Source organism: Triturus cristatus, chromosome 7 (genome assembly GCF_964204655.1).
Source record: "Triturus cristatus chromosome 7, aTriCri1.1, whole genome shotgun sequence".
Lineage (NCBI taxonomy): Eukaryota > Metazoa > Chordata > Amphibia > Caudata > Salamandridae > Triturus > Triturus cristatus.
The window spans coordinates 175,491,830-175,563,918 of NC_140590.1; positions in this window are offsets into that span (position 1 = coordinate 175,491,830).

Genomic DNA, 72,089 nt, shown 5'->3' on the forward strand with positions numbered 1-72,089 from the left:
CAAATTAACCACTAGCTGCTGCTTGGTCCTGCCACTGCCTGTGCTTTCGTCGCGCTGCGGAGATTGCGGGGTGATGTTGGAGGACTCCAGTGGACCCTTGCCTGGTTCAGGGATTTATTGTTTTGACCTCTTCGCCGCCCTCTCGAGCGGCCACGGCCCTGGCCTAAAAAAGGCTGGTTGTGAAAAAACTGTGGTGGTGGATTGAAGGGCATCATGTTGAGAAGGAAGGGGGGGTTGGGATATTGCCATGGTGGAGGTTGCCACCATTGGGGTTGTTGACTGCCACGCCAATTGCGTCTGGAGTTGTAACCTCTACCTCTTGGATGGGATGGTTCATGAGTGTTTGAATCGGAATCACTAGACCAATCCTCAGACCCAGAAGAAGAGTAATTGGAGCCATAACGTCTCCCTTTCCTATTGAAAGCTGGTGGTACATAGTTCTCTTGAGTGTAGGGATAATCTTTCTCCATAGAGAACTTAGCTAAGTCTTTCTTAAATTTCTCGATTTTAGAAGAGAGAATACCATCCCTGAAGTCTTTATTGGATTTGTTACTCTCATCTAGATTTTTATTGTAGAGGGAGTTGGACAATGTGGTCTTGATCTGGCCCTCCAGTACTTGGATCTCAATCAAGATAGCATCGGCGATGCGCTTCGCAGTACTGATGATTAAAATCAACCAGTCGCGTGTGCACCGCCAGGCTATCAATGACCAGTCTCTTAAGAAAATCTTGTCTTGTAGGAAGAGGCGAGGTGTGTTAGTGACAATAAGACCCGTTGGTGCACAATTACTAAGTAAATATTCGGTCATAATGGCACCATGAATACCAGTACGAGTGTGTGATTTCTTCAGGATAAGGAGTTGGGCCCAATCATCACCTGTTCCCCCTCCCGGGTTAGCCACATTTTCAAGAATGCTAGGGGTAGTAGTCAAAATAAGCCTGGCAATATCATCATCGAAAGCTAACCCTGTAAGTTCAGCCATATTGACACCATAAGAGTGCCAAAGCGGAAAAGTACAGCAAAAGGCTGAAGTACACAAATAAACACACAACAGAACTACTGCGTGGCGAATAACACACGACCCGCAGCCGTAGCTGCACAAGATACCGACAAACAAAAGTGAGTGGAGGGTCTAAGGGAGTTTAGAGACCAGCGCGGACAAATCCCCAAATACTACGACTAGAACAGCAACAGAGTCCGTGGGTCTATATTGGTCTACCTGATCAAAATAATTTTTTGCAAAGAAAACCATCTACAAATCTAAATAAGGGAATCCTTTCGAAAAGGACCGAGTCCCATCACCCACCAAGGTGGCATGCTTCATCATCTGGGACCTCCCATTAACCGCACCTGGTGCGGTTAAAGAGCTGCAACTCCTTAAGTTACTGTAAGAAGGAGGAGCTCAGGGATGTTTTAACTAATACAGCTTGGGGGGAATCACTCCCAAAATAAGAAGAAGCTGCCTGTAGTGTAGTGAAGTTAGGTGCAGTGTGTGAAAAAGTGATGTTAAAATTGATTAACACTGGAAAAATGCTTTATTCAATATCCAGTGATATCAATGATAAAAAAGCAGAAATGATAGAGTAAAACGTGTACACCAAAAGATAAGGAACACGTACTCTAAGTGTGGGTCTACATGTTTCAGCCAACTAGCGTCTCAAGGAGATGACCATGGCTTTCTTCAGGACCATAACAAAACACTACTGCAATGTGATAAAGTGTATTCAGGGACATAAAAGGAACGATACGACCAACAATGGTACCTGCTTATCAGTAGATGTGCGGCACCGTCGGGAAGTATTAAAATCACCTGTTAAGAGAAACAAAATAATTTCTACTTGAATCGGCTTTTAACAGGGAAAAATATGCAAAAATAGAAAGAGCTGGACAAAATAGCAAATATAAGTAGACCAATTACACACGTTGCAAAAGTAAACGTCTGTCTGGAAGGGATTCAAAGTACCTCCTTACCCGTCAAGAGATCGGGGAACGTCCCACACTCCTGGTCACGACTCAGGGCGTGAGGCAGCGCTCTAAAAGACAAAAGGAACAGATACGCCAAGGTATTGTCTGCTCACTGACGTCGATGTAAAAAAGGGGTCAGCTGTACGAACTCTGACATTGCAACACTACTTATTTACTGACTGTGAATCAAAGAATGTACAGGTCCCTAGTAAGAGGTAATTTCTATTGGGCCATGCCTTAACTCAAGGCATGCCCGGTTCTAAACTCAGATACATTTGAGAGAAACCCGGGTGTCGAGGACTAGTCCAGGTTGGCATTTAGACTAGTAGGTAAGTCACTTATAAGGCAGTAAATCAGGAAAATTGGGGCGGGTCCAGATGTTTACCCGCCCACACGGTGAATAAAATCCAGCCCAGTTCGGACAGCAGATCATATAGACTGGAGCTCAAGTGTCGAGACGGAGACACGAGTACCATGTTGCCTGAGTGGATAACCTCATGCTAAGGATGTGCTCGTGTAGCTAGGCCAGTAAGGCAAGTAGCATGCTTGGCACTAGGTCGCTCAGTATGGCGGAATATCACTTAACAGACATCCAGCACCAACTAGTACACAAGATAGACTACGCACTGACTGCGCGCAAGTGGACAGCATGCATGTCCATACAACAAAAGCAAATAAAAACAACATCAACAGGGAGCTCTATAACTACGGAGTGCTTCAGGGTACGCTTACCTGTCCGTCGCTACCCCGGACCTCCTTCCTGAATGTACCGAGTGGTAGCCGGAACCGTGTCAGCGTAAGCCCTTGAAGCCTCGACAATCACGCCCTCAAGAATGAACCAATCACGTATCTGGCCCCAAGCACGTGATCTGAGAGTATTTGGCATCGAGCGTGAAGTCAGTAGCGGAAAGCGGAGCGTGTCGGATAATGTAGTCAGCAAACGCCCGGAGCCGCTCAAAGTTGATCATACTGCATTTTACCGCAAAGCCACGAGTAGAAATACCGGTCATGTTTTGCAATGCGGTCACAGCCTCAACACCAGTCATAGACTGGAATTTAACAGTGATGAAAGTAGTAGGCAGTGTAACATAGTATGTAGCGCCCCCGATACGTGCTCAATGGTTCTCAAGGTGTAGGGGGCCGAGTGTCTTAAAAAACCCCTAATTATAGCCCAGAGAAAGACAAACCATCCCAGTTAGTGTCAGACAAGGCCACAAACCATAGAAAACATTATACTCTGGTCATGCGAGTAGGTAACCTCGCTGGGAGATAATAATAATGCCAATGAGTAATAGTCTAGTGTCAAACCTGGCAACAGGGCATACACAAACGGAGCGTCCCAGTGTGTCAAAGTGGCCAAAACATACCCAAGTCAAAGTGAGGTCCACGGGATAGCCTCGTTGAGCCCTGACTGGTCACTGCTCAATTTGAAAACCCAACGTTGTTCAATTCTAACCAGGAATTTGGAAACATCTGTAACATGAGAGGGAATCAAAGGTTGTTCCAGTACCGTCCACCTAATGTCATCAGGGCTGTGTTTGAGGTCTAAAAAATGTTTGGTTAGACGTGTCGCCTGTCTCTGGCATCTTATGGTGCTTTTATGCTCCATTATCCGTATTTTGACCTTCCTGATGGTCATGCCCACGTACTTCTTATGACATGGACAGGTGATCAGGTAAATTACTCTCTCACTGTTACAATTAGTATGTTTCAGTTGTCTCCAGGGTTTGTTACTGCCGATATCAATTTCGGTAGTATGTTGTGTGTGAGCACAGGCCCCACAGTTACCACACGCATAATGGCCTTGAACGGGTGGCAAATCCCAAAGTGTATTGGCTGTGGGGACCAGTATGCCCCTTGGGCGTGTATGAACCAAGGTGTCGCGCAAATTAGCGCCACTCTTGAATGAAAAACGTGGGGGAGCTAGATGTACCTGCCCTACGTTCAGAATACGCCAATGTTTGCGTATTATCTTCTGCAGTTGGTTAGACCGGGTACTAAACGTCTGTACACACGTGAGTCTGTCCATAGGGGGCTTGGGTGTAGAGGGCTCAAGCAAAGCCTGTCGGTTGTTGTTAATAGCCCGTTAGAATGAACGGCGAATCAGATTCTGAGGATACTGGCGGGCCTTCAGATTCCGAGATAGCCGCATGCTGCTTAAAACTGTCTGTACTGGAACAGTTGCGCCTCAGTCTCAAGAATTGCCCGAAAGGTAGACCTGCACGGAGTGATTTGGGATGAAAGCTGTCAAAGGACAGAAGAGAGTTCCTCGCCATCGGCTTCGTGTACAACTCGCTAGCCAGGCCTTCGTCCGAAGGAAAAACCCAGAGGTCTAGGAAAGGTAAGCTTAATTTGCTAGCCTCCATGGTAAATTTAAGAAAAGTGTTTTGATCATTAAGCCAAGAGTGGAAGGTGTTCAAAGTGGCTAGATCCCCTCGCCAAATGACAAAAATGTTGTCAATATAGCGCTTCCATACGACTATCCTGTCGCGAAAGGGATTGGTGGCATTGAGAACAGAACCTTGTTCGAATAGATGGACATAGAGATTGGCCAGGCTGGGGGCGAAAACACTGCCCATAGAAGTACCAGATGTTTGAAGGTAAAACTGATACTCGAACTTAAAGAAGTTCTCAGTCATGGCCAGCCTGGCACAGTTCATAATAAAGGCCACTGGCGAACTCAACCCAGTGGTGTTAGCTTCGAGGAGCCCTCTGATGGCTTCAAGGGTCTCTGTCTGGGGAATGCATGTATACAATGATTCTACGTCAAAACTGACAAGGAAATCAGTGTCAGTATTAAAATCCAAACCAGGAAGCAGCTGTAATACATCTTTGGTGTCCTGCAAAAAAGTAAGCATGGTTCTCACCAGGGGCCTGAGAAAGATGTCAACAAAGGTGGACAGAGGTTCAAGGAGTGAGCCCAACCCAGAGATAATGGGTCTACCCGGCGGGGGACGCTGTTCCTTATGAATTTTGGGTAGGACGTAGAAATAGGGGGTGATCGGATGTTCAGTCACCAAAAATTCTGCTTCACGTACTGAAATCCAACCCTCCAATTTGGCCTCATTAACCATCTCAAAGATTTATTTTTTAATACGTGGTGTTGGGTCTGTCTCCAGACGCTTGTAGAATCTCACATTGCTAAGCTGTCTCAAGCATTCTGTTCTGTAATCCTGGATGTTAAGGATCACAGTAGCACCGCCCTTGTCGGCATAAAAGCACCATAAGATGCCAGAGACAGGCGACACGTCTAACCAAACATTTTTTGGACCACAAACACAGCCCTGATGACATTAGGTGGACGGTACTGGAACAACCTTTGATTCCCTCTCATGTTACAGATGTTTCCAAATTCCTGTTTAGAATTGAACAACGTTGGGTTTTCAAATTGAGCAGTGACCAGTCAGGGCTCAACGAGGCTATCCCGTGGACCTCACTTTGACTTGGGTATGTTTTGGCCACTTTGACACACTGGGACGCTCCGTTTGTGTATGCCCTGTTGCCAGGTTTGACACTAGACTATTGCTCATTGGCATTATTATTATCTCTCAGCGAGGTTACCTACTCGCATGACCAGAGTATAATGTTTTCTATGGTTTGTGGCCTCGTCTGACACTAACTGGGATGGTTTGTCTTTCTCTGGGCTATAATTAGGGGTTTTTTAAGACACTCGGCCCCATACACCTTGAGAACCATTGAGCACGTATCGGGGGCGCTACATACTATGTTACACTGCCTACTACTTTGATCACTGTTAAATTCCAGTCTATGACTGGTGTTGAGGCTGTGACCGCATTGCAAAACATGACCGATATTTCTACTCGTGGCTTTGCGGTAAAATGCAGTATGATCAACTTTGAGCGGCTCCGGGCGTTTGCTGCCTACATTATCCGACACGCTCCGCTTTCCGCTACTGACTTCACGCTCGATGCCAAATACTCTCAGATCACGTGCTTGGGGCCAGATACGTGATTGGTTCATTCTTGAGGGCGTGATTGTTGAGGCTTCAAGGGCTTACGCTGACACGGTTCCGGCTACCACTCGGTACATTCAGGAAGGAGGTCCGGGGTAGCGACGGACAGGTAAGCGTACCCTGAAGCACTCCGTAGTTATAGAGCTCCCTGTTGGATGTTGTTTTTATTTGCCTTTGTTGTATGGACATGCATGCTGTCCACTTGCGCGCAGTCAGTGCGTAGTCTATCTTGTGTACTAGTTGGTGCTGGATGTCTGTTAAGTGATATTCCGCCATACTGAGTGACCTAGTGCCAAGCCTGCTACTTGCCTTACTGGCCTAGCTACACGAGCACATCCTTAGCATGAGGTTGTCCACTCAGGCAACATGGTACTCGTGTCGCCGTCTCGACACTTGAGCTCCAGTCTATATGATCTGCTGTCCGAACTGGGCTGGATTTTATTCACCGTGTGGGCGGGTAAACATCTGGACCCGCCCCAATTTTCCTGATTTACTGCCTTATAAGTGACTTACCTACTAGTCTAAATGCCAACCTGGACTAGTCCTCGACACCCGGGTTTCTCTCAAATGTATCGGAGTTAGGAACCGGGCATGCCTTGAGTTAAGGCATGGCCCAATAGAAATTACCTCTTACTAGGGACCTGTACATTCTTTGATTCACAGTCAGTTAATAAGTAGTGTTGCAATGTCAGAGTTCGTACAGCTGACCCCTTTTTTACATCGACGTCAGTGAGCAGACAATACCTTGGTGTATCTGTTCCTTTTGTCTTTTAGAGCGCTGCCTCACGCCCTGAGTCGTGACCAGGAGTGTGGGACGTTCCCCGATCTCTTGACGGGTAAGGAGGTACTTTGAATCCCTTCCAGACAGACGTTTACTTTTGCAACGTGTGTAATTGGTCTACTTATATTTGCTATTTTGTCCAGCTCTTTCTATTTTTGCATATTTTTCCCTGTTAAAAGCCGATTCAAGTAGAAATTATTTTGTTTCTCTTAACAGGTGATTTTAATACTTCCCGACGGTGCCGCACATCTACTGATAAGCAGGTACCATTGTTGGTCGTATCGTTCCTTTTATGTCCCTGAATACACTTTATCACATTGCAGTAGTGTTTTGTTATGGTCCTGAAGAAAGCCATGGTCATCTCCTTGAGACGCTAGTTGGCTGAAACATGTAGACCCACACTTAGAGTACGTGTTCCTTATCTTTTGGCGTACACGTTTTACTCTATCATTTCTGCTTTTTTATCATTGATATCACTGGATATTGAATAAAGCATTTTTCCAGTGTTAATCAATTTTAACATCACTTTTTCACACACTGCACCTCACTTCACTACACTACAGGCAGCTTCCTCTTATTTTGGGAGTGATTCCCCCCAAGCTGTATTAGTGAAAACATCCCTGAGCTCCTCCTTCTTACAGTAACTTAAGGAGTTGCAGCTCTTTAACCGCACCAGGTGCGGTTAATGGGAGGTCCCAGATGATGAAGCATGCCACCTTGGGACTCGGTCCTTTTCGAAAGGATTCCCTTATTTAGATTTGTAGCTGGTTTTCTTTGCAAAAAATTATTTTGATCAGGTAGACCAATATAGACCCACGGACTCTGTTGCTGTTCTAGTCGTAGTATTTGGGGATTTGTCCGCGCTGGTCTCTAAACTCCCTTAGACCCTCCACTCACTTTTGTTTGTCGGTATCTTGTGCAGCTACGGCTGCGGGTTGTGTGTTATTCACCACGCAGTAGTTCTGTTGTGTGTTTATTTGTGTACTTTAGCCTTTTGCTGTACTGTTCCGCTTTGGCACTCTTACGGTGTCAATATGGCTGAACTTACAGGGTTAGCTTTCGATGATGATATTGCCAGGCTTATTTTGACTACTACCCCTAGCATTCTTGAAAATGTGGCTAACCCGGGAGGGGGAACAGGTGATGATTGGGCCCAACTCCTTATCCTGAAGAAATCACACACTCGTACTGGTATTCATGGTGCCATTATGACCGAATATTTACGTAGTAATTGTGCACCAACGGGTCTTATTGTCACTAACACACCTCGCCTCTTCATACAAGACAAGATTTTCTTAAGAGACTGGTCATTGATAGCCTGGCGGTGCACACGCGACTGGTTGATTTTAATCATCAGTACTGCGAAGCGCATCGCCGATGCTATCTTGATTGAGATCCAAGTACTGGAGGGCCAGATCAAGACCACATTGTCCAACTCCATCTACAAGAAAAATCTAGATGAGAGTAACAAATCCAATAAAGACTTCAGGGATGGTATTCTCTCTTCTAAAATCGTGAAATTTAAGAAAGACTTAGCTAAGTTCTCTATGGATAAAGTTTATCACTACACTCAAGAGAACTATGTACCACCAGCTTTCAATAGGAAAGGGAGACGTTATGGCTCCAATTACTCTTCCTCTGGGTCTGAGGATTGGTCTAGTGATTCCGATTCAAACACTCATGAACCATCCCATCCAAGAGGTAGAGGTTACAACTCCAGACGCAATTGGCGTGGCAGTCAACAACCCCAATGGTGGCAACCTCCACCATGGCAATATCCCAACCCCCCCTTCCTACCCAACATGATGCCCTTCAATCCACCACCACAGTTTTTTCACAACCAGCCTTTTTTAGGCCAGGGCCGTGGCCGCTCGAGAGGGCGGCGAAGAGGTCAAAATAATCAATCACTGAACCAGGCACGGGTCCACTGGAGCCCTCCAACATCACCTCGCAATCTCTGCAGCGCGACGAAAGCACAGGCAGTGGCAGGACCAAGCAGCAGCTAGTGGTTAATTTGAGTTCACATACCCTGACGGACATGGAAGATAAAGTCCTGAATAGAGGCTTAGGTTTTGTGCCGACCAGTGCAGGAGATCCTTTCACCCTACAATCTGAGTTGGCCAACTTTTTTCGTAAAATCAGGCTACACTTCTTTTTTAAAGAAAAAGATGACGTCACCACAGATACAGAATATGGTGAGAGTGACAGTGGTTTGAGGAAGAAATCCACTTTTAATCCACCGGTTCATCTGGTACCTGCGCACGTTTTGGCATTTGAGATAGCAGTGAATAAAGACACTGCAGCTCTTATGAGCGAACCCACGAGACACTATTTCAATTTACCCAACTCTGAGAAACAGGCTCTCACTGCCCTCTCCACTAATCCTCATATCATCATTAAGCCCGCCGACAAGGGCGGTGCTACTGTGATCCTTAACATCCAGGATTACAGAACAGAATGCTTGAGACAGCTTAGCAATGAGAGATTCTACAAGCGTCTGGAGACAGACCCAACACCACGTATTAAAAAAGAAATCTTTGAGATGGTTAATGAGGCCAAATTGGAGGGTTGGATTTCAGTACGTGAAGCAGAATTTTTGGTGACTGAACATCCGATCACCCCCTATTTCTACGTCCTACCCAAAATTCATAAGGAACAGCGTCCCCCGCCGGGTAGACCCATTATCTCTGGGTTGGGCTCACTCCTTGAACCTCTGTCCACCTTTGTTGACATCTTTCTCAGGCCCCTGGTGAGAACCATGCCTACTTTTTTGCAGGACAGCAAAGATGTATTACAGCTGTTTCCTGGTTTGGATTTTAATATTGACACTGATTTCCTTGTCAGTTTTGACATAGAATCATTGTATACATGCATTCCCCAGACAGAGACCCTTGAAGCCATCAGAGGGCTCCTCGAAGCTAACACCACTGGGTTGATTTCGCCAGTGGCCTTTATTATGAACTGTGCCAGGCTGGCCATGACTGAGAACTTCTTTAAGTTCGAGAATCAGTTTTACCTTCAAACATCTGGTACTTCTATGGGCAGTGTTTTCGCCCCCAGCCTGGCCAATCTCTATGTCCATCTATTCGAACAAGGTTCTGTTCTCAATGCCACCAATCCCTTTTGCGACAGGATAGTCGTATGGAAGCGCTATATTGATGACATTTTTGTCATTTGGCGAGGGGATCTAGCCACTTTGAACACCTTCCACTCTTGGCTTAATGATCAAAACACTTTTCTTAAATTTACCATGGAGGCTAGCAAATTCAGCTTACCTTTCCTAGACCTCCGGGTTTTTCCTTCGGACGAAGGCCTGGCTAGCGAGTTGTACACGAAGCCGATGGCGAGGAACTCTCTTCTGTCCTTTGACAGCTTTCATCCCAAATCACTCCGTGCAGGTCTACCTTTCGGGCAATTCTTGAGACTGAGGCGCAACTGTTCCACTACTGACAGTTTTAAGCAGCATGCGGCTGTCTTATCTCGGAATCTGAAGGCCCGCCAGTATCCTCAGAATCTGATTCGCCGTTCATTCAAACGGGCTATTAACAACAACCGCGAGGCTTTGCTTGAGCCCTCTACACCCAAGCCCCCTATGGACAGACTCACGTGTGTACAGACGTTTAGTACCCGGTCTAACCAACTGCAGAAGATAATACGCAAACATTGGCGTATTCTGAAAGTAGGGCAGGTACATCTAGCTCCCCCACTTTTTTCATTCAAGAGAGGCGCTAATTTGCGCCACACCTTGGTTCATACACGCCCAAGGGGCATACTGGTCCCCACAGCCAATACACTTGGGGATTTGCCACCCGTTCAAGGCCATTATGCGTGTGGTAACTGTGGGGCCTGTGCTCACGCACAACATACTACCGAAATTGATATCGGCAGTAACAAACCCTGGAGACAACTGAAACATACTAATTGTAACAGTGAGAGAGTAATTTACCTGATCACCTGTCCATGTCATAAGAAGTACGTGGGCATGACCATCAGGAAGGTCAAAATACGGATAATGGAGCATAAAAGCACCATAAGATGCCAGAGACAGGCGACACGTCTAACCAAACATTTTTTGGACCTCAAACACAGCCCTGATGACATTAGGTGGACGGTACTGGAACAACCTTTGATTCCCTCTCATGTTACAGATGTTTCCAAATTCCTGTTTAGAATTGAACAACGTTGGGTTTTCAAATTGAGCAGTGACCAGTCAGGGCTCAACGAGGCTATCCCGTGGACCTCACTTTGACTTGGGTATGTTTTGGCCACTTTGACACACTGGGACGCTCCGTTTGTGTATGCCCTGTTGCCAGGTTTGACACTAGACTATTGCTCATTGGCATTATTATTATCTCCCAGCGAGGTTACCTACTCGCATGACCAGAGTATAATGTTTTCTATGGTTTGTGGCATCGTCTGACACTAACTGGGATGGTTTGTCTTTCTCTGGGCTATAATTAGGGGTTTTTTAAGACACTCGGCCCCATACACCTTGAGAACCATTGAGCACGTATCGGGGGCGCTACATACTATGTTACACTGCCTACTACTTTGATCACTGTTAAATTCCAGTCTATGACTGGTGTTGAGGCTGTGACCGCATTGCAAAACATGACCGATATTTCTACCCGTGGCTTTGCGGTAAAATGCAGTATGATCAACTTTGAGCGGCTCCGGGCGTTTGCTGACTACATTATCCGACACGCTCCGCTTTCCGCTACTGACTTCACGCTCGATGCCAAATACTCTCAGATCACGTGCTTGGGGCCAGATACGTGATTGGTTCATTCTTGAGGGCGTGATTGTAGAGGCTTCAAGGGCTTACGCTGACACGGTTCCGGCTACCACTCGGTACATTTAGGAAGGAGGTCCGGGGTAGCGACGGACAGGTAAGCGTACCCTGAAGCACTCCGTAGTTATAGAGCTCCCTGTTGATGTTGTTTTTATTTGCCTTTGTTGTATGGACATGCATGCTGTCCACTTGCGCGCAGTCAGTGCGTAGTCTATCTTGTGTACTAGTTGGTGCTGGATGTCTGTTAAGTGATATTCCGCCATACTGAGCGACCTAGTGCCAAGCCTGCTATTTGCCTTACTGGCCTAGCTACACGAGCACATCCTTAGCATGAGGTTATCCACTCAGGCAACATGGTACTCGTGTCGCCGTCTCGACACTTGAGCTCCAGTCTATATGATCTGCTGTCCGAACTGGGCTGGATTTTATTCACCGTGTGGGCGGGTAAACATCTGGACCCGCCCCAATTTTCCTGATTTACTGCCTTATAAGTGACTTACCTACTAGTCTAAATGCCAACCTGGACTAGTCCTCGACACCCGGGTTTCTCTCAAATGTATCTGAGTTAAGAACCGGGCATGCCTTGAGTTAAGGCATGGCCCAATAGAAATGACCTCTTACTAGGGACCTGTACATTCTTTGATTCACAGTCAGTTAATAAGTAGTGTTGCAATGTCAGAGTTCGTACAGCTGACCCCTTTTTTACATCGACGTCAGTGAGCAGACAATACCTTGGTGTATCTGTTCCTTTTGTCTTTTAGAGCGCTGCCTCACGCCTTGAGTCGTGACCAGGAGTGTGGGACGTTCCCCGATCTCTTGACGGGTAAGGAGGTACTTTGAATCCCTTCCAGACAGACGTTTACTTTTGCAACGTGTGTAATTGGTCTACTTATATTTGCTATTTTGTCCAGCTCTTTCTATTTTTGAATATTTTTCCCTGTTAAAAGCCGATTCAAGTAGAAATTATTTTGTTTCTCTTAACAGGTGATTTTAATACTTCCCGACGGTGCCGCACATCTACTGATAAGCAGGTACCATTGTTGGTCGTATCGTTCCTTTTATGTCCCTGAATACACTTTATCACATTGCAGTAGTGTTTTGTTATGGTCCTGAAGAAAGCCATGGTCATCTCCTTGAGACGCTAGTTGGCTGAAACATGTAGACCCACACTTAGAGTACGTGTTCCTTATCTTTTGGCGTACACGTTTTACTCTATCATTTCTGCTTTTTTATCATTGATATCACTGGATATTGAATAAAGCATTTTTCCAGTGTTAATCAATTTTAACATCACTTTTTCACACACTGCACCTCACTTCACTACACTACAGGCAGCTTCCTCTTATTTTGGGAGTGATTCCCCCCAAGCTGTATTAGTTAAAACATCCCTGAGCTCCTCCTTCTTACAGTAACTTAAGGAGTTGCAGCTCTTTAACCGCACCAGGTGCGGTTAATGGGAGGTCCCAGATGATGAAGCATGCCACCTTGGTGGGTGATGGGACTCGGTCCTTTTCGAAAGGATTCCCTTATTTAGATTTGTAGCTGGTTTTTTTTGCAAAAAATTATTTTGCTCAGGTAGACCAATATAGACCCACGGACTCTGTTGCTGTTCTAGTCGTAGTATTTGGGGATTTGTCCGCGCTGGTCTCTAAACTCCCTTAGACCCTCCACTCACTTTTGTTTGTCGGTGTATAAGTGGCGGCATGGTTTTCTGAATAGCTATATAAGTGTCTATATGAGTTATTGATTGCTTGTCTCAGTATCTGTATGAGTTCCTGAGTGTTTGTGTGGGTAAGTTGTGTGTCACTCTGTGCATAGATGAGTGAGTGGGTGATTCTATGAGTGGATGTTTTTAAAAGTGCATCTGTGATGGACTGTATGGTTGAGTGAGTGTATGTATGGCTGTGTTATGAATTGAATGTATATCTCAGTGGTACATTTGTGACTAACTACATATGTGAAAGGCAGTATATATGTGTGTAAGAGTATAAAAGTGGCTAGATGTGAGCGTGTGTGATTGTGACAGTGACTGTAAGGATGAATGTGTGCTTGTGTCAATGATTCTAATAGAGCATAAGAATGTGATACTATTTTTGTGAGCAAGGGAACTTGAGTGTGTATAACTGCATAGGTGAGTAAATGGCAGTGTGATTATTTGTATGAATGACTAGGTGTGAGAGTACCTCTATGGATGATTGGTAGTGTGTGAGTGTCTATATAGGTGTGTGTATAAATTCATATGATACTTTTTTATGGAGTGACTGTAAGTATGACTGACTGTACAGGTGAGTGTGTGGAGGTGTATGAAGACCTAAAAGTTAATAAGTGGGTATGCAGTTATTGGTATTGCATATGTATGGTTTTGAGAATGTAACTCTGAAATTTTTTGTCGGTGTATTAAAGGTTATAATAGGGTGTGAGAAGATGTGCTAATTTATCACATGGATGACGTCATCATCAGTGATGTCATCAGTGATGTCATTTGAGATGTCATCAGTGATGTCATGAGTGATGTCACTAACCATGTCATGAGTGATGTAATATGTGACGTCATCAGCAGTGGATTGCGGGTGCGCGAGTTACAGTTAGCTGAACTAACTATAACGGGGGAATTTCACTGGTTTTTTACGAGAGAAATGTCCAGCTAACTATAACATGTGTGAAACCTATGGTTTTTTAAGTGAATTTGCAAGGTTTTTTAAATGCTAATTCCTAACTATAATGTCTGTGAAACCTATGGTTTTTTCAGTGAATTTGCAAGGTTTTTTAAATGCAAATTCCTAAATATAACGTGTGTGAAACCTATGGTTTTTTCAGTGAATTTGCAAGGTTTTTTAAATGCAAATTCCTAAATATAACGTGTGTGAAACTTATGGTTTTTTCTGTGAATTTGCATGGTTTTTTAAATGCAAATTTCTACCTATAATGTGTGTGAAATCTATGGTTTTTTAATTGAATTTGCTTGGTTTTTTACATCTTTTTTTTTCTTTTTCTTTTTCCCTTTAAACACTATGCTACCTATGTATATGTTCATGGTTTTATAGCATTCTGCAATATAGAAAGATTCACCTTATTTAAATAAATGGTTAGATATAGTTGTATAACATAGTTAATATCTTCAACAAACCTTTATCTTTTTTTTTAATTTTTTATTTTTTATTTTGTTACCGTGCGCGTATGGTAAGCTTACCGTAAGCGCTCACTTCACTTTATGTACGGTGAGCGTACGTAATATTTATACTCCGTGTGCGCATGCTTACGCAATTTACGGACGCGTCCGTACTTCCTACGCGACGCGCAAGCGCATGCTTAATACGCGCACTCGTACGCGCGCGCACGTTACGCGGACGCGTAAGAGCGTGCCTGTAATGCGCATGCGCGGCTGCGTGTGTCTTTCTTTTGCGCATGCGTACTTTTACCGTAAGCGCTCCGTAAGCTTAACGTGTGCATACGGTTGGTCAGGTGATCAGGAAACAACACTTTTGATTGGTTTAAACTACTTTCAGTTCCAGAATCTTCCTACACCACACCCATTCCCCTCATTACTGCTTGTGATTTCCGAGGAGAAGGAGCCGAATTGTCTTTGGGATACAATGGCAGAGCAGCAGTCCTCTTCTGAGAGTGAGCAGGGCAGCAGCATCATCAGACAGAGAAGGAGGAAACAAAAGAGTTCCTTTGTTTGGGAATATTTCACTTTTCCACAGGGGCAGAAAAAGGTGAATGCTCCATTAGTCACCTGCACACTTTGTGACCGTGTGTTATCTAGAGGGAATCCAAGGAAGAAGTATTCCTTTGGTAATCACTCTATGGTTAGACACATTAGGGATGTACATCCCAGGACTTTTGCTCGACATACTGAAGAAACATCTCCAGTAAGTCACCCGAGCACATCCGCAGAAGCTCAGCCGAGTACATCTTCGGCAGCTCAGCTGAGCCCTTCCTCTGCGGTGGGAGCATCACCCTCTTCTGCTCCTGTGGAAAGGAACCCTCGATTTCAGAGGGTACAAATGAGGTGCACCAGATGTTATGGTCTAATTGTTCATGGGGAGACAAGTATTTCCCTAATAAACAATAAGATAGACCAGCACATCTGTGGTCCTTGTTAATATTCCCATTCTTTCTTTCCTCTGTCCCTGTATTAACACAACGGCTCTTTTAAGAGCCAACCTTACCTCATAACTTTTTTTTAATGAATTTTTTTTACTTTTTTTTTTTACCGTGCGCGTACGGTAAGCGCATTTTTTTTTTTTAAATAAAAAAAAAAAAAAAATTCACCCTACAAGGTCCTTGAGGGACTACAATGGAAATGAGAAAAGCAGAGAGAGGAGAAGTCAAAAAAAGGGAGCATGAAAGTAAATGTGTGATAAATACAGACATTTCACACTTACCTGACCAACAAAATAACTTATTTATCAATAAATGGTTTATTTAAATTGCTAGAAAAAAGGTTTATTTTTTCCTAAATTTTCTTTCTCAATCTGAAAAAAAAGAAAAAAGTATTAATATTTAATAAGCTTCCCCTTTCCTACAAATGCAATTCTAAAAGAACCAGAGTGACACGAATTAAATCTCTGACAACAATTCCTTTGTGCACACATACTCATGGTTTGATTCTAGGCACAAAACCATATTCCTCAATGATACCAGTACACCTTAACTTATGGTGAAAACATACTCCATAATATTTTACAAGTTCAAGACAGTTAAATATCTCCCAAACCACAAAATGTAAAACACAACTTTTAAAGAAGAATCACAATTCTATTTTTTATATCAAAATTCACCACATACATCCCCTCTCAAACTCATATCTCACCTGAAATAATGAATGAAATAAAATTTATCATCGCGCTACTAAGCCCGAAGGCATCAAGGCGCCTAACCAAAAAAATGTTCAAAAGTAGACTGATCAGAACTAGGGGTAGGCCCTGGCAAATAGCCACGTTTTGAGAGCCTTCCTAAAGGCTTGCATGGAGGGAAGAGATTTGATTTCCACTGGCAGCATATTCCACAGCCTGGGGGCTAAAGATGAAAAAGCTCTGCCCCCCATTTGGCTTTACGGACTCGGGGAACAGATAGCAGAAGTTTGTTGGCAGAGCGGAGATTTCTAGAGGGTGTATAGGGGGTCAGCAAGTCCCTCAAGCCTCCAGCCCTATTTGAGGCCAGAGCCCCATATGTCAAGCTCAGGGATTTAAAAGAAATCCTGGCCTCAATTGGGAGCCAATGCAAGGACCTTCTGGCAGCCTGGGCCGAAGCCCGTTTGGGCAAATCCAAAACAAACCTGGCCGCAGCATTCTGCACCATTTGTAGTCGTGTTAGCAGGCCCTTGTTAATGCCTAAGTAAAGGGCATTACAATAGTCCAATCTGGAGCCTATCATTGCCAAGACGATCTGTTTTCTGGCTTGAGGAGACAGATAATGTCTAATCCTCCGTAGGATATTTATTAGGCCCCAGCAAGTGGAGATAGTTCTCCTAACTTGTTGGTCCATCCCCAAGGTCGGGTCAATCATGACTCCTAAGTTTCTAGCCAGGGTCGTAGGGGTCGGGCACAGCCCCAGCGAGGTCGGCCACCACTCAGCCGACCAGAAATCCTCCTTTCCTCCAAACACCAGAATCTCTGTCTTTTCGCCGTTGAGCTTCAAGGAATTACAAGTCATCCATTGAGCAATGGCTTCCATGCAATTTCTAAGATTGGAAGCCACAAGAGTGTCAGGTTGGGCGAAAGACAGAAGAATCTGTGTGTCGTCGGCATAGGAGATTGTCTCCATCCCCTACGATCTAATAAGCCTGGCAAGTGGGGTCATATAGATGTTAAAAAGGGTCGGACTTAAAGCCGACCCCTGAGGAACCCCACAAATCACAGGATGGGATGGAGACAGAAACTCCCCCAGCTTTACTCTCTGCTCCCTCTGGTTGAGGAAAGAGGCCAGCAAACTAAGTGGGGGCCCCTCAAGCCCTATCTCTCTCAGCCTAGATGTTAAGACTGAGGGAGACAAGGTGTCAAACGCAGCCGAGAGATCCAGCAGGATAAGTAGAGTAGCCTGACCCCTGTCTACTCTAGTGCGGATGTTATCAAGCACAATAGTCAGGGCAGACTCAGTACTATGTTCTCTCCTAAAACCGTGCTGCGAGTGATCTAACCGACCAGAGGTTTCCAGAAAAGCAGCAAGGTGATGGTTGAGATGGATTTCCAACATCTTTGCAGGAGCTGGGAGCAGCGAGATGGGGCGGAAGTTTTTAAGAACCCCAGGGTCAAGCGTGGCCTTCTTTAACAGAGGTTTTACTACCGCTTTTTTCCATTGAGGGGGGAAAACCCCTTCCCTCATTGCCCTATTCATAATATCTAGTAAGGGGGGAAGAAAACACTCCTTACATTGTTTCAGAAGTTTCAAAGGGCAAGGGTCTAATGGAGACCCCGACCTGATCTTAGTCAAAAGGACTTCAAGTTCCTGTAAGGAAAGGGGAGGAAAGCTAGACAGGCCCCCTAAAGATACTTCCTCCGGTAATGTTGCCGAAATAACAGAGGTACCCAGGGGGGTAGATAGCGTTAGCCTTTGACGCTCTAATGAAGAATGTATGTCCACAATCTTAGAATTAAAGAATTGTGCAACATCATTGCAGAGCTGCTGTGAACTAACCACAGGGTCAGGCGTCTTCAGTGAGATGAGTGTATCCACAATCTTAAAAAGATCTTTCGGAGAGGAGAGAGAGATGGTAAGAGAGGTGAAGTACTCTTGTTTAGTTTTTATAACCTCCTTCTTGTAGTTCTTTAGGAGGGCTTTATGCTCTTCCCTCTCACGCAAGTCCCAACTGGTCCTCCAGAGACGTTCCTGTCTCCGTAGTCCCTGCCTAAGAAGTCTCAGTGGTTCAGAAAACCATGGGGCGGAGGGACTTTTTCTAGCAGAATAACGCAGGGTAGATGGTGCCAGTTCATCAAGAGCAGTCTTAATGACATTATCCATCCTGTCAACTGCAGATCTTACATCTTCCTCCGGAGAAGTCGTTAGACTCAACAGCTTAGGGGCAAGCAGATTATTGGTAACCTTTTTAAGATTACGTCTCCATACCATCTTACTGGGCACATTGCCCTTTCTACTGTTCAAGGTAGTTGTAAAAACCAAAGGGATCGCATAATGGTCAGACCAAGAGAGAGGGATAGGAGCCTCGGTTTCCAACCGAATATCATTGGAGAATACCCCATCAAGCGTATGCCCAGCTTGATGGGTGGGACCTTTGACTAACTGTCTCAGCCCACAACCAGAGAACATATCCAATAAGGATGAAATTTCAATTGACTCTGAGTTCTCCAAATGAAAATTTACATCCCCAAGAACAGTAATGTGCTCACAGCCAAACTGTGACTCTAGAATATTAAGCACTTGAGGGCCGAAATCCGTTTTGGTCCCAGGGGGTCTGTAGATAAGAAAACCCATAAACGGTACGGCATAGGGTCCATAAATAAAGAACTGAATGGCCTCAAAAGAGTCCTGAACGTCCTCCAGGGGAGTGATATTACAGGTCAGATGGTCCCTATAAAGGATACCAAGCCCCCCTCCCTTTCGACCCACTCTATCCTTCCTCACAAGAGAATAGCCCTCTGGTACCGCCTCAACCAAGTCAGGGCCAGAGGAATCTTTTGCCCAGGTTTCTGTTATAAAAACCCAGGCGGGTTCTCTGGCCAATACAAAGTCCTTGAAAGCGAGATTATTTTTGATCAATGACCTCGCATTGACGAGGAAACCCTTATCGGTCCTCAGCTTAGGACCTGGCCTAGAGTTCGACGATAGAGATGAACTTACGGTAACAGGAATCTGCTCGGAGGTAGAAGACAGGAAACAGTCACAACTAAAGGGGGTCAGGAACCCTTCCGGCGCGTACCTATGATGACAAGGGAGCGTGGGCGGTTTCAGAGTCATAAAGTCCTGCCTTGTGTAGCCGGTCCCGATGGTCCCCCGGTCAATCCGCCATGTCTCCCCGCTGTCCCACCCGTCCTTAGCGCGGACGGGCGCAGACGGGCTGGACTCTGGCGTGACTCCGGCGTTACTGCGGCACACACGCCGCGCGCACACGCTGCGCGCCTGCATGAGGGCTCTATATAGGGCACAAGCAGCCCACCTGATCCCTAACAGCTGTAGCGCTATGTCGCCTGGCGCCCAAACAGCTTTCCCTGTCCAAGATGTCGCCCAAGAATTACGGGAATGGCGCTAAACGCGCTATGGAGGACCCGCCAAACAGCGGTGAGGACCCAATTTATAGTGCGTGTAAGGGGACGTTTAAAAGCAGGGAAAAATATCAAAACAAATGTTTAAAGCAAATACAGCAAAAAAGGTAACTTTTAAAATCAGTAGCGCACCTAGCTGACACAGCGCCGCCCTAAGAATGAGCAGCCTTACCTGCAAGCAAAACTAGCAGGGTTGCTTAAATAGATTCCTGGTGATTGCCACAAGCAGCCCACCTGATCCCTAACAGCTGTAGCGCTACGTCGCCTGGCGCCCAAACAGCTTTCCCTATCCAAGATGTCGCCCAAGAATTACGGGAAGGGCGCTAAACACGCTATGGAGGACCCGCCAAACAGCGGTGAGGACCCAATTTATAGTGCGTGTAAGGGGACGTTTAAAAGCAGGGAAAAATATCAAAACAAATGTTTAAAGCAAATACAGCAAAAAAGGTAACTTTTAAAATCAGTAGCGCACCTAGCTGACACAGCGCCGCCCTAAGAATGAGCAGCCTTAAAATTAGTTGATAAAGAAATGTGGCACTCAAACAGCAGATTATCAGAGTCAGAATCTCAGAGCTGTACACCTCTCTCCTCTCACCAGAACCAGTAAATGGCAATGTTTCCCTCTGTTTTTTCACACATATACATGTTAAGTACAAATCTCAGTGCTTCCCACATGTAAAACTTCAACCCTTTTCCAAATGAACCCTTCCCCCAACTTGACTTCTGCCTGCTACCATAGCAACAGCTCATGGAACACTGGTGTGAGCAGAGAGGTCAGAAGCTCAGCACACAATGTTTCTATTCCAAAGAGCAAGAGTGCTTGACCTGTCAAACCTAACAGCAAATCCAAATTAATCTTCTGTGGGAACACAATTTTCTGAACCAATACAAAACATGCTTGTAAAAATCTAAACATACAGCCTAGTTTTTAGTGTTGAATGGTCTGAAACAGCCAATGAGTTCTTTTTAATAAAAAAATATGTATGCCTCCATTTTACAACTGTCTTTCATTTCATATTGCCATTCTACTGAAAGACACCTCCTGAGTGCATCCAGATCTCCTTGGAAGATGTTCACAGTGTGGATTGTAGGTCACAGCTATGTCTTCTGGAGTGAAAAATATGCAGAAAAAAGAGGTATGGTGAGAGACCTTGCTTTGCCAAATGTAGACATTAAATGGATTGGTCAGAGAGGGTTAAAGTGACACCAATTAATGCCTTTGGTGAAATATTTTCTACACCTCCAACAGCCTAACCTTATTATTGTGCACTGTGGTGGAAATGACCTAGGCACTTTAACTGGGGTAGGTCTGGAAATGCTTGTTAAGGACACCTTTGTGCAATTGATGTCGCTTTTTCCACAATCTGCCTTTGTATATTCTAATATATGCCAAAGGCAAAAGTGGAACTGGTCCAACCAATTTTGTCCACAGATTGACAAAGCAAGAAAGCACGTCAACAAATCTATTTCTGCTTTCCTCAGAGACTATGGTATGGGTTCTATACACCACAACAACTTGCGTTACAACATGCAAGGCATTTATAGAGGAGACGGTGTACATTTCACTGATGAAGGCAACAGAGTCTTCCTCTTGAACTTTAGACTCTGCATCGGTACTTACTTGTAGGTACCACAAAAAAAAACACTTCATCAACACAACGGCTCTTTTTAGAGCTAATATCTAAACACTTAAATTTGATTTTTAATTCTATTTTTTTTAATGATTTTTTTTTGCCGTGCGCGTGCGGTAAGCTTACCGTACGCATACCCCGCGATTTAAAAAAAAAAAATTAAATTGTATTTTTCATACTTTTGGGTCCTTCTTGGACCCCCTGACAAACGCTAGGGGGTCTGCAACTCTCTTCGTTGCCCCCTTTTCACATTCTCCACCTTTGTTTATCAGTGTGAGACACACAAAATGGCGGCCGACACTTCCTGATTTCGACCGATTCGAATGTTTACAGTCATGTAACCACCAATCAGAATTAAGCTCGCGCACGGCATCGTGCGCTTACGGTAAGCTTACCGTACGCGCTTGGAGCGTGCCTATAGATATATATATTGATTTAAATGCTATTTTCTCAGGAACTACTGAACAGATTTACAGCAGACCTGCAAAAGGCACATCCCTGACCTGAGGACTACCTCTCTGCCAAATTACAAGTAATTCTGTTCAGCCGTTCGGGCTGTAGCTTGGACTAAAGGTCCTATGGAAAAATGCATGGAGAAAACGCGTTTTGGGACCCCCCTTTTTCTCAGCCCCCGCTTGACGAATCCCCCCGAGACTTTCAGGGAAGGAGCGGAGCGGAGCGCCCCACCTATTTTGAAAATTCCGCGAGGATTCGTCAATCGGCGCCAAAGTTATTCCAAATAGAATGTTGCGGATTTCCTATGGAAACACGGTGCTAACTATAACTTTCTACTGGCGACCGCCAGTAGATAATATATATATATATATATATATAAAACGTTCCTGAAATCTATGTTTTTTTCAGTGAATATATATATATATGAAAATATATAAAATATATATCTTGAATACATAATATATATTTATATATTTTCACTGAAAAAAGCATAGGTTTCAGGAACGTTATAGTTAGTTGGACATTTCACTTGCATAAAACCATTTCAGTGAATATATATATATATATATTCACTGAAAAAACATAGGTTTTCAATGGTTTTATGGAAGTGAAATGTCCAACTAACTATAACGTTCCTGAAACCTATGTTTTTTTCAGTGAATATATATCTATAGCTATATATATATAAAATATATATATATATATTAGGCCTGGGCAAAAATTCCATTCCGCTTGCGGAAATAGCGATAATTTGACATTTTTGCGTTCCGCGGAGAGCGCGAAAATGTAAAAATCTCCTCAATCCGCATCTTACCGGAAATGTTTTGCTTGCTCGCGCTGTAAAAAAATACATTCTCGCGTGCGCGCAATCGCCTTACCTGAATCCCTGCGTTCGCCGGCAAGTTTTCCCGATCCAGTTGTGTTCTCCACGAGATGTTGGATTGTTGGTAGCCATTTGCGCTGTCTCGCGACAGTTCGCGCCTGCAGTAACATCATTGGTCACGCGATCACGTCTTTCTTCTCGCGATCATGCACGAGACAAGTGAAAACAAGATGGCTGCGCCCGTGAGCAACTGCATGGGTAAGTTGGAGATCCGTGACCAGGCAGAAAATACCGCGAATGGGCGGGAAAAAAACTTCCGAGTCTTCGCGATATTTCCGCGTGTTTGCGGAGATTTTAAACATTTTCGCGATAGTTTGCAAAAGTGAATTTCACAAATTCCGCCCACCCCTAATATATATATATATTCACTGACAAAACATAGGTTTTCAATGGTTTTATGCAAGTGAAATGTCCAGCTAACTATAACGTCCCTGAAACCTATGTTTTTTCAGTGAATATATATATAGATACATATATATAATATATATATATCTATATATATATTCACTGAAAAATATAGGTTTTCAATGGTTTTATGCAAGTGAAATGTCCAACTAACTATAACGTTCCTGAAACCTATGTTTTTTCAGTGAAAAAAAAAATATATATATTATATATGTGTGTATATATATATATATATATATATATATATATATATATATTCACTGAAAAAACAGGTGTCAGGAACGTTATATATATACATTCACTGAAAAATATGTATATATATATAGATATATACATATATATAGATATTCATTGAAAAAAACATAGGTTTCAGGGACGTTATAGTTAGAAATTAGCATTTAAAAATCCTGAACAATTCACTGAAAAAAACAGGTTTCAGGGACGTTATAGTTAGTTGGACATTTCACTGGTACAAAACCATAGAAAATCCGGTGTTATAGTTAGGTCAGCTAACTATAACTCACGCCCCCTCAATGCACTGCTGATGACATCACATATTACACCATTCATGACAAGGTCAGTGTCATCACTGATGACATGTCAAATGACATCAGTGATGACATCATCCAGTGACTGTGTGCTTCTGTAAAATTTAAATTTGTTTTATATATATGGCAAGCTGTATTGAAGAATGAGTGGGTGTATAAGTGTCTGTATGGAGGGGTGAGCCAAACCATATACTAAAATAGTGGTATAATAACCACGACTTAACTAGACACAAGGCCTAGAGCCTGTAGAATAGCTGGGACCCCAGGGAACCACCCAAGATAATGACACAGGGGACCCACGGGGGCCGTGTTCAGTATGTGAACACTGCCGCAAGCTCCCGTTAGCTTCTATGTGGAAAGTCGTGGTTAGATTTTTAAAGATTAGGGACACTTAGAAATGAGTCAGGACCAAACCCTTTTGGACTTGGAAGTTCTAGGGCTAGCAACCACGGGAGCACTGGAGTACTCGTGTTACCTCACCCAGGGAAGCCGGGTGCATAGGTGTCTTTTGGTGTCGGGTCGCGTCATCGATTTCAATGGGAGCTGGCAAAGAAGTGCTGCTGCCGTGAAGGTGCAAAGTGTGCAAAGAGATCTAAGCCTGGATCAAAGAACAGAAGAAGGGGACAGAGTCTGGGTCACTTGCCAATGACCAGGAAGGAAATGAGCAGATGCCCACCGATGTCGGGTGAATTCAGGTGAAGGAGGTGAAGCTTGACTCTTCAGCCACGAGGACCAGGAGGCATCGAGGACAACCAGGAGCTGGATTCGAGCTGTCCCACAAAGGATGTCAAGTGCTGCAGCATCAGTGCCCGGATTGGACACAACAAGCCTTGGCAACAGCAACCCACACAGAAATGAGAAAATACTTCGGTGCAGACCAGCAAGGACTGTGGGACTCATCACTTGGAAGAGAGTCAGGGCACATCTGGAGCAACCAGAAAAGCCCAAAGAAATGCAAAGTTATCCCCTCAGGGACCCACCAGTAAACAGACCAGGGATCGCAAAGGGACCTCGAGACGAAACACAAAATGGTGGCCCGCGGGTCACTTGGAATGACCAGGCCAACAATCTTCAGTGGAGTCAGTGCCTCAGATTGGGGCTACAAATCAGCCCTAGCACAACTTCAAGAGACGTCAAGAAGTCGATGCACTTGCAGAAATGCACGTTGACCAGGAGTTCTGGTTCCACGCTACTCACGAGGGCTGTGGGTCTCAGCTTTGCTGGGGACTCGAGTCGGCTTCTGAGATGAATGGAAATCCTCTTCTTGGGCTACAAATACTTTGGAGTCCGGCAGGAGCTTCGATGATGCAGACTGGCAAATTGCTTTGTTGGTGCCTGCCAAGCTAGGGAGTCACTCCTTGACCCCAAGGGAGATTTCTTCTGTCCTCTGGTCTTGAGCAGAGCGTCAAAGGTCCAGGATTCAGCATCAGAGATTCATCCAGGGTAATCTAATATCCTAAGGACAGGAGTCCCATACTAATACTCAGGTAGGGGGTTGGACATACTCTGGGGACACACCCATGGGAGAGTTTGGAACGATTGGTGACTACACCCATTTCCTTTGTCCAGTTTCATGCCAGAGCAGGGGCTGGAAGCCCCTGAACCGGTTTGAGCGGGACTATGCACAGGGACACCAAATGCAGGACTTCAAGGCACTCAGAGAGTGCTCCCACCCAGCCCCAATACACATACGCCTGTCTAGGAAGTGGTTACACCTCCCTCTGACAGGAAACCTATTGTCCAGGCCTCCCCTGCCAGAGTTTCGGTCAGCAGCAGGAGGCCAGACCCATGTCTGTGGCTGCAGCATCCATTTTGTGCTGCTAGGGCTCTATTAAGTTTCTACCGGGTATACCAGTGCTGTCATGTCTCTCCCTCTAGAAGGATGGGATCATACTCCCATACCAGTTATCGATGTGGGGGTATGATTCCAAGGTGTTTGACACCGAACATGACATGTTTCCATGCAGACAGTCCAAAGTTAGCATTTACCGTTTGTTTATAATGCACTTAAGAGTATATGGTGAGGCTGCACTACAAATAGCATCAGAGAAGGGTGTCTGAATGCTGCAGAGGGGCTCTGCTCAGGCAGGGGCACCCTCTCACATAAGAACCAAGCACTCTGCCTTCAGGATTGATAAGGCCTGCTATAGGAGTGACGTATAGGTTTATATGTGTGTATATATATATTTATAGTGATATAGGTAACCTACATCACAGTCAGGGGTGCATGCACCACCTTACCCAGGCTGCAGTAGCAGACCTATGGTGTCATTTTGGGTGGCTTTCCAGGGGTGGCATAATACATGCTTCAGCCCCTGGTAGGCCTCTGGGGTACCTATGCCCTGGGTACATAGTATACTATATACAAGGGGCTTACAAGGGCACCTCGGAGCCAATCTGTAATGTACCTAAAGTACATGGAATCATTTTAGAGAGGAAGCAGCTAGGCTGGGGCCCTGAATAGCATGGTCCCAGCCAGACTAAAGTCGAAAAACAGTGAAACACCGGCGAAAAGTGGAGGTAAACATGTGAAGCAGATCCTACTCTCCTACATTTAGTAGGTACATGACTGACTGTATAAGTGAGTGATTAAATGTGTCTTACTGAATGCATGGGTTAATGAAAATACTGAGTGAAAGTCTGTATTAGTTTGTCTGTTGTTTTGTAAGCTGCTGCATGGGTTGGTGAGTAGTTGCATGAGTGTCCATGTGGATTATTGATTGCTTGCCTGAGTATTTGTATGGCTACCTGAGTTTGTGTGTGGGTGGGTAGGTAGTGTCTGACTCTGAACATAGATGTGTGAGTGGTTGATTCACGGGGTGTATGGGTTCAAGATTGCATGTGGAAACAGCTCTATGGGTGGGTGAGTGTGTGAATGTGTGTGTTGGTGAGTGAATGAATGTCTCAGTGGTACATGTGCAAGTAACTATATATGTAAAAGGCAGTATATGTGAGTGATAGTGTATATAAATAACTATATGTGAGTCAGTAATTGTGAGAGTGTCTGCATGGATGAGTGTGTATTTGTATCAGTGAGTCTATAAGAGAGTAATTATGTGTTAGTATCTGTATGACTATGTGAGGTGGTGTCTGCATAACTGTATAGGTGAGTAAATGGAAGTATGATTGATTATTTGCATGACTGACTAGGTGTGTGAGTAACTCTGGATATGTGGCAGTGTGTGAGTGGCTGTATAGGTGTATGAGTGCATATGATAGTGTTATATTGATGAGGGACTTCATGTATGAGTAACTGCATGGGTGAATGAGTGGATGTGTGTGTGTAGACCTAGGAATCAGTCAGTGCATATTTAGTAACTGGTATTGATGTGTCTATTTTTTCAAAAATGGTAGTCTGTGTTTTAGAGTGGGTGTATCAAATGTTATATTCAGGTGTAGGAGGTGCATCAGATTTTCACAAGGATAATGTCATCAGTGATGTCATCAGTGATGTCCTTTGACATGTCATCAGTGATGTCATCAGTGATGTCACTGACCATGCCATGAATGATGTAATATGTGATGTCATCAGCAGTGCATTGCGGGGGCGCGAGTTATAGATTGCTGAACTAACTATAACGCCGGAATTTCAATTTTTTTATACAAGTGAAATGTTCAACTAAAACTAACTGTAACGTTCCTGAAACCTATGGTTTTTTCAGTGATTTTCTATAGTTTGTTAAATGCTAATTTCTAACTATAACGTGCCTGAAACCTTTGTTTTTTTCCATGAATTTCAAAGGTTTTTTAAATGAAAATTTGTATGTCTAATGTACCTCAATCCTATGTTTTTTTTATTTTACATATATATATATATATATATATATATATATATATATATATATATATATATATATATATATATATATATATATATATATATATATTTATATTATCTACTGGCGGTCGCCAGTAGATAGTTATAGTTAGGACCGTGTTTCCATAGGAAATCCGCAACATTCTATTTTGAATAACTTTGGCGCCGATTGATGAATCCTCGCTAAAGTTTCAAAATAGGTGGGGCGCTCCGCTCCTTCCCTGAAAGTCTCGGGGGGATTCGTCAAGCGGGGGCTGAGAAAAAGGGGTCCCAAAACGCGTTTTCCCCATGCATTTTTCCATAGGACCTTTAGTCCAAGCTACAGCCTGAACGGCTGAACAGAATTACTTGAAATTTGGCAGAGGTAGTCCTCAGGTCAGGGATGTGCCTTTTGCAGGTCTGGTGTAAATCTGTTCAGTATTTCCTGAGAAAATAGCATTTAAATCAATATATATATCTATAAGCGCGCACCGTGCGCGTACGAAAAACTTACCGTGCGCGCACGCTGACGTGCGCGAGCGCGATTCTGATTGGTTGTTAGATCTTAGTAAACATTCGAATCGGTCGAAACCAGGAAGTGTCGGCCGCCATTTTGTCTCTCGCAGTCTGAGGGGGTGAAAAACAAAGGTGGAGAAGTGAAAAGGGGGCATGGTGGACAGTCCCTGACCCCCTAGCCTTTGTCAGGGGGTCCCAGAAGGACCCCCAAGGGCCCAAATTTCCTTTAATCGTTTTGCGAAAAATCGCGGAGTACAAGTAGCGTGCGCGTACTGTGGTAAATAAAATTCCTTTACCTGGACTTAATTTGATACAGAAACATAATAAAATAGCTCAGTAAAATGAGAGGCAGAATCCGTGGTATTAGAGGTTCGGAATGGGCTTTATTCCAGTGATCGATTATAATCGGTTGCTCCAAGTTCCATCACCACGGGGGTTCAGGAAGTGAAGTACATACTTTATTGACAAGAAGTAACTTTTATAGATCATACATTACAATGAAGCGAATGCAGTAGGCGTAACAATTGATAAGGAAAATGATGATTTATCTGCGTAACCGAAAATAGGTGGAACAAGGAGTAAAAAGGAGCGTAATTGGTTATGATGTCACATATAGGTGGATCTATAAGATAATACTTGGCATGGATGCGCGCGCAGCAGTATGACGTGTAATTGACGTGTAACTAGGGGGTGAAGGGGACTTGACATTTAGCTCTACATGTGGAGACAAGAAGTCTGGGGGGTCAAGTCAACCTAATCCCAAATCATATCTAACATCCTATGTTTAAAGAACTATGTTATCCACGAAAGAAGGACTCTCGGACAGAATCTATTCTATACTGACTGTGCGTGCGTGTACAAGCGTCTAAGTGTCTACACTAAATGCGAGGGGGTAGAAATATTCCATGGTAACAGGGCTATGAGTTACTTGCATGAGGACAGAGAAGCCGGGCCTTTTGCTTGGTAACTGGAAGAATGTTTACTTAAACTACTAGGCAGGAATGCATCGGCTGAGGGGGAAGCAGATAATTCGAAGGTGAAATACAGTTCTTGGCAGAGAATAGGCTGATGTCAGGCTTCGTGAGCCGCGCAGAGAATGAGACAAAGTTCATGGTCACAGATGCAGGCTCAGACTGGAGCTTTCAGAGGCAGAAGGCAAGAAGAGTTTGATGACAGAATCAGGGCCTACTTGCCTAGACTGTAAAATGGAGTAACTGAGCCATATAAAGCCGGTGGCCTTTCATATTTAGGAATGGAATATCCGGCCTATTCATGGCGGATCTGACAGAGGACATGTTGACGGTGGACGCTTATGTATTTGCGTCTTCATAACTGGAACTGGAGGAAACATACATGTACTTGTAACATGCACATAGAACCGTTGGGGTCCAAGATAGGGGACATAACTGACCAGAAAAATCCATATTTCCACATTCCCTCCTTGTCCCCTACTTGCCCGTTAAGAGATATCAATCTTCATTAATCCATTGATCTGTTCATATAGCATCATTTGTTCTTCTTTCTTCTTCCGTGACGAATGAAATCTGGGTGGTGGAATACACGATGTGGCACACAGACCACAGATCGCTGGTCCACATTGTAGACATAGACAGCAACTGAATAGTATGAGAAGGCCAATACCTAGGAAGGATAGAACTCTCCATCCCCAGGCTGATATCACACTCCAAAACCAACTGGACCAAGTCCAAGTGCCTGGGTTCTGGTGTATCTGGTTTACAATCTTATGAAGGCGAGTTATGGCTTTATATACTGATGGCGAATTTTCTGGTATGAATATGCAGCAGCTTGATCCGATGACCCTACAAGCTCCGCCCCTATCAGCCAGGATGACGTCAAGGACAAGACGATTTTGAAGCACAACAATCCGCATAGCAGACTGCTCTTCTGTTAAATTGCCTAGGGCGGAAATAGTCTCATTCACTACTGCTTCAAGGGTTCTAGTTAATCTACGTATCAGCTTACTATTAGTAACAGTACCTATATAGGGAAAGATGCCTTTATTAAAATCTACATACTTGTCCCATGCCGTCTCAGTGTAATCGACAATGGGGAGATCTCTCCGCTCTCTGTTGTGTACTAAATGAATATTTCTGTAATAATCAGGAGGAGCTAGGAAAACAGGTGGCAAAAGGAATGCAATGTAGCAGGTACCATCCCAATCTAGAGGTAGACGCATATATGCAGTCTGACCACATATAAAGTAGGAGTGGCGATAAGCTCTAAATGAAGATTTGCCTTGATCACTGAATTCTACTATAGTAGTGCATTTACTATGGCCCATATGTATGGAACCAACCTTTCTTACACACAATTCACCCTTCGCTGGGAATACTGACATGGTGGGTAAGACTAGTTCAACTTCGGATACGACATTTAGAATCATGAGATTAGGTGTAAAATTACCTAATCCATATACTTCATTTTCTAGATCAGTTCCTGTTCTTTTGGGGCGACCCTCCTTGTCAGGGTAGCAGACCTTGAGTAAAACTAGGTTCAGGTTTCCCCATACCCACTGATCTTGGTAAACTGCTGTGTCTGAGTCTATGGAATTGATTAAACTAAACCATGCTCCACAGGAGCCATTATGTGTAAATGGGTGTGGAAAGAATGGCAGGACTCCTTCATAATTCTGATAGGGAGGGAGCCGACCACACACCCAACAATTGGTGGCATTACTAGTCTGATGGGAATGATGTAACATACTAATGAAAGTGTTATTGCGCAGCGCAAGTCTATAAGACAATTCATGCGGAGGTAAGTCACTAAAAGAATGTTCTGCGGTAACATTGTAAACGTTTCTGGCAATAGGGTAATATATGTGCAACAATATACTTGCAGTAATTATTAAAAGACTTAAGGAAAACAAGATTATTAATGTCACTATGCAATGGCTACGCAGTCTTTTACAATACGCCTGTCGTTTCAACATTTTTCGGGACTGTCCATGATTCAGGTCTAGAGGATACATGTCAGAGACAAATTCAACCGCTTCACCTTGGAGAGGACTTAAACAATCAAATTGTCTGACGTTCTAGGCCTCAATTTTACTTTATAGAGTTCGGTTTCAGTCTTTCCAACCAAAGGAAGTTTTGAATCAGTCTGTGAGGGAGTGCAGGGCACAATGTCTATATCCGAGGATAGTCCATGAAATTTCTTGATATGACTTGAATGAATCCAGCCCTTGCGGCCCTCGATCTTCACGGCTGTCCTTGTGGTCAGCAGGACCAACTTGGGTGATTTCCACCTGGGCTCCAGCTGAGTCTTTCGGTCGAAATTCCTCACAAAGACGAGATCACCCGGAACTACGTCATGGGGTTTCACCTCAGTGTTGTCGGGAAAGGCTGCAGCTACCTGTGAACGACAAGATTGTAGTGCAGACATCAAGGAAGCCAAGTAATCTGTCAGCATATTACAGTCAACATCAGTTATTTTGCGTGGTATAGGCGTCCCCCACATATTTGGTGGTCTGCCGAAGATCACCTCATACGGGGATAGCCCTGTTCGAGAGTGTGCTACCATTCTCATGTAAAAGAGTGCAACCGGTAACGCTACTACCCAGTCGACACCTTTCTCTCTGCATATTTTGGACAATCTGATTTTCAGTATCTGGTTATGTCTTTCTACGAGACCTGCTGCCTCGGGGTGTCGGACACAGTGGAATTTCCACTGATATCCTAACAGAAGTGAAACATGTTTCATTAATTCGGATGAGAACGGCTGGCCGTTATCTGAGTAGACAACACGTGGTAAACCGTATCGTGGGAAGAATTCTCGAACCAACTGTTTGGCAGTAGTCGGGGCAGTGTAATCTGAAACCGGGTATGCCTCCGTCCAACGGGACAGAGCGCAGACAACTACGAGAACATATTTGAATCCTCGACATCGTTCCATCTGGATATAATCCATCTGGAGCACTTCAAAAGGGTGATCAGGAGGCTGAAATCCACCCTGTTCTACGGGAACGCTTTTTCCTGGGTTAAACTGACAACAGATCATACAGGTACGGACCTTTTGTTTGGCTGCTGCTCGTAAATGTTTATTGAACCAAATGTGTTGAATGCTGTCTAGCATAGCTTTTTCTCCTAGATGTGCTGGACTATGTATAGTGTTAATTATAACTTGGACCATTGAATCAGGAAGGAACCATACAGACTTTTCCTTCATCATCCATCCTTGGTCCGTTTGGATCCCTCCTAATTCAGTCCATTTCTTTATTTCGTCTGGTGTAGCATGTGTCTGTATGTCAATTACGTCAAGAGTAGGATCTTTAACTGTCATACACTGTGTCGGTGTCGGGACTATTGTCTTTGTCATGTCGGATGTTTGAGTTTGAGCAGTCTGTTTAGCTGTTCTGTCGGCTAGATCATTGCCTTGGGAAATGATATCCGTAACCTTCGTATGAGCCTTACATTTCATAATTGATATTGCAGTAGGTAGATGTATTGCATCTAATAAGGCATGAATGAGGGGTCCGTGCTGAATGTGGGCACCGTGGGAAGTTAAATAACCTCTCTCTCGCCACAGCACGCCGAAGTCATGTACAACTCCGAATGCATAACGTGAATCAGTGTATATGTTGACTTTTTTATTCGTGGCTTGAATACAGGCTTGTGTCAGAGCGATGAGCTCTGCGGCTTGAGCTGACAAAGTATTTATACGATTAGTTTCAATGACTTCAGTATCTGTTGTGACTGCATAAGCAGCCACTAACTCTCCTGTACTTGTTCTCATACATGAACCATCTACATAAAATGTCAGGTCTGGATCTGACAATGGGACATCGGTTAAGTCTTGTCTGGGTTTTGTCGTTATTGTAATAACTTCAATACAGTCATGAGCTAGTGGGTCTGTTCCGGTTACTGGCAAAAGTGTGGCAGGATTCAATGTGTTACAGCGTCTGATTTCTATATGTGGCTGAAACAATGTAAGTTCGTACCCTGTAAGTCGCGCTATAGTCAAGTGTTGTGTTTGCGTTCTATTTACAAGAACCTCTACTGCGTGTGGTACTTGAACTGTCAATGGATGTCCTAACACTATGGCATCGCTTTGTCTGATTGCTAAAGCTGTCGCTGCTACTGATTTCAGGCATGCAGGCAAAGCCTGAGCTACGGGATCTAATGTACTAGAAAAATAAGCACATGGTTTGTGTGCTCCTGCTTGTTCCTGTGTTAGTACTGACAAGGCAGTACCTTCGCGTTCTGTAACAAAGAGTGTAAACTGTTTTCTGTAACATGGCGTTGCTAAAACAGGTGCTTGACATAAAGCTTTCTTTAGGCTTTCAAAAGCTTGTGTATGTTCCTGAGTCCAAAGGAGAACAGTCGGTGTGGCTGCCTCCTGTGTGGTTAACTGAATGAGTGGTTTTGCTAGAAATGCATACTGAGGGATCCACTGCCTACAATATGAAGTGAGGCCTATGAAAGCTCGTACCTCCTTTTGTGTCTTGGGTATTGACATGTTAGCTATTAACTGAATGCGGTCCGGTGTAAGCTGCCTTCCCTCCTTGGACAGCGAGTGTCCAAGATAAACAACTCGCTGGACACAGAATTGCAGCTTAGAAGGGGACACCTTGTGCCCCTTTTCGGCTAGAAATTGTAAAACTGTCAGTGATGCTTTTTCACATTCCGGTTCGCTTCTCGCGGTGATCAGCAGATCATCGACGTATTGAAGCAGAGCAGTGTTAACTGGCATGTGGATACTGTCAAGTTCTCGTTTCAGTGCTTGGCTATAGATGCTGGGGCTTTCTGTAAATCCTTGAGGTGCGCGTGAGAATTTAAAGCTACGTCCATTTAAACTAAATCCGAACAAATATTGGCTCTCCGGATCTATTGGGATGCTGAAAAAAGCATTCTTGAGATCAATTACAGTAAAGAATGTTGCTTCGGAATCAATAGCTGTCAGTAATGACGAGATATCTGGGACCACAGGAAATTGTGGCACAATGCATTTGTTTAACTCGCGCAGATCAATAACCAATCGATATACTGGCGGGGCCTTAGGATCTGTTCGTTTAAGAATCGGAATTATCGGTGAATTACATACATTGGAGTCTGTTTCTACAACTACTCCTTGGGCAATGAGCTCGTCAATGATTTGTAGTAGAGCCACTACAGCATCTGGTGGTAACTTGTATTGTCGCATTCGTGGTAGCACCACTCCTGCCTTTAATGTGACTCGATATGGTGTAATATTCATGCAACCAACATCAGTAGGGCCTTGTGCCCATAGATGTGTAGGTAAAATCTGCAGTCGGGGATCCATGTCTCTAGACACATAGTGACCTTTAAAATCACGTAAAAACAACCTTACTCCTTCCGGAGAACAACATATTATGGCTCCTAGAGCTTTCAATGTCTTTATTCCTAACAAGGTTTCTGGACATGATTTAGTAAGCAATAAATCTGTAGTTCGGGTCAGAGGTCCTATCGTAAGTGGAAGAGGCTGTGATACTTCATTAACAATAGGTTTTCCTGAAAAACCAAGGGAAACATTCTGTGAGCCTGAGAGGGGTACCCCTGGAACTTCACTACGTTTTATAGTTGTTCGACTTGCCCCTGTATCGAGTAAAAATTTTCTATCTTGGCCTAATAATTCACTATGTACATAAGGTCCTTCTTGATCTACAGGGATCTCGATAAGGGGTAAGTCAACTTCCCTCTCTAGGCTAGTTCATGCGTAACGCTGATACTCAGGGTATTCATACTGTGCGGTCTGATACATTTGTCGTGTTGTTGTCTGTGTGGCAGACACAGGCAACGGTGGTGCAGCTGGCACAAACTGTATTGGCTGTTGTGCGGCTGGCATGGCCTGGGCATGCTGCGGAGCTCCTTGTTCATTCTGCTCTTGTCTAAATGGCCGTGATCTTTCTTGTGTTTTACCTATGGCGATATTATGTTTTAAAACTGGACAGTCGTGTACGTAATGACCTGGCTTTTTACAATAATTGCATGTCCCTTTTACAGGTCCTGCGGAATCGGAATGTGTCATACCCTTTTTATGTCCTTCAGCTGGAACTGTCTGGGAAACTAGCATTTTCATTTTCGTGTCTTTCATGCGTCTGTGTTCATGTTCTTGTTCCTCTCTAATTCTATTGTGATGGTACTGTAACATTTGTAACATTTGTGATGGAGTGTTACCTTGCCAGGTACTCTCGAATTTTAATACTCTATTCTTTACTGGGGGCAGGGCATTTTCTACTAATTTTGTTACAAACAGATGTGGATATGATTCGCTACTTGCTTTTATGCCACTATTTATACCAAAACATTTTTCAAATCGGGCATAGTAATCACTAGTGTCTTCATCTTGCTTCTGTTTACAGGCTGAAATTGTACCCCAATCTTCCTTTTTCGTAGTTAATAAACGTGGCAGTACCTGTACTAATAAACCTGGTAGTGCTTTAGTTTTATCCCCAAGTCCTGCTCCTGCAGTTCGGGCCTTTTCTTCCGCTTCTAACACTGACCATTCTATCTTTTGGTCTCCTACCTCCCACTCTTTTTCCTTGAGTTTCTCATAAATACCAGCAGGCATCAATACCTTTAATATTGTCATAATGTCGGGATAGGTATACTCTCCCATGAGTAACATGTCTTTAATTTCTCGGTGAAAACCCGCTGGATCTTTGTCATGACTGGGTACCACTTTCTTCATTTGTAACAATTCTATTTTTGATATGGGCGTATATACAAATACGCGCTTAAACTCGTTGTCCTCGCCTTTTATTGGGTGCACTTCTCGTAAGGGATTCTGTCTATCCATGTGATACGTGGTTCTTTCCTTGACGGGCAATGAGACATGCTCTGCGCATACAAAAAGAATATACTGCTTTCTTGATTCTAGAATTTCTTTAATTAATTTAGTACTTGCACCTCTCCATTTATTCATAAGCAATTCAGTCAAGATGTCAGGTAAGGGACCAGGGTCCGAATGCTGACTCCGATATAGTATAATGAGTTGTTGAATCATATAAATCCCAGCTAACCTCTGTTCATCTGGGGTGAGATTCAAAAATGTGCGTACTACTGTATCATCACTATATTTTCCGGGACTGTCCACCCAATGGACAGCTGCCCTGGCTAAATCTTGTTCATCCATAGAATCGAGAAAATGATAACCCCTTCGTTCTCGGAGTAGTTTGTCGGCGGTTTGGAACGAATGCTCGTTAGACCTTATATTAATTATAGGTATTTGGAAATTCCTGTTATTATCTGGACATATCGGACGTATCGGGTCAATAAGACATCTATTACTATTACAAGATCTTCCTCTACCTACATAGGCTATGGTGTCTGACTGTCCTGTGGGCAGTCCTGACCCTTCTTCCTCGCTTTGTTCGAACTCGTCTACCTCTAATCTCTCTTCGTGTAGGCGTTCTATTTCTTTACGGATCTTTCGGCACATGGCTATTATACACATTTGCTTATCATGTCTCCCTTCTGATATATTCTGGCTCCATCTGGTAAGAATTTGCATTGCTTCCGGGTCTACCCCCGGTCGGTCTTGATTTCTGATCACACAATTTATGAGGAAACGTAACAGTTCCCCCTGTATCTCTACTTTCTGGTATTCCATAGCTCTGTTAATACATTCTGGATCTCGCCCTGTTTGGACAAAATGATATATTTTATCTAGATGCGCAGTCATTCCTGGTAACTTCCCTAAATACACTGCGGCTCGTCTGATACGCAATGATGCCAGGGTCATTTCGTCCTCTTTACCGGGCACAGGGTCATATCTGCAATCTATAAGAAGTTCCTTCAGCGTACGGGCACTTATGAGTTTGGGTGTACGTGAATGTGCCGACTCTTGAAAAGTAAGTTTATTCATTCTGGGTGGCGTAGAAAAAATATTGGTAGCACCTCCCGTGGCCCCATCTGGGGTGTCGGGTGTGAAAGGATTCGTCGAACGTGACACAGCAACTACAGGTGTGGACACAGCTATAGAAGTAGCTGTAGGAGCGGATGCAGAAACAGATGTGCTTGCCGGAACTTGTGACTCGATTTGTTGCTGTAGGGATACGGGTACTGGATCTTGGCGTTGGATCTCCCTGGTATGCGGTCTATGCGGGGCGGAATTAGCATACTCGGGAGCTGCGTCATCTAAATATGAGGAAAGAAAAACATCTTCTGCGGTTCTAGGATGCCCTTTAGGATGTACCTTTATTGGGAATAATGGGGGTGGCAAGTCTTTCGGTATTTCTGGAGTAGCCTTAGGTAATCCTTCGGCCAGAAGGGGATACATACCATTCATAAGGGCATTTCTTTGCCTATCTACTTGTTCTGATTTCACTCGGATACCTTCCTCAATTAATAGATTTTCTCGAACTTTATTTGAACTCTCTTTATTCTTTTCTTCCTGTCTACGTGCTTTTTCTGTGCGTCTATGAGATTCTTTACGCCATAACTCGACGGCGTCTTTCTGTGACTGTCTGACTTTCCTTTTCCATAACTCTTCCTCGACTTTCATGATGCACTCTGCATCCCAGGTTCCCGCTGCGGGCCACCTCTGACTTTCTGGTAATCCCTTGGTGTAGTCTACCCATAAATCAAGAAATAATATAGCGTCTAAGCCATGTTTGTGATACATGAAGTTCCCTGGAGTATCCCTAGGAGGAATAGGAACGGCTTCTTCGAGTACCCCTTTTCTTGTAGTGATCTGTCTTAGTTTCGAAAAGAGCGGCATATTGAGAACTGATTTGATACTTAATCTTGAACACACTTAATACAAAAGCACAATAATGAACAACCATTCATACCACAATATGCAGGACGTTTAACACATTAAACATTTAAACATTTAACCTTTAACTGAAACAACAATGATGATCGTCTGCATAACTAATCACCAAGCTTAATTCTTGACAATAACTAGATACTTCGGAATACTTGATATACTGTTAAACAGTACAGATACACTGCTAAAACAGTGCAGACCGGATTTGTGTACCCAAACCCGTCTTGACCGGCACAACCTATGTGCACGTCAGAAATGCCTCCCCAGTAATGGTACTCACCGGGTAGCTTCGGAAACGGAAGGCCTCGGAAACCGGACTTGGACCGGACTGGACTCGACTCGACTCGTCGGAAACTGGACTCGACTTCGAACTGGTGGGCCTCTGTATACCTCGGATCTTGCTCTCTCAGCTAGGCTCTGGTCGGGATACTTCGCACTTCTCACCGCCTCGTCTGGGTGTTGATCGCAGTCTCAGTCGCCCCCGCTTGACCGGAGGGAGATACAGGAAATCCTGCTGGTACGCGTTATTGTCCGTCCAGCTGTGGCCGGAGACCGGGCCTGCAACTCACCGCCGGCGCGTGAGATGAGAAAGTGTCCCTGTTCGGGCGCCATTCATGTGGTAAATAAAATTCCTTTACCTGGACTTAATTTGATACAGAAACATAATAAAATAGCTCAGTAAAATGAGAGGCAGAATCCGTGGTATTAGAGGTTCGGAATGGGCTTTATTCCAGTGATCGATTATAATCGGTTGCTCCAAGTTCCATCACCACGGGGGTTCAGGAAGTGAAGTACATACTTTATTGACAAGAAGTAACTTTTATAGATCATACATTACAATGAAGCGAATGCAGTAGGCGTAACAATTGATAAGGAAAATGATGATTTATCTGCGTAACCGAAAATAGGTGGAACAAGGAGTAAAAAGGAGCGTAATTGGTTATGATGTCACATATAGGTGGATCTATAAGATAATACTTGGCATGGATGCGCGCGCAGCAGTATGACGTGTAATTGACGTGTAACTAGGGGGTGAAGGGGACTTGACATTTAGCTCTACATGTGGAGACAAGAAGTCTGGGGGGTCAAGTCAACCTAATCCCAAATCATATCTAACATCCTATGTTTAAAGAACTATGTTATCCACGAAAGAAGGACTCTCGGACAGAATCTATTCTATACTGACTGTGCGTGCGTGTACAAGCGTCTAAGTGTCTACACTAAATGCGAGGGGGTAGAAATATTCCATGGTAACAGGGCTATGAGTTACTTGCATGAGGACAGAGAAGCCGGGCCTTTTGCTTGGTAACTGGAAGAATGTTTACTTAAACTACTAGGCAGGAATGCATCGGCTGAGGGGGAAGCAGATAATTCGAAGGTGAAATACAGTTCTTGGCAGAGAATAGGCTGATGTCAGGCTTCGTGAGCCGCGCAGAGAATGAGACAAAGTTCATGGTCACAGATGCAGGCTCAGACTGGAGCTTTCAGAGGCAGAAGGCAAGAAGAGTTTGATGACAGAATCAGGGCCTACTTGCCTAGACTGTAAAATGGAGTAACTGAGCCATATAAAGCCGGTGGCCTTTCATATTTAGGAATGGAATATCCGGCCTATTCATGGCGGATCTGACAGAGGACATGTTGACGGTGGACGCACATGTATTTGCGTCTTCATAACTGGAACTGGAGGAAACATACATGTACTTGTAACATGCACATAGAACCGTTGGGGTCCAAGATAGGGGACATAACTGACCAGAAAAATCCATATTTCCACAGTACGGTAGAAACGGAAAATTTCCGCGACCTGCTTAATGTGGGCGCGCGGTGCGTGAAGTTGCCTGCACTAACTATAACGGGGGAATTTCAATGGTTTTTCACGAGTGAAATGTCCAGCTAACTATAACATGTGTGAAACCTATGGTTTTTTAAGTGAATTTGCAAGGTTTTTTAAATGATAATTCCTAACTATAACGTGTGTGAAACCTATGGTTTTTTCAGTGAATATATATATATATGTGCTAAAAAAAATTGTGAAAAAGTTTTAGTTAGGAAAACTATAGTCAATCTTTTTTTGAAAATATTATACAGAAGTCACGCACACTTCGCGCACCCTACACTATGGTTGCGCACATTCTGGTGGCCATTTTGCAATGTCACGCCTTCGGCATAATTTGTAAAGTATGAAATATCTTCAAATAAATTATAAATAAAAGTTTTCCTTTAAGTGTTTGTCTAAATTTATTAATAAAAGTATTTGTAAAGTATTATTTTTAATACAAATTTCACCGAAAAATTATACGCTTATTATTGGATTCGGAGGTTAGGAGGGATGGCCATTTTGCTTGGTCTGTTTTGCAAGATTTTTTGGTCTAGTCAGGTGGACAACCTCCTCCGGGTGAGGTACGGCTTGGGGATTCTATTCAAAAGGTGAGGAATCCACAGGCAGAAGTGTCCATCAGAAGAACAAGTTACTTACCTTTGGTAACGCTTTTTCTGGTGGATACAGTATCTGCCTGTGGATTCCTCACTGTCCCACCCGCCTCCCCGTTGTCCACCTGTTTCTACCAAAAAGATGCTATTATTGTTTGGCAGGAATGTTTTTAATATGTCTTAATCAAGCGTATGTTTTAATAGTGAGAAATGAATGCTTGATCTGTTGCTATTTCTTTATGCCTTCATTGGTTATGCATTTGTGTATGTATATATATATATATTCACTGAAAAAAACATAGGTTTCAGGCACTTTATAGTTAGGAATTAGCATTTAAAAAACCTTAAAAATTCACTGAAAAAACCATAGGTTTCAGGGGCGTCATAGTTAGCTGGACTTTTCACTCGTACAAAACCATTGAAATTCCCCCGTTATAGTTAGTTCAGCTAACTATAACTTGCGTGCCCGCAATTCACTGCTGATGACATCACATATTACATCACTCATGACATGGTCAGTGACATCACTCATGACATCACTCATGACATCTCAAATAACAGCTAACTATGACGCCCCTGAAACCTATGGTTTTTTCAGTGAATTTTTAAGGTTTTTTAAATGCTATTTCCTAACTATAACGTGACGGAAACCTATGGTTTTTTCAGTGAATTTCAAAGGTTTTTTAAATGCTAATTTCTAACTCTGCCTACAGAGATAGGACATGTGAAGAAAGAAGAAAAAACGCACAGAAAGAAAAAAAAGAAATGCAGAAAGAAGCAACAGAAGTCCTCAAAGACGAAGAAAAGTGCAGGAAGAAGGATAACGTGCAGAAGAGCAGAAAGAAGCCTTGTTGCAAAATCATCCTGTGCCCTCAACTTTTTCAGATGGATACTGGTGGTAACTGTGTCTGACTAACCAGTCCTAGAGCCAGTGCTATGTTAAAAGACACTCAGAATACAGGGAAAACACCTACATACACTAAGGAGCACTGTGCGTTGGGGTCCCCCTGTGATTAGCATGACCTCCTCTGTAAGCCCCTAGTATATAATAGGGCAGGGGATTAAAACTACCTCTTAAAACTGAGTCGTCACAATTGCAGTTGGATTATATATATAAATTCAATTTCAATGGTGTTCTATGAGTGAAAAGTCCAGCTAACTATGACGCCCCTGAAACCTATGGTTTTGTCAGTGAATTTTTCAGGTTTTTTAAATGCTAATTCCTAACTATATCGTGCCTGAAACCTATGGTTTTTTCAGTGAATTTCAAAGGTTTTTTAAATGCTAATTTCTAACTATGCCTACAGAGATAAGACATGTGAAGAAAGAAGAAAAAATGCACAGAAAGAAAAAAAGAAATGCAGAAAGAAGCAACAGAAGTCCTCAAAGACGAAGAAAAGTGCAGGAAGAAGGATAACGTGCAGAAAGAACAAACAGAAGAGCAGAAAGAAGCCTTGTTGCAAAATCATCCTGTGCCCTCAACTTTTTCAGATGGATACTGGTGGTAACTGAGTCTGACTAACCAGTCCTAGAGCCAGTGCTATGTTAAAAAACACTCAGAATACAGTGAAAACACCTACATACACTAGGGAACACTATGCGTTGGGGTCCCCCTGTGATTAGCATGAACTCCTCTGTAAGCCCCTAGTATATAATAGGGCAGGGGATTAAAACTACCTCCTAAAACGCGCCACAGGGCGTGTTTGCACACGTCACCTCAGGCCCCGTCTTCTCCCTTCCCCACTGTGTAAACACGCCTTGTGGCCGTTTTAAGTTGGGAGATTAAGTCCCCTTGAATCCTGAGGGTCCCTAGGGTCCAACTAGCCCACTAGGTACCTCCAGTAAGCGCCACAGAGCTGCGTTGCAGAGAGATGTAAAAAGGGGCACGGCCTAGACCACCTCTCTGCAACGCAGCGCAGTGGTGCTTACTGGAAGCACCTGGTGGGCTAGTTGGCCCCAGGGTCCTTCAGGATTGAAGGGGAATTATTTCCCCAACTTAAAACGCCCCACAGGGCGTGTTTGCACACGTTAACTCAGGCCTGTCCCCTCCCTTCACCACTGTGTAAACACGCCCTGTGGGCGTTTTTAGTTGGGAGATTATCTTCATTTGAATCCTATGGGTCCCTAGGGTCCAACTAGCCCACTAGGTACCTCCAGTAAGCGCCATAGAGCTGCGTTGCAGAGAGGTGTAAAAAGTGGCACGGCCTGGACCACCTCTCTGCAACGCAGCTCAGTGGTGCTTACTGGAAGCACCTGGTGGGCAAGTAAGCCCCCAGGGGCCCTCAGGATTGAAGGGGAATTATTTCCCCAACTTAAAACACGCCACAGGGCGTGTTTGCACACGTCACCTCAGGCCCCGTCCCCTCCCTTCACAACTGTGTAAACGCGCCCTGTGGCCGTTCTAAGTTGAGAGATTAAGTCCCCTTGAATCCTAAGGGTCCCTAGGGTCAAACTAGCCCAATACGTACCTCCAGTAAGAACCAGAGAGCTGCGTTGCATAGAGGTGTAAAAAGGGGCGTGGCCTCAGAACACCTGTCTGCAACGCAGCTCCCTGGCGTATACTGGAGATACCTGTTGGGCTAGTTGGTCATCAGGGACCCTCAGTATTGAAGGGGAATTAATTCCCCAAATTACAACTGGCCAGGGGGCGCGTTTGCAGAGTGCTGCAAGGAGGGGGCGTGGCCTCTGGCGCGATGCCGGTCTTTTATTTATTTTATTTTTTTAAGAAGGAGGGCTGTGTGGCCCCCCTTCTTTTTCTAATTTATTGGCCCTGGGGACCCTATCCCCCAGGGCCTGCACCCTAATTTTTTTGTTGAAAAAAATAAATTTGGAAGGGGGCCGCATGGCCCCCCTCCCAAGGCCTTTATCCGCACCGGGGACCCCAACCACCGGGTCATGGCCTTTTTTTAAATTCTTTAGGAGGGTGGCTGCGTTGCCCCCCTCCTCAGGCCACTTATGGCCCCAGGGACCCCATCTCCCAGGGCCGGACTTTGTTTTTTAATATTTAAAAAAAATATATATTTATAGAAACACCTAGGACATGCTGGACAAACCGTATGTACCTATCACCATGACGATTTGCGTGATATTCATTAAAAGGCGACTATGCATACAATGAATCCACGTGGAATGTATTTACACCGCTAGTGAAGCTCTGATGTGTCTGACACCCTACCGTGCCTAATCCCGGCGCCCCGTTTGGGTTTAGGGTAGTGAAGTGGTGTTTGTGTAGTTTAGGGGGTTGTGCTGGGGTAGATTTTGGGTTTAGGGTAGTGCAGTTGTGTTTGTGTAATGTAGGAGGTCATGTTTTAGGGTTTAGGGTAGTGCAGTGGTGTTTGGAAAGTGTAGGGAGTTGTGCTGGGGGTAGTGTTTTAGGGTTTAGGGTAGTGCAGTGGTGGTTGGGTAGTGTAGGGAGTCGTGCTGGGAGATAGTGCTTTAGGGTTTAGGGTAGTGCAGTGGTGTTTGGGTAGTGCAGGGGTTGCGCTTGGGGTAGTGTTTTAGGGTTTAGGGTAGTGCAGTGGTGTTTGTGTTGTGTAGGGGGTCATGCTGGGGGTAGTGTTTTAGTGTATAGGGTAGTGCAGTGGTGTTTGGGGAGTGTAGGGGTAGTGCTGGGGTAGTGTTTTAGGGTAGTGCAGTGGTGTTTGTGTAGTGTAGGGGGTCGTGCTGGGGGTAGTGTTTTAGGGTTTAAGGCAGTGCAGTGGTGTTTCTGTAGTGAAGGGGGTCATGCTGGGGGTAGTGTTTTAAGGTTTAGGGTAGTGCAGTGGTGTTTGTGTAGTCTATGGGGTTGTGCTGGGAGTAGATTAAGGGTTTAGGGTAGTGCAGTGGTGTTTAAGTAGTATAGGGAGTCGTGCTGGTGGTAGTGTTTTAGGGTTTAGGGTAGTGCAGTGATTTTTGGGTAGTGTAGGGTGTTGTGCTGGGGGTAGTGTTTTAGGGTTTAGGGTAGTGCGGTGGTGTTTGTGTAGTGTAGGGGAAGTGTTTTAGGGTTTTGGGTAGTGCAGTGGTGTTTGTGTAGTGTAGGGGGTCATGTTTTAGGGTATAGGGTAGTGCAGTGGTGTTTGGGAAGTGAAGGGGGTCATGCTGGGGTTAATGATTTAGGGTTGAGGGTAGTGCAGTGGTGGTTAGGTAGTGTGGGAGGTCATGCTGGGGGTAGATTTAGGGTTTAGTGTAGTGCAGTGTTGTTTGGGTAGTGTAGGGAGTCATGCTGGGGGTAGTGTTTTAGGGTTTAGGGTAGTGTAGTGGTTTTTGGCTAGTGTTGTGGTAGTGCTGGGGTAGTGTATTAGGGTTTAGGGTAGTGCAGTGGTGTTTGTGTAGTGTAGGGGGTCGTGCTTGGGGTAGTAATTTAGGGTTTAGGGTAGTGCAGTGGTGTTTGCGTAGTGTAGGGGGTAGTGTTTTAGGGTTTAGGGTAGTGCAGTGGTGTTTGTGTAGGCTAGGGGGCGTGCTGGGGGTAGTGTTTTAGGGTTTAGGGTAGGGCAGTGGTGTTTGTGTAGTGTGGGAGGTCATTCTGGGGGTAGATTTAGGGTTTAGTGTAGTGCAGTGGTGTTTGGGTAGTGTAGGGAGTCATGCTGGGGGTAGTGTTTTAGGGTTTAGGGTAGTGCAGTGTTTTTTGGCTAGTGTTGGGGGTAGTGCTGGGTTAGTGTTTTAGGGTTTAGGGTAGTGCAGTGTTGTTTGTGTAGTGTAGGGGGTCGTGCTTGGGGTAGTATTTTAGGGTTTAGGGTAGTGCAGTGGTGTTTGCGTAGTGTAGGGGTAGTGTTTTAGTGTTTAGGGTAGTGCAGTGGTGTTTGTGTAGTCTAGGGGGGCATGCTGGGGGTAGTGTTTTAGGGTTTAGGGTAGTGCAGTTCTGTTTGTGTAGTGTAAGTGGTCGTGTTTTAGGGTTAAGGGTAGTGCAGTGGTGTTTGAGTAGTGTAGGGGGTCGTGCTGGGGGTAGTGTTTTTGGGTTTAGGGTTAGTGCAGTTGTGTTTGGGTAGTGAAGGGGGTCATGCGGGGGGTAGTGTTTTAGGGTTTAGGGTAGTACAATGGTGTTTGGGTAGTGTAGGGGGTCGTGCCTGGGGTAGTGTTTTAGAGTTTAGGGTAGTGTAGTCGTGTTTGTGTAGTATAGGGGGTCATGCTGGGGGTATATTTATGATTTAGGGTAGTACAGTTGTGTTTGTGTAGTGTAGGGGGTCATGCTGGGGGTAGTTTTTTTTAGGGTTTAATGCAGTGCAGTGGTGTTTGCGTAGTGAAGGGTTCATGCTGGGGGTAGTGTTTTAGGGTTTAGGGTAGTGCAGTGAGATTTCTGTAGTGTAGGGGGTTGTGCTGGGGATAGATTTAGCGTTTAGGGTAGTGCAGTGGTGTTTGGGTAGTGTAGGGAGTCATGCTGATGGAGATGTTTTAATGTTTAGTGTAGTGCAGTGATGTTTGGGTAGTGTAGGCAGTCATGTTGGGGATAGTGTTTAAGGGCTTAGGGTAGTTCAGTGGTGTTTGTGTAGTGTAGGGGGTCATGCCGGGGCTACTGCTTTAGGGTTTAGGGTAGTGCAGTGGTGTTTGTGTAGTGTAGGGGGTAGTGTTTTAGGGTTTAAGGTAGTGCAGTGGTTTTTGGGTAGGGTAGGGGCTCATGCTGGGGGTAATGTTTTAGGGTTTAGGGTAGTGCAGTGGTGTTTGTGTAGTGTAGGTGGTAGTGTTTTAGGGTTTAGTACAGTGATGATTGAGTAGTGTAGGGGGTTGTGCTTGGGGTAGTGTTTAAAGGGTTTAGGGTAGTGCAGTGGTGTTTGTGTATTTTAGTAGGTCATGCTGGGGGTAGTGTTTTAGGGTTTAGGGTAGTGCAGTGCTGTTCGTGTAGTGTAGGGGGTCGTATTTTATCATTTAGGGTGGTGCAGTTGTGTTTGGGTAGTGTAGGGGGTCGTGCTGGGAGTAGTGTTTTTGGGTTTAGGGTAGTGCAGTTGTGTTTGGTTAGTGAAGGGGGTCATGCTGTTGGGTAGTGTTTTAGGGTTTAGGGTAGTACAGTGGTGTTTGTGTAGTGTGGGGAGTCGTGCTTGGGGTAGTGTTTTAGGGTTCAGGGAAGTGCAGTGGTGTTTGTGTACTATAGGGGTTCGTGCTGGGGAAGTGTTTTAGGCTTTACGGTAGTGCAGTGGTGTTTGGGTAGTGTAGGGGGTCGTGCTGCAGGGAGTGTTTTATGATTCAGAGCAGTGTAGTGGTGTTTGTGTAGTGTTGAGGGTCATGCTGATGGTAGTGTTTTAGGGTTTAGGGCAGTGCAGTGGTGTTTGGGTAGTGTAAGAGGGTCATGCTGGGGGGAGTGTTCTAGGGTTTAGGGCAGTGCATTGGTGATTGTGTAGTGTAGGTGGTCATGCCGGGGGTAGTATTTTAGGGTTTAGGGCAGTGCAGTGGTGTTCGGGTATTGTAGGGGGTTGTGCTGGGGGTAGCGTTTTAGCATTTAGGATAGTGCAGCGGTGTTTGGGTAGTGTAGGGTATCATGCTGGGGGTAGTGTTTATAGGGTTTAGGGGAGTACAGTGGTGTTTGTGTAGTGTAGGGGGTCATGCTGGGGGTAGTGTTTTAGGGTGTAGGGTAGTGCACCGGTTTTTGTGTAGTGTAAGGGGACATGCTGGGGTAGTGTTTTAGGGTTTAGGGTAGTGCAGTGGTGTTTGAGTAGTGTAGGGGGTCGTGCTGGGCGTAGGGTTTTAGGGTATGGGCTGTGCAGTAGTGTTTGTGAAGTTTATGGGGATCGTGCTGGTGGAAATGTTTTAGGGTTTAGGGCAGTGCAGTGGTGTTTGGGTAGTGTAGGGGGTCATGCTGGGGCTAGTGTTTTAGGGCAGTACAGAGGTGTTTGTGTAGTGTAGGGGGTCATGCTGGGGGTAGGGTTTTAGGGTATGGGCTGTGCAGTAGTGTTTGTGAAGTTTATGGGGATCGTGCTGGTGGAAATGTTTTAGGGTTTAGGGCAGTGCAGTGGTGTTTGGGTAGTGTAGGGGGTCATGCTGGGGCTAGTGTTTTAGGGCAGTGCAGAGGTGTTTGTGTAGTGTAGGGTGTCTTGCTGGGGGTAGTGTTTTTGGGTTTAGGGTAGTGCAGTTGAGTTTGTGTAGTGAAGAGGGTCATTCTGGGGGTAGCATGTTAGGGTTTAGGGTAGTACAGTGGTGTTTGGGTAGTGTAGTGTTTTAGGGTTTAGTGTAGTCCAGTGGTGTTTGTGTAGTGTAGGGGGTCATGCAGGGGGTATATTTAGGGTTTAGGGTAGTACAGTGGTGTTTGTGCATTGTAGGGGGTTGTGCTGGGGTAGTGTTTTAGGGTTTAAGGCATTGCGGTGGTGTTTGTGTAGTGAAGAAGGTGATGCTGGGGGTAGTGTTTTAGAGTTTAGGGTAGTGCAGTGGTGTTTGTTTAGTGTAGGGGTGTACTGCGGGTAGAATTAGGGTTTAGGGTAGTGCAGTGGTGTTTGGGTAGTATAGGGAGCCGTGTTGGTGGTAGTTTTGTAGTGTTTAGGGTAGTGCAGTGATGTTTGGGTAGATTAGGGGGTCATGCTGGGTGTAGTGTTTTAGGGTTTAGGGTAGTGCTCTGGTGTTTGTGTAGTGTAGGGGGTAGTGTTTTAGGGTTTAGGGTAGTGCAGTGGTGTTTGTGTAGTGTAAGGGTTGTGCTGGGGTAGTGTTTTTGGGTTTAGGGTAGTGCAGTTGTGTTTGGGTAGTGAATGGAGTCATGCGGGGGTAGTGTTTTAGGGTTTAGTGTAGTACAGTGGTGTTTGGGTAGTGTAGGGGGTCATGCTTGGGGTTGTGTTTTAGGGTTTAGGGTAGTGCAGTGGTGTTTGTGTAATGTAGGGGGTCATGCTGGGGGTAGGGTTTTAGGGTTTAGGGCTGTGCAGTGGTGTTTGTGTAGTGTAGGGGGTTATGCTGGGGGTAGTGTTTTAGGGTTTAAGGCAGTGCAGTGGTGTTTCTGTAGTGAAGGGGGTTATGCTGGGGGTAGTGTTTTAGGGTTTAGGGTAGTGCAGTGGTGTTTTTGTAGTCCAGGGTGTTGTGCTGGAGGTAGATTAAGGGTTTAGGGTAGTGCAGTGGTGCTTGAGAACTGTAGTGGGTGGTGTTGGGGTAGTTTTTTAGGGTTTAGGGTAGTGCAGTGGTGTTTGGGTAGTGTAGGGGTTCATGCTGGGAGTAGTCTTTTAGGGTTTAGGGTAGTGCAGTGTTGTTTGGGCAGTGTAGCGGTCATGCTGGGGATAGATTTAGGGTTTAGGGTAGTGCAGTGGTGTTTGTGTTTTGAGGGGGTAATGCTGGGGGTAGTGGTTTATGGTTTAGGGTAGTGCAGTGGTGTTTGTATAGTGTAGGGGTCTTGCTGGGGGTAGTGTTTTAGGGTGTAGGGTAGTGCAGTGATGTTTGGGTAGTGTAGGGGGTCATGCTGGGGATAGTGTTTTAGGGTTTAGGGTAGTGCAGTGCTGTTTGTGTAGTGTAGGTCATCATGCTGGGGGTAGTGTTTTAGGGTAGTGCAGTTGTGTTTGTGTAGTGTAGGGGGTCATGTTTTAGGGTATAGGATAGTGCAGTGGTGTTTGGGAAGTGAAGGGGGTCAAACTGGGGTCAATGATTTAGTGTTTAGTGTAGTGCAGTGGTGGTTAGGTAGTGTAGGGGTTCGTGCTCGGGTAGTGATTTATGGTTTAGGGTAGTGCTGTGGTGTTTGTGTAGTGTGGGAGGTCATGCTGGGGGTAGATTTAGGGTTTCGTGTAGTACAGTGGAGTGTGGGTAGTGTAGGCAGTCATACTGGGGGTAGTGCTTTAGGGTTTAGGGTAGTCCAGTGGTTTTTGGCTAGTGTTGGGGGTAGTGCTGGGGTAGTGTTTTAGGGTTTAAGGTAGTGCAGTGGTGTTTGTGTAGTGTAGGGGGTAGTGTTTTAGGGTTTAGGGTAGTGCAATGTTGTTTGTGTAGTCTAGGGGGGCGTGCTGGGGTAGTGTTTTAGGGTTTAGGGTAGTACAGTGGTGTTTGGGTAGTGTAGGGGGTCATGCTAGGGGGATTGTTTTTGGGTTTAGGGTAGTGCTGTTGTGTTACGGTAGTGAAGGGTTCGTGTGGAGGGTAGTGTTTTAGGGTTTAGGGTAGTACAGTGGTGTTTGGGTAGTGTAGGGGGTCGTGTTTGGGGTAGTGTTTTAGGGTATTGTAGTGGTGTTTGTGTATTGTAGGGGGTCATGCTGGGTTAGATTTAGAGTTTAGGGTAGTACAGTCGTGTTTGTGTAGTGTAGGGGGTCATGCTGGGGGTAGATTTTTTTAGGGTTTAATGCAGTGCAGTGGTGTTTTTGTAGTGAAGGGGGTCATGCTGGGGGTAGTGTTTTAGTGTTTAGGGTACTGCAGTGATGTTTGGGTAGTGAAGGAAGTCGTGTTGGGGGTAGTGTTTAAGGGTTTAGGGAAGTGCAGTGGTGTTTGTGTAGTGTAGGGGGTCATGCTGGTGGTCGTGTTTTAGTGTTTAGGGTACTGCAGTGATGTTTGGGTAGTGAAGGAAGTCGTGTTGGGGGTAGTGTTTAAGGGTTTAGGGAAGTGCAGTGGTGTTTGTGTAGTGTAGGGGGTCATGCCGGGAGTAGTGTTTGTAGGGTTTAGGGTAGTTCAGTGCTGTTTGTGTAGTGTAGGGTGTAGTGTTTTAGGGTTTAAGGTAGTGCAGTGGTGTTTGTGTAGTATAGGGGGTCGTGCCGGGTGTAATGTTTTAGAGTTTAGGGTAGTACAGTAGTGTTTGTGTAGTGTAGGTGGTAGTGTTTTAGGGTTTAGGGTAGTGCTGTGGTGTATGTGTAGTGTAGGGGGTCATGCTGGGGGCAGTGTTTTAGGGTTTAGGTTAGTGCAGTGGTGTTTGTATAGTGTAGGTGGTAGTGTTTTAGGGTTTAGGGTAGTGCAATGATGTTTTAGTAGTGTTAGAGGTTGTGCTTGGGGTAGTATTTATGGGTTTAGGGTAGTGCAGTGGTGTTTGTGTAGTGTAGTAGGTCATGCTGGGGTAGTGTTTTAAGGTTTAGGGTAGTGCTGTACTGTCTGTGTAGTGTAGGGGGTCGTATTTTAGCGTTTAGGGTAGTGCAGTTGTGTTTGGTTAGTGAAGTGGCTCATGCTTTGGGTTGTGTTTTAGGGTTTAGGGTAGTACAGTGGTGTTTGTGTAGTGTAGGGGGTCGTGCTTAGGGTAGTGTTTTAGGGTTTAGGGTAGTGCAGTGGTGTTTGTGTATTTGAGGGGTTCATGCTGGGGGGTAGTGTTTTAGGGTTTAGGGTAGTGCAGTGGTGTTTGTGTACTATAGGGGTTCGTGCTGGGGTAGTGTTTTAGGGTTTAGGGTAGTGCAGAGGTGTTTGGGTAGTGTAGGGGGTCGTGCTGCAAGGAGTGTTTTAGGATTTAGGGCAGTGTAGTTGTGTTTGTGTATTGTAGAGGTTCATGCTGAGGGCAGTGTTTTAGTGTTTAGGTCAGTGCAGTTGTGGTTGGGTAGTGTTAGAGGGTCATGCTGGGGGTAATGTTTTAGGGTTTAGGGCAGTGCATTGGAGTTTGTGTAGTGTAGGGGGTCATGCCGGGGTTAGTATATTAGGGTTTAGGGCAGTGCAGTGGTGTTTGGGTATTTAAAGGGGTTGTGCTGGGGGTAGCGTTTTAGTATTTATGGTAGTGCAGTGGTGTTTGGGTAGTGTAGGGTGTCATGCTGGGGGGAGATTTAGCGTTTAGGGTAGTGCAGTGGTGTTTGTGTAGTGTAGGGGGTCGTGCTTGGGGTAGTGTTTTAGGGTTTCGGGTAGTGCACTGGTGTTTGTGTAGTGTAGGGGGTCGTGTTTGAGGGTTTAGGTTAGTGTAGTGGTGTTTGGGTAGTGTAATGGGTCATGCTGGGGGTAGTGTTATAGGGTTTAGGGTAGTGAAGTGGTGTTTGTGTAGTGTAAGGGGTCGTGCTGGTGGTAGTTTTTTAGTGTTTAGGTTAGTGTAGTGATGTTTGGGTAGATTAGGGGGTCATGCTGGGTGTAATGTTTTAGGATTTAGGGTAGTGCACTGGTGTTTGTGTAGTGTAGGGGGTAGTGCTGGGGTAGTGTTTTCGGGTTTAGGGTACTGCGGTGGTATTTGGGTAGTGTAGAGGGTCATGCTGGGGTAGGGTTTTAGGGTATGGGCTGTGCAGTGGTGTTCGAGTAGTGTAGGGGGATCGTGCTGGTGGAAATGTTTTATGGTTTAGGGCAGTGAAGTGGTGTTTGTGTAGTGTAGGGGGCAATGCTGGGGCTAATGTTTTAGGGCGGTGCAGAGGTGTTTGTGTAGTGTAGGGTGTCGTGCTAGGGGTAGTGTTTTAGGGTTTAGGGTAGTGCAGTGGTATTTGTGTAGTGTAGGGAGTCGTGCTGGGGTAGTCTTTTAGGGTTTAGGGTAGTGCAGTGGTGTTTGTGTAGTGTAGAGGGTCGTGTTTGAGGCTTTAGGGTAGTGTAGTAGTGTTTGGGTAGTATAATGGGTCATGTTGGGGTCTAGTGTTATAGGGTTTAGGGTAGTGAAGTGGTGTTTGTGTAGTGTAGGGGTCGTGCTGGTGGTAGTTTTTTAGTGTTTAGGTTAGTGCAGTGATGTTTGGGTAGATTAGGGGGTCCGCTCTGTACCCGCTACTCTTTAATATTTATCTACAACCCTTGGTGGAGGAGTTAATGCATAGGAACTGTCAAACTTTTAACTATGCTGACGATACCCAGCTATTGGTCCAGCTGGAAGATACAAGGGAAGCACAGGAATTGGTAAGGAATTTGCTCCGATTCACTGTAAATTGGATGACCAATAACCTTCTGAAAGTGAACGCGGAAAAAACAGAGGTGCTGGTCATCACAAATCGAGTCAATCCTTGGTGCGACCTGTTCTGGCCTCCAGAACTAGGTACAACACCTATTCCTGGTAGGGTGGTCAAAAGCCTGGGGCTAAAGATTGATATAGACCTTTCCATGGCCCATCAAGTCTCGGCGGTGGTGGGGTCTTGCACGGGGGTGCTGAGGCAACTGCGAAAGTTAGCACCTATTCTATCAGCCCCCACTCTGCAGTCCATTGTGCCCGCCACAGTCATCTCGAGGCTGGACTATGGTAATGCCTTATATCTTGGCCTGCCGCAGAAGTTGTTGAGGAAACTGCAGGTGGTGCAGAATGATGCGGCCAGGCTGATCTATTCCCTACCTAGGAACTCGCACGCAACCCCACTTCTCCGGAAGCTACACTGGCTACCTGTTAGGTTTAGAGTGCAGTTTAAGTGTCTCTGCATGGCTCACTAGGCAATTTTTGGCAAAGCCGCAGAATACATTAAACAGCGCCTGAGGAAGTACATTCCAGGCAGAACCTTGCGTTCGGGTAAGGCCTCCAACCTGATTCAATCCAGATTTAAGTTAAAATCTAAAGGGGGCAGGGCTCTATCTGTACTTCGCCCGCAATTGTGGAATGAGCTACCGGCTAGCCTGAAGACAGACTCGCAGCTATTGTCTTTCAGGAAGAACTTGAAGACTTATCTGTTTAAAAAGACAACATCTTCGCCCTAATTAGGGGGACGACGGAGTGATCTAGGGGACAGCAGGTTATGTTCCTTTTCTGTGTGAGCGCTTAGAGACTGGTGGTGATATGCGGTTTTAGGGTTTAGGGCTGTGCAGTGGTGCTTGTGTAGTGTAGGGGGTCTTGCTGGGGGTAGTGTTTTAGGGTTTAGGGTAGTGCAGTGGTGTTTTTGTAGTCCAGGGTGTTGTGCTGGGGATAGATTAAGGGTTTAGGGTAGTGCAGTGGTGCTTGAGAAGTGTAGTGGGTCGTGCCGGGATAGTGTTTTAGGGTTTAGAGTTGTGCAGTGGTGTTTGGGTAGTGTAGGGGTTCATGCTGGGAGTAGTCTTTTAGGGTTTAGGGTAGTGCAGTGGTGTTTGTGTAGTGAATGGGGGTCATGCTGGTGGTAGTGTTTAGGGTTTAGGGTAGTGCAGTGGTGCTTGTGTAGTGTAGGGGGTTGTGCTGGAGGTAGATTTAGGGTTTAGAGTAGTGCAGTGGTGTTTGGGTAGTGTAGGGAGTCATGCTGGTGGTCGTGTTTTAGGGTTTAGGGTTGTGCAGTGATGTTTGGGTAGTGTAGGGGGTCATGCCGGAGGTAGTGTTTGTAGGGTTTAGGGTAGTGCAGTGGTGTTTGTGTAGTGTAGGGGGTAGTGTTTTAGGGTTTAAGGTAGTGCAGTGGTGTTTGCGTAGTATAGGGGGTCGTGCCGGGTGTAATGTTTTAGGGTTTAGGGTAGTACAGTGGTGTTTGTGTAGTGTAGGTGGTAGTGTTTTAGGGTTTAGGGTAGTGCTGTGGTGTTTGTGTAGTGTAGGGGGTCATGCTGGGGGCAGTGTTTTAGTGTTTAGGGTAGTGCAGTGGTGTTTGTGTAGTGTAGGTGGTAGCGTTTTAGGGTTTAGGGTAGTGCAGTGATGTTTTAGTAGTGTAGGAGGTTGTGCTTGGGGTAGTGTTTAAGGGTTTGGGGTGGTTCAGTGGTATTTGTGTAGTTTAATAGGTCATGCTGGGGGTAGTGTTTTAAGGTTTAGGGTAGTGCAGTGCTGTTTGTGTAGTGTAGGGGGTCTTTTTTTAGCGTTTAGGATGGTGCAGTGGTGTTTGGGTAGTGTAGGGGGTCGTGCTGGGGGTAATGTTTTTGGGTTTAGGGTAGTGCAGTTGTGTTTGGTTAGTGAAGGGGGTCATGCTTTGGGTAGTGTTTTAGGGTTTAGGGTAGTACAGTGGTGTTTGTGTAGTGTAGGGGGTAGTGCTTAGGGTAGTCTTTTAGGGTTTAGGGTAGTGCAGTGGTGTTTGTGTTGTTTAGGGGTTCATGCTGGGGGTAGTGTTTTAGGGTTTAGGGTAGTGCAGTGGTGTTTGTGTACTATAGGGGTTCGTGCTGGGATAGTGTTTTAGGGTTTAAGGTAGTGCAGTGGTGTTTGGGTAGTGTAGGGGGTCATGCTGCAGGGAGTGTTTAGGATTTAGGGCATTGTAGTTGTGTTTGTGTAATGTAGAGGGTCATGCTGAGGGTAGTGTTTAAGTGTTTAGGTCAGTGCAGTGGTGGTTGGGTAGTGTTAGAGGGTCATGCAGGGGGTAGTATTTTAGGGTTTAGGGCAGTGCAGTGGTGTTTGGGTATTTAAAGGGGTTGTGCTGGGGGTAACGTTTTAGCATTTATGGTAGTGCAGTGGTGTTTGGGTAGTGTAGGGTGTCATGCTGGGGGTAGATTTAGAGTTTAGGGTAGTGCAGTGGTGTTTGTGTAGTGTAGGGTGTCACGCTGGGGGTAGTGCTTTAGGGTTTAGGGTAGTGCAGTGGTGTTTGTGTAATGTAGGGTGTCGTGCTTGGGGTATTGTTTTAGGGTTTTGGGAAGTGCACTGGTGTTTGTGTCGTGCAGGGGGACGTGCTGGGGTAGTGTTTTCCGGTTTAGGTTACTGCGGTGGTGTTTGGGTAGTGTAGGGTGCGTGCTGGGGTAGGGTTTTATGGTATGGGCTGTGCAGTGGTGTTTGGGTAGTGTAGGGGGATCGTGCTGGTGGAAATATTTTATGGTTTAGGGCAGTGCAGTGGTGTTTGGTAGGGGATCATGCTGGGGCTAATGTTTTAGCGCAGTGCAGAGGTGTTTGTGTAGTGTAGGGTGTCATACTACGGGTAGTGTTTTAGGGTTAAGGGTAGTGCAGTGGTATTTATGTAGTGTAGGGAGTCGTGCTGGGGTAGTGTTTTAGTGTTTAGGGTAGTGCAGTGGTGTTTGTGTAGTGTAGGGGGTCGTGTTTTAGGATTTAGGGTAGTGTAGTGGTGTTTGGGTGGTGTAATGGGTCGTGCTTGGAGTAGTGTTATTGGGTTTAGGGTAGTGAAGTGGTGTTTGTGTAGTTTATGGGGTCGTGCTGGGGTAGATTGTGGGTTTAGGGTAGTGCAGTTGTGTTTGTGTAGTGTAGGAGGTCATGTTTTAGGGTTTAGGGTAGTGCAGTGGTGTTTGGAAAGTGTAGGGGGTTGTGCTGGGCGTAGTGTTTTAGTGTTTAGGGTAGTGCAGTGTTGTTTGTGTAGTGTAGGGGGTCATGATTTAGGGGTTAGGGTAGTGCAGTGTTGTTTGGGTAGTGTAGGGGCAAACTGGGGGTAGTGTTTTAAGGTTTAAGGTAGTGAAGTGGTGTTTGTGTAGTGTAGGGGTCGTGCTGGGGATACTGTGTTAGGGTTTCGGGTAGTGGAGTGGTGTTTGTGTAGTGTAGGGGATAGTGTTTTAGGCTTTAGGGTAGTGCAGTGGTGTTTGGGTAGTGAAGGGGGTCGTGCGGGGTAGTGTTTTAGGGTTTATGGTAGTACAGTGGTGTTTGGGTAGTGTAGGGGGTCATGCTTGGGGTTGTGTTTTAGTGTTTAAGGCTATGCAGTGGTGTTTGTGTAGTGAGGGGGCTCATTCTGGGGGTAGTGTTTTAGGGTTTAGGGTAGTACAGTGGTATTTGGGTAGTGTGGGGTCATACTTGGGGTAGTGTTTTAGGGTTTAAGGTAGTGCCGTGGTGTTTTTGTAGTGTAGGGGGTCATGCTGGGGGTAGATTTATGGTTTAGGGTAGTACAGTGGTGTTTGTGTATTGTAGGGGGTCGTGCTGGGGGAGTGGTTTAGGGTTTATGGCAGTGCAGTGGTGTTTGTGTAGTGAAGGGGGTTGTGCTGCGGGTAGAATTAGGGTTTAGGGTAGTGCAGTGGTGTTTGGGTAGTGTAGGGAGTAGTGCTGGGGGTAGTGTTTTAGTGTTTAGGGTAGTGCAGTGATGTTTGAGTAGATTAGGGGGTCATGCTGGGTGTAGTGTTTAAGGGTTTAGGGTAGTGCAGTGGTGTTTGTGTAGTGCAGGGGTCATGCTGGGTGTAGTGTTTTAGGGTTTAGGGTAGTGCACTGGTGTTTGTGTAGTGTAGGGGGTAGTGTTTTAGGGTTTAGGGTAGTGCAGTGGTGTTTGTGTAATGTAGGGGTCATGCTGGGGGTAGTGTTTTTGGTTTAGGGTAGTGCAGTTTTGTTTGGGTAGTGAAGGGGGTCGTGCGGGGTAGTGTTTTAGGGTTTAGGGTAGTGCAGTGGTGTTTGGATAGGGTAGGGGGTCATGCTGGGGGTCGTGTTTTAGTGTTTAGGGTAGTGCAGTGATGTGTGGGTAGTGTATCGGGTTGTGCTGGGTGTAGTGTTTAAGGGTTTAAGGTAGTGAAGTGGTGTTTGTGTAGTGTAGGGGGTCGTGCTGGAGGTAGTGTTTTAGGGTTTAGGATAGTGCAGTAGAGTTTGTGTAGTGTAGGGGGTAGTGTTTTAGGGTTTAGGGTAGTGCAGTGGTGTTTGGGTGGTGTAGGGGGTCATGCTGGGGTAGTGTTTTAGGTTTTAGGGTAGTGCAGTGGTGTTTGTGTAGTGTAGGTATCATGCTGGGGGTAGTGTTTTAGGATTTAGGGTGGTGCAGTGGTGTTTGTGTGGTGTAGGGAATCATGCTGGGGTAAGTATTTTAGGGTTTAGGGTAGTGGAGTGGTTTTTGGGTAGTATAGGGGGTTGTGCTGGGGGTAGTGTTTTAGGGTTCATGGTAGTGCAGTGGTGTTTGTGTGGTGTAGGGGGTCGTGCTGGGGTAAGTGTTTTAGGGTTTAGGGTAGTGCAGTGGTGTTTGGATAGTATAGGGGGTCGTGCTAGGGGTAGTGTTTTAGGGTTTAGGGTAGTGGAGTGGTGTTTGTGTAGTGTAGTGTAGTGGGTCATGTTGGGGCAGTGTTTTAGGCTTTAGAGTAGTGCAGTGGTGTTTGTATAGTGTTGGGGGTTATGCTGGGGGTAGATGTAGGGTTGAGGGTAGTGAAGTGGTGTTTGTGTAGTGTAGGGGGTCGTGCAGGGGTAGTGTTTTAGGGTTTAGGGTAGTGCAGTGGTGTTTGGGTAGTGTAGGTTGTAGTGCTGGGGGTAGTGTTTTAGGGTTTAATGTAGTGCAGTGATGTTTAGGTAGTGTAGGGGGTTGTGCTGGGGGTAGTGGTTAAGGGTTTAGGGTAGTGAGGGGTGTTTGTGTAGGTTAGAAGGTCATGCCTGGGGTAGTGTTTTAGGGTTTAGGGTAGTGCAGTGCTGTTTGTGTAGTGTAGGGGGTCGTGTTTTAGTGTTTCGGGTAGTGTAGTGGTGTTTGTATAGTGTAGGGGATAGTGTTTTAGGGTTTAGGTTAGTGCAGTGGTCTCATCTCAGATGAAGAGGCCAGATATTTACATACACCAACACCTAAAGCACCATGTATTTACATTCTCCCAAAACTTCACAAGCCAGATTTATTCCCCCCAGGTAGACCAATAGTATCAGTTCTTGGATCGCCTACAGAGCATCTATCTGAATACATCAACACTTTCCTGCAATCATTTTTATTAAATCTTCCCTCATATCTTAGGGACACTGGGGATCTCCCCAATAAATTGGAAGATATAGAATGGACGACAGAGCTGTATTTTGCCACACTGGATGTGTGTGCCTTATACACTAGTATTCCCTGGGAGCAGGGTCTACAAGCCCTGACAGACATTATTTATCAAAGAGATGCCACCCTATATGGACACACAGAAATGATCTTAGACATGACATGGGAAGTTTTGGAAAACAATGTTTTCCTACACCAAGGTGACTGGTACCAGTAAGCAATGGGACTGGCAATGGGCTCCAAATTTTCTCCATCTGTAGCCAATGTATACATGTGCGAATTTGAAAACAAACATCTATGGACTGATGGCCCCCCAAATTTGACTACACATATTGTGTATTGGGGCCGCTACATAGATAACATTTTTGTCATCTGGGCTGGAAGTAAGTTTGAAATCTCAGCATTAACGGAATATCTTAACGATAATTGTTTCAACTTAAAATTTACTTCCAACTTCAATACTACAGAAATAGAGTTTTTAGATATCACAATCTATACGAAGGGCCCTAAAATCATGTCCAAACTATTTAGAAAGAAAACAGCATGCAACGCAGTTCTACATGTTACTAGTGCCCATCCAAAAACCCAAATCCAAGCCATACCCTTGGGAGAAATGACTCGCATATACAGAAATTGCAATGAAGATGAGGTCTTTCTTCAAGAATTAAATAACCTACAGGAACGTTTTACATGCAGGGGTTATTCTCCAAACATGTTAGAACCTGCTAAAACGCGAATATTGCAGACACCCAGACACACACTGCTGAAGAAGAAACGTAAGGACACCAACAAAGAGAGTAAAAACAAACTAGGTTTAATCATTGATTTCCATGTGGAAAGTAATGCCATTTACAAAATGATATCCAAGCATTGGCATCTCCTTGCATTGGATAAATCACTGAACAAACACTTGACAAAAAAACCCAAGATCATACATAGGAGGAGCAAAACTCTCAGGGACATTCTTTGTACTAGCTATTTACCTGCCAGACTAAATACTATCACTTGGTTACCAAGTAAACCTAAAGGTTTTTTAAATGTGCTCACTGCAAAATGTGTCCCCTGGCCAACAATGGCATTAAGGAATTCTGTTACAAAACCTCCACAATACACCGTATCAAGGATTTCATGAATTGTGAGTCCAAATATATAGTGTACTGTATCAAATGCCCCTGTAATTTGATATATATTGGCAGTACCATTCGAGCCTTGAAAGAAAGGATCCAAGAACATGTAAGGGCAATACGCAACAATGATAGCAGTTACCCTATGGCAGTTCATTTCAACACAGCTCATCCTAAAACTTCCCTTATGAACATCAGGTTTCATGGGATAGATAGCTCAGGCCTACAATGACCCTAGGGGTGGGGATCAAAACTCCGTTCTTAGAAAAAGGGAAGCACAATGGATTATACGCCTTCGACTAGTCGAACAGGGTATAAACTTTGATAAAGAACGACATGTGTTTCTTAATGATTAATACTGCTGTTATTAGTGATTACATCTGTCCACTATCACACAAATACTGAATATGTAAATTGTACATCCAAAACATGTTATGCGTAATATGATATTTTTTAACATCTAAATATCATGTTAAGAAGTTCACTAATGTTCGTAATCTCCTTTCTTCACATTGTTGTTTATATACCAACTGTATGTATTAGGTTGACATCTCCTATGTAATTACCAATGTATATCATATCAGGTTTAGGAACTTTGTCCATCTATACCACTGTATCCTTACTATGTATTACTATGCTAAATGTTGCCTTACAGAAATTACAATTACGTGCATGGCACCCATGACTTACCCATGGGCTAATCTCTTTTGTATCACCTCTGTGCTTTGATCCTCCTTCATCTTCATTGAGGTTTTCTTAATAATCGAGACACAAACACTGACACTGATGGAGTGCAGATTTTTCCCTTCTATTCTCATCATATCGCATAGAAGATGACACACTAGTAAGATCTAAATAGTGCTTTTTTTTATGTCATGCTCACATTCTTAATTGACATTAACTAGTTAGATGCACAATGGCTTTGACCTCAGGAATATTATCATAATTTCTGACAAACCAGAAGAACGATAATTTAATCAAACATATAGTAACATTGACTTTATGTACATGTCTCTAATTTTTGAACCAACGATTAGGCCATCACCTTCGTTGATTTCATTCAAATGTTGTCATGTTAGTGACATCGTAAACTTTGTTAGCTTTGTTTTTACTTTCACCTCTACATTACGTTCAAAAATGCATCCTTTTACTTTTTTAATATGGCGGACGATAACACCTAGAAGTACCTCAGTCCTTCTTCTATTCCCAGGCAGGGCCGCTGCTAGAAACAAATTGTCCACTTTCTATTTCCATAACACACATATTCAAAAAGAGGCAGGAGCCGACCATGGCAGTCTTTACGTATCGGAGCCTGAATCGCTGACCACGCTACTTTATCAGAAGTAAGTATTACACAACAGACATACACCATAAATTGTCATCAACTTTGGCAGCAGGAAAATGTACTTTTAATGACTTTTTTTTCTCGCTATTTGTCTTCTCTTAATTACAGGGACCTATCAGAGCCCTTACCGCGTTATTAATGACTTAATTCCTGTAAGTGAATACTGTGCACTATATACCGCGTCAAACCTTGATTATTCTCCCTTTGTTTGGAGAGAGCTCAACCATTTTATTCTTTCTTTCGTTTTCGATAGAGGCACATCCATAGCCTTTCCCGATATACACTAGGGAATGTGACGCATAAGTAAGTTTACTTACTTTAAAAATGGTTGATACATGATTTTATATTTCTTGCTGGAGCAATTTGAACCAATTGATTTAACACAATGTTTTTAGATAACGGTGGGCATCCTATTTTATTACAATAGACATCTTGCAGATATATATCTGACCTTTCTATCACTTTGTTTACGTAGGTCACTTTTATACACACTTGTCGTCCATTGCCTTATTGTATAAGGATCAATTGACCTTCGCATGGACAGGCTTGGAAATCTGTGACAGGGCGTATTTCAACACCCAACTTTCTCAGGGACTCATTTAATCTCCTGCTAACACACAATGGATCACGCAGTATATCTGCCAAATTGTCTATTTTTATGACAATTATATCATAAACTTCTCTTAAATTGTTTTGTTTTCACCCTCAAATAAAATACCTTTTTTGTGTAAACTGACGTTTTTTCCAAAACGGCGTCATACCTGATAACTAATGATTTCCTGCCTCCTTTCCTTAAAAAAACTTACATAAATTAGGACTATCGTAGACTAGGAAGCTACAATCCTATTTTCTCTTTAATGTTTTTTACAGATGCATTTACGAGGACCTTTTGTCTGAACAAGTTTCTGAAATGTACTCAAATATGAAGAACTAAGGTACTGACTGCTCTTCGCAGTACTCGTACTTCTTTAATTATGAGTCATAAGTGATAAGACTCACAATAGGAAGGCCATTACATGCATACATACTTGCTTTTGTTTATTTTCACAGGACCTATTTAGCATTTTCATACAGTGCTTTGGTAATTGAACCAAACTCTCGTTTTCAAGTGTTGACATATCACAATATACAGAAAATAAGGTACTTGGGTTCCTTCTCAGCTTCCTTCATTTTATAAGTCCACTACTTTTGGGCAACTACACTCTTGGAGAGCGGCTCTTTCTCACTAAATGTATCAGATACCTTTCTCTGTCTTTCTAATCACTTGCTAAAGTTTCTTTTTCACATTTTTCTTTTACTCACTTTCTTGATTAATGGATCTTTTCAAGCCTTCTGATTCTTCTCACTAGTTTCCATAGGGAAAATTGGTTAATCACCATTCTACATACATTATAAGAAGAGAACATCACTGCACGGACTATCTTTAGGGCACTAACTAATTATATACAAATTGTTAAATATGTTTTCTCTCATAGACATCAGACTTAATGTCTAATGAACGTTATCTTTTCGCCAAATCTTTGTTCACAGCCTTGATAAAGTTACGCACAGTGACGAAACACATGTCGGCTGTCTTGGACTGCATCCCCAACGGGGTTGTTTTCTGGCTGCTTCCCAACCACCATTCTTTGGAAAGTTCTAGGACTAGGACTTCCGTCTTTGGTTATACATTTGCTCATAGTGTCCTAGTAAAGAATATATCAATGCAATATTCAAACCATGCATTTAAATCATATATGATGTGCTCTTATTTGTTTGAAATTACATATATTGTGTTTTAAATTGTATACAGCTTTCTCTAAGAAGAAAGTACTTTTGACCAAACAATATTAAATCATATAACTAATGTTCTTCTTTGATGTTCTTTTCTTTCTAAATGATTCTTGTGTTATTTATGGTCTCCTATTCATGAGATACAACAATAATTATTGACATAGGACCTCTCGAACAAGTTCTTTGTGAAAATGCCATTTATCTTACAAAAAAATCTAAATTTTGTTTTTATTAAAACACTAGAGCGCCGAGGTACATCTGTTTGATAACATATGCAATAACAGGTTTTCTTGAAACACCTGTTTATTTAACACCTTTGGTAGTGGGATGTTTTTTCGACCTTGATGGGCACCGTAATCTCTCAAAATGACATACCAGAAACAACAGAAGATTATGTAAATTACAGAATTTGATGTGCGACTGTCGAAACCACCACTACCATTGTAGAATTTGGCAGTGCAGTGGTGTTTGTGTAGTGTAGGCGGGTGGACTGGGGGTAGTGTTTTAGGGTTTAGGGTAGTGCAGTGGTGTTTGTGTAGTGTAAGGGGTCGTGTTTTAGAGTTAAGTGTAGTGCAGTGGGGTTTGGGTAGTATAGGGGGTCGTGCTGGGGGTAGTGTTTTTGGGTTTAGGGTAGTGCAGTTGTGTTTGGGTAGTGAAGAGGGTCGTGCGGGAGTACTTTTTTAGGGTTTAGGGTAGTACAGTGGTGTTTGGGTAGTGTAGAGGGTCATGCTGGGGTAGTGTTTTAGGGTTTAGGGTAGTGCAGTGGTGTTTGTGTAGTGTAGGGGGTTGTGCTGCTGGTAGATTTAGGGTTTAGGGCAGTGCAGTGCAGTGGTGTTTGGATAGGGTAGGGAGTCTTGCTGGTGGTAGTGTTTTAGTGTTTAGGGTAGTGCAGTGATGTGTGGGTAGTGTAGGTGGTCGTGCTGGGTGTAGTGTTTAAGGGTTTAAGGTAGTGAAGTGGTGTTTGTGTAGTGTAGGGGGTCATGCTGGGTGTAGTGTTTTAGAGTTTAGGGTAGTACACTGGTGTTTGTGTAATGTAGGGGGTAGTGTTTTAGGGTTTAGGGTAGTGCAGTGGTGTTTGTGCAGTGTAGGGGGTAGTGTTTTAGGGATTAGGGTAGTGCAGGGGTGTATGGATAGTGTAGGGGTTCGTGCTGGGGTAGTGTTTTTGGGTTTAGGGTAGTGTAGTGGTGTTTGTGTAGTGTAGAGGGTCATGCTGGGGGTATTGTTTTAGGGTTTAGGGTAGTTCAGTGGTGTCTGTGTAGTGTAGGGGGCGTGTTTTAGTGTCCGGGTAGTGTAGTGGTGTTTGTGTAGTGTAGGGGATAGTGTTTTAGGGGTTAGGTTAGTGCAGTGGTCTCATCTCAGATGAAGAGGCCAGATATTTACATACACCAACACATAAAGCACCATGTATTTACATTCTCCCAAAACTTCACAAGCCAGATTTATTCCCCCCAGGTAGACCAATAGTATCAGTTCTTGGATCGCCTACAGAGCATCTATCTGAATACATCGACACTTTCCTGCAATCCTTTTTATTAAATCTTCCCTCATATCTTAGGGACACTGGGGATCTCCCCAACAAATTGGAAGATATAGAATGGACGACAGATCTGTCTTTTGCCACACTGGATGTGTGTGCCTTATACACTAGTATTCCCTGGGAGCAGGGTCTACAAGCCCTGACAGACATTCTTTATCAAAGAGATGCCACCCTAAATGGACACACAGAGATGATCTTAGACATGACACGAGTAACAATGTTTTCCTACAACAAGGTGGCTGGTACCAGTAAGCAATGGGAGTGGCAATGGGCTCCAAATGTTCTCCATCTGTAGCCAATGTATACATGTGCAAATTTGAAAACAAACATCTATGGACTGATGGCCCCCCAAATTTGACTACACACGTTGTTATTGGGGCCGCTACATAGATGATATTTTTGTCATCTGGGCTGGAAGTAAGTTAGAAATCTCAGCATTAACGGAATATCTTAACGATGATTGTTTCAACTTAAAATGTACTTCCAACTTCAATACTACAGAAATAGGGTTTTTAGATATCACAATCTATACGAAGGGCCCTAAACTCATGTCCAAACTATTTAGAAAGAAAACAGCATGCAACGCAGTTCTACATGTGACTAGTGCCCATCCAAAAACCCAAATCCAAGCCATATACTTGGGAGAAATGACTCGCATACGCAGAAATTGCAATGAAGATGGGGTCTTTCTTCAAGAATTAAATAACCTACAGGAACGTTTAACATGCAGGGGTTATTCTCCAAATATGTTAGAACCTGCTAAAACGTGAATATTGCAGACACCCAGACACACACTGCTGAAGAAGAAACGTAAGGACACCAACAAAGAGAGTAGAAACAAACTAGGTTTAATCATGGATTTCCATGTGGAAAGTAATGCCATTTACAAAATGATATCCTAGCATTGGCATCTCCTTGCATTGGATAAATCACTGAACAAACACTTGACAAAAAACCCCAAGATCATACATAGGAGGAGCAAAACTCTCAGGGACATTCTTTGTACTAGCTATTTACCTGCCAGACTAAATACTATCACTTGGTTACCAAGTAAACCTAAAGGTTTTTTTAAATGTGCTCACTGCAAAATGTGTCCCCTGGCCAACAATGGCATTAAGGAATTCTGTTACAACACCTCCACAATACACCTTATCAAGGATTTCATGAATTGTGAGTCCAGATATATAGTGTACTGTATAAAATGCCCCTGTTATTTGATATATATTGGCAGTACCATTCGAGCCTTGAAAGAAAGGATCCAAGAACATGTAAGGGCAATATGCAACAATGATAGCAGTTACACTATGGCAGTTCATTTCAACACAGCTCATCCTAAAACTTCCCTTATGAACATCAGGTTTCATGGGATAGATAGCTCAGGCCTACAATGACCCTAGGGGTGGGGATCAAACCTCCGTTCTTAGAAAAAGGGAAGCACAATGGATTATACGCCTTCGGGCGGTAGAACAGGGTATAAACTTTGATAAAGAACGACATGTGTTTCTTAATGATTAATACTGCTGTTATTAGTGATTACATCTGTCCACTATCACACAAATACTGAATATGTAAATTGTACATCCAAAACATGTTATGCGTAATATGACATTTTTTAACATCTAAATATCATGTTAAGAAGTTCACTAATGTACGTAATCTCCTTTCTTCACATTGTTGTGTATATAGCAACTGTATGTATTAGGTTGACATCTCCTATGTAATTACCAATGTATATCATATCAGGTTTAGGAACTTTGTCCATCTATACCACTGTATCCTTACTATGTATTTCTATCCTAAATGTTGCCTTACAGAAATTACAATTACGTGCATGGCACCCATGACTTACCCATGGGCTAATCTCTTTTGTATCACCTCTGTGCTTTGTTCCTCCTTCATCTTCATTGAGGTTTTCTTAATAATCGAGACACAAACACTGACACTGATGGAGTGCAGATTTTACCCTCTATTCTCATCATGTCGCATAGAAGATGACACACTAGTAAGATCTAAATAGTACTTTTTTTATGTCATGCTCACATTCTTAATTGACATTAACTAGTTAGATGCACAATGGCTTTGACCTCAGGAATATTATCATAATTTCTGACAAACCAGAAGAACGATAATTTAATCAAACATATAGTAACATTGACTTTATCTACATGTCTCTAATTTTTGGACCAACGATTGGGCCATCACCTTCGTTGATTTCATTCAAATGTTGTCATGTTAGTGACATCGTAAACTTTTTTAGCTTTGTTTTTACTTTCACCTCTACATTACGTTCGAAAATGCATTCTTTTACTTTTTTAATATGGCGGACGATAACATCTAGAAGTACCTCAGTCCTTCTTCTATTCCCAGGCAGGGCCGCTGCTAGAAACAAATTGTCCACTTTCTATTTCCATAACACACATATTCAAAAAGAGGCAGGAGCCGACCATGGCAGTCTTTACGTATCGGAGCCTGAATCGCTGACCACGCTACTTTATCAGAAGTAAGTATTACACAACAGACATACACCATAAATTGTCACCAACTTTGGCAGCAAGAAAATGTACTTTTAATAACTTGTTTTTCTCGCTATTTGTCTTCTCTTAATTACAGGGACCTATCAGAGCCCTTACCGCGTTATAAATGACTTAATTCCTGTAAGTGAATACTGTGCACTATATACCGCGTCAAACCTTGATTATTCTCCCTTTGTTTGGAGAGAGCTCAACCATTTTATTCTTTCTTTCATTTTCGATAGAGGCACATCCATAGCCTTTCCCGATATACACTAGGGAATGTGACGCATAAGTAAGTTTACTTACTTTAAAAATGGTTGATACATGATTTTATATTTCTTGCTGGAGCAATTTGGACCAATTGATTTAACACAATGTTTTTAGATAACGGTGGGCATCCTATTTTATTACAATAGACATCTTGCAGATATATATCTGACCTTTCTATCACTTTGTTTACGTAGGTCACTTTTATACAAACTTGTCGTCCATTGCCTTATTGTATAAGGATCAATTGACCTTCGCATGGACAGGCTTGGAAATCTGTGATGGGGCGTATTTCAACACCCAACTTTCTCAGGGACTCATTTAATCTCCTGCTAACACACAATGGATCACGCAGTATATCTGCCAAATTGGCTATTTTTATGACAATTGTATCATAAACTTCTCTTAAATTGTTTTGTTTTCACCCTCAAATAAAATACCTTTTTTGTGTAAACTGACGTTTTTTCCAAAACGGCGTCATACCTGATAACTAATGATTTCCTGCCTCCTTTCCTTAAAAAAACTTACATAAATTAGGACTATCGTAGACTAGGAAGCTACAATCCTATTTTCTCTTTAATGTTTTTTACAGATGCATTTACGAGGACCTTTTGTCTGAACAAATTTCTGAAATGTACTCAAATATGAAGAACTAAGTACTGACTGTTCTTCGCAGTACTTGTACTTCTTTAATTATGAGTCATAAGTGATAAGACTCACAATAGGAAGGCCATTACATGCATACATACTTGCTTTTGTTTATTTTCACAGGACCTATTAAGCATTTTCATACAGTGCTTTGGTAATTGAACCAAACTCTCGTTTTCAAGTGTTGACATATCACAATATACAGAAAATAAGGTACTTGGGTTCCTTCTCAGCTTCCTTCATCTTATAAGTCCACTACTTTTGGGCAACTACACTCTTGGAGAGCGGCTTTTTCTCACTAAATGTATCAGATACCTTTCTCTGTCTTTCTAATCACTTGCTAAAGTTTCTTTTTCACATTTTTCTTTTACTCACTTTCTTGATTAATGGATCTTTTCAAGCCTTCTGATTCTTCTCACTAGTTTCCATAGGGAAAATTGGTTAATCACCATTCTACATACATTATAAGAAGAGAACATCACTGCACGGACTATCTTTAGGGCACTAACTAATTATATACAAATTGTTAAATATGTTTTCTCTCATACACATCAGACTTAATGTCTAATGAACATTATCTTTTCGCCAAATCTTTGTTCACAGCCTTGATAAAGTTACGCACAGTGACGAAACACATGTCGGCTGTCTTGGACTGCATCCCCAACGGGGTTGTTTTCTGGCTGCTTCCCAACCACCATTCTTTGGAAAGTTCTAGGACTAGGACTTCCGTCTTTGGTTCTACATTTGCTCATAGTGTCCTAGTAAAGAATATATCAATGCAATATTCAAACCATGCATTTAAATCATATATGATGTGCTCTTATTTGTTTGAAATTACATATATTGTGTTTTAAATTGTATACAGCTTTCTCTAAGAAGAAAGTACTTTTGACCAAACAATATTAAATCATATAACTAATGTTCTTCTTTGATGTTCTTTTCTTTCTAAATGATTCTTGTGTTATTTATGGTCTCCTATTCATGAGATACAACAATAATTATTGACATAGGACCTCTCGAACAAGTTCTTTGTGAAAATGTTATTTATCTTACAAAAAATCAAAATTTTGTTTTTATTAAAACACTAGAGTGCCGAGGTACATCTGTTTGATAACATAATGAATAACAGGTTTTCTTGAAACACCTGTTTATTTAACACCTTTGGTAGTGGGATGTTTTTTCGACCTTGATGGGCACCGTAATCTCTCAAAATGACATACCAGAAACAACAGAAGATTATGTAAATTACAGCATTTGATGTGCGACTGTCGAAACCACCACTACCATTGTAGAATTTGGCAGTGCAGTGGTATTTGTGTAGTGTAGGCGGGTGGACTGGGGGTAGTGTTTTAGGGTTTAGGGTAGTGCAGTGGTGTTTGTGTAGTGTAAGGGGTCGTGTTTTAGGGTTAAGTGTAGTGCAGTGGTGTTTGGGTAGTATAGGGGGTCGTGCTGGGGGTAGTGTTTTTGGGTTTAGGGTAGTGCAGTTGTGTTTGGGTAGTGAAGAGGGTCGTGCGGGGGTACTGTTTTAGGGTTTAGGGTAGTACAGTGGTGTTTGGGTAGTGTAGAGGGTCATGCTGGGGGTAGTGTTTTAGGGTTTAGGGTAGTGCAGTGGTGTTTGTGTAGTGTAGGGGGTTGTGCTGCTGGTAGATTTAGGGTTTAGGGCAGTGCAGTGCAGTGGTGTTTGGATAGGGTAGGGAGTCTTGCTGGTGGTAGTGTTTTAGTGTTTAGGGTAGTGCAGTGATGTGTGGGTAGTGTAGGTGGTCGTGCTGGGTGTAGTGTTTAAGGGTTTAAGGTAGTGAAGTGGTGTTTGTGTAGTGTAGGGGGTCATGCCGGGTGTAGTGTTTTAGAGTTTAGGGTAGTACACTGGTGTTTGTGTAATGTAGGGAGTAGTGTTTTAGGGTTTAGGGTAGTGCAGTGGTGTTTGTGCAGTGTAGGGGGTAGTGTTTTAGGGATTAGGGTAGTGCAGTGGTGTATGGATAGTGTAGGGGTTCGTGCTGGGGTAGTGTTTTTGGGTTTAGGGTAGTGTAGTGGTGTTTGTGTAGTGTAGAGGGTCATGCTGGGGGTATTGTTTTAGGGTTTAGGGTAGTGCAGTGTTGTCTGTGTAGTGTAGGGGGGCGTGTTTTAGTGTTCCGGGTAGTGTAGTGGTGTTTGTGTAGTGTAGGGGATAGTGTTTTAGGGGTTAGGTTAGTGCAGTGGTCTCATCTCAGATGAAGAGGCCAGATATTTACATACACCAACACATAAAGCACCATGTATTTACATTCTCCCAAAACTTCACAAGCCAGATTTATTCCCCCCAGGTAGACCAATAGTATCAGTTCTTGGATCGCCTACAGAGCATCTATCTGAATACATCAACACTTTCCTGCAATCCTTTTTATTAAATCTTCCCTCATATCTTAGGGACACTGGGGATCTCCCCAATAAATTGGAAGATATAGAATGGACTACAGATCTGTCTTTTGCCACACTGGATGTGTGTGCCTTATACACTAGTATTCCCTGGGAGCAGGGTCTACAAGCCCTGACAGACATTCTTTATCAAAGAGATGCCACCCTAAATGGACACACAGAGATGATCTTAGACATTACACGAGTAGTTTTGGAAAACAATGTTTTCCTACAACAAGGTGGCTGGTACCAGTAAGCAATGGGAGTGGCAATGGGCTCCAAATGTTCTCCATCTGTAGCCAATGTATACATGTGCAAATTTGAAAACAAACATCTATGGACTGATGGCCCCCCCAAATTTGACTACACACGTTGTTATTGGGGCCGCTACATAGAAGATATTTTTGTCATCTGGGCTGGAAGTAAGTTAGAAATCTCAGCATTAACGGAATATCTTAACGATGATTGTTTCAACTTAAAATGTACTTCCAACTTCAATACTACAGAAATAGGGTTTTTAGATATCACAATCTATACGAAGGGCCCTAAACTCATGTCCAAACTATTTAGAAAGAAAACAGCATGCAACGCAGTTCTACATGTGACTAGTGCCCATCCAAAAACCCAAATCCAAGCCATATACTTGGGAGAAATGACTCGCATACGCAAAAATTGCAATGAAGATGGGGTCTTTCTTCAAGAATTAAATAACCTACAGGAACGTTTAACATGCAGGGGTTATTCTCCAAACATGTTTGAACCTGCTAAAACGTGAATATTGCAGACACCCAGACACACACTGCTGAAGAAGAAACGTAAGGACACCAACAAAGAGAGTAGAAACAAACTAGGTTTAATCATGGATTTCCATGTGGAAAGTAATGCCATTTACAAAATGATATCCTAGCATTGCCATCTCCTTGCATTGGATAAATCACTGAACAAACACTTGACAAAAAACCCCAAGATCATACATAGGAGGAGCAAAACTCTCAGGGACATTCTTTGTACTAGCTATTTACCTGCCAGACTAAATACTATCACTTGGTTACCAGGTAAACCTAAAGGTTTTTTTAAATGTGCTCACTGCAAAATGTGTCCCCTGGCCAACAATGGCATTAAGGAATTCTGTTACAACACCTCCACAATACACCTTATCAAGGATTTCATGAATTGTGAGTCCAGATATATAGTGTACTGTATAAAATGCCCCTGTTATTTGATATATATTGGCAGTACCATTCGAGCCTTGAAAGAAAGGATCCAAGAACATGTAAGGGCAATATGCAACAATGATAGCAGTTACACTATGGCAGTTCATTTCAACACAGCTCATCCTAAAACTTCCCTTATGAACATCAGGTTTCATGGGATAGATAGCTCAGGCCTACAATGACCCTAGGGGTGGGGATCAAACCTCCGTTCTTAGAAAAAGGGAAGCACAATGGATTATACGCCTTCGGGCGGTAGAACAGGGTATAAACTTTGATAAAGAACGACATGTGTTTCTTAATGATTAATACTGCTGTTATTAGTGATTACATCTGTCCACTATCACACAAATACTGAATATGTAAATTGTACATCCAAAACATGTTATGCGTAATATGACATTTTTTAACATCTAAATATCATGTTAAGAAGTTCACTAATGTACGTAATCTCCTTTCTTCACATTGTTGTGTATATAGCAACTGTATGTATTAGGTTGACATCTCCTATGTAATTACCAATGTATATCATATCAGGTTTAGGAACTTTGTCCATCTATACCACTGTATCCTTACTATGTATTTCTATCCTAAATGTTGCCTTACAGAAATTACAATTACGTGCATGGCACCCATGACTTACCCATGGGCTAATCTCTTTTGTATCACCTCTGTGCTTTGTTCCTCCTTCATCTTCATTGAGGTTTTCTTAATAATCGAGACACAAACACTGACACTGATGGAGTGCAGATTTTACCCTCTATTCTCATCATGTCGCATAGAAGATGACACACTAGTAAGATCTAAATAGTACTTTTTTTATGTCATGCTCACATTCTTAATTGACATTAACTAGTTAGATGCACAATGGCTTTGACCTCAGGAATATTATCATAATTTCTGACAAACCAGAAGAACGATAATTTAATCAAACATATAGTAACATTGACTTTATCTACATGTCTCTAATTTTTGGACCAACGATTGGGCCATCACCTTCGTTGATTTCATTCAAATGTTGTCATGTTAGTGACATCGTAAACTTTTTTAGCTTTGTTTTTACTTTCACCTCTACATTACGTTCGAAAATGCATTCTTTTACTTTTTTAATATGGCGGACGATAACATCTAGAAGTACCTCAGTCCTTCTTCTATTCCCAGGCAGGGCCGCTGCTAGAAACAAATTGTCCACTTTCTATTTCCATAACACACATATTCAAAAAGAGGCAGGAGCCGACCATGGCAGTCTTTACGTATCGGAGCCTGAATCGCTGACCACGCTACTTTATCAGAAGTAAGTATTACACAACAGACATACACCATAAATTGTCACCAACTTTGGCAGCAAGAAAATGTACTTTTAATGACTTTTTTTTCTCGCTATTTGTCTTCTCTTAATTACAGGGACCTATCAGAGCCCTTACCGCGTTATAAATGACTTAATTCCTGTAAGTGAATACTGTGCACTATATACCGCGTCAAACCTTGATTATTCTCCCTTTGTTTGGAGAGAGCTCAACCATTTTATTCTTTCTTTCATTTTCGATAGAGGCACATCCATAGCCTTTCCCGATATACACTAGGGAATGTGACGCATAAGTAAGTTTACTTACTTTAAAAATGGTTGATACATGATTTTATATTTCTTGCTGGAGCAATTTGGACCAATTGATTTAACACAATGTTTTTAGATAACGGTGGGCATCCTATTTTATTACAATAGACATCTTGCAGATATATATCTGACCTTTCTATCACTTTGTTTACGTAGGTCACTTTTATACAAACTTGTCGTCCATTGCCTTATTGTATAAGGATCAATTGACCTTCGCATGGACAGGCTTGGAAATCTGTGACGGGGCGTATTTCAACACCCAACTTTCTCAGGGACTCATTTAATCTCCTG